Source organism: Lygodium microphyllum, chromosome 27, assembly GCF_053477565.2.
Source record: "Lygodium microphyllum isolate KBCC chromosome 27, Lygodium_microphyllum_v1.1.10, whole genome shotgun sequence".
In the NCBI taxonomy this organism is placed as follows: domain Eukaryota; kingdom Viridiplantae; phylum Streptophyta; class Polypodiopsida; order Schizaeales; family Lygodiaceae; genus Lygodium; species Lygodium microphyllum.
This window is the reverse complement of record NC_141161.1, coordinates 51,713,171-51,785,259: the sequence shown is the minus strand read 5'-3', so window position 1 is coordinate 51,785,259 and position 72,089 is coordinate 51,713,171. Positions and strand designations below refer to the sequence as shown.

The following is a 72,089-nucleotide window of genomic DNA, read 5'->3' as shown; positions in this document are numbered from 1 at the left end:
ATGGGTAGCGGGCTTGGCTAGCACTATCAACTAGGCTAGCTAGTATGTACAATGGAGAGTTGGTACAATTCTCTTCTAAATTTATGAAGAAAGGGACTTTCCCCCTCTCTTTTTGTAGAAAGGCATTCTAACACATAGAATTTAAGTCTCAATGCTAGTTTACCATGAGAGATATAGAGTAGATATATGCTTGTAAGAATGCAAGGTAGTTTTGAGCAGATTCCTTTATTCACAATCGATTGCTATAGTACATAGCATAGATTAGAAAAATGAAAAAGTATTGATCCAATAATGACACGACTAATTTTGTATGGCTCTATTATTGATAAAAAAAGATCATGACTCTGGCCTCTCTAGCACCATGGAAAAACAAAAGTGTATCATGGTTGTTTATCTACCTTCTTCATCATCTTCTATTCTATTCACTTCTTCACTAGTGTAGTCATTATTTGGGGCTTGTGCAGTAACTAAGGAAGCTAAAGATGACGAGCAACATTGTTGTCTTGTACATCTTCTTACACCCCATTGTTTCAATCAACCACCTATACTCGCCCACAAATGCCCCAATTAGCTTGATCCCGTTAACAATTACACTTTGTTCAACTTCATCCCCGTTGTGCACTTACTTTAGCTAGCTATTCCCCATGAACACCGATAGGATGAACTACTAGATGGAAAGCATACATGCAATGAGGTCAATGGAAAAAGATGCATGTGCTATAGACAACCATAGTGAGATGCAACATTCCATGCCAAATCTCTATGAAATATAAAAACTCAAAAAAGAAATCATTGATCTACTCCTTGGACAAATAATTCATAGCTCCAAATCCATCAACCACTCATATAATTCCTCCTATGACTTTGGTTCATCAATGGGTGCCTCAAATTGATTTTATATTTCTTTCACTTCCTTATTTATATGCCTAAGAACATCAATGTTACTTTGTCTAGTAATGAGTTTTGTTTGAGGATCCATTGATGATTGTGTATTCATCAAGGGCTCGTTCTAATTCAAATTGATTTTTGATCATCCAAATGTTGCTTAGCTTCCCTAAATCTTTCTTTAAATAAGATTCATGAGCAAGACAAAAGTGTCTATGGTGTCAACATCGCATGCTCTCCCTTTCTACTTGATCAATTGAGATAATACAAGGTCAAAATTAGCTAGCTTAGCTTAGTTGAACAGGACCATCGGATATTGACACTCCCTCTTACAAAATTAGATGAGCCCTTTTTAAATGAAAATGTATTAGAAAGTTGTATGTCATACTTGAGGAGAGTGAAGATGAGGTTTTGTGCATGCAATAAGAAAGAATCCATGGAGGGCATCCATGTCAAACTCTATAGCTTGGTATTCAAATGAAATAAGAAGGAGGCCATGGATGATGGTTGTCATTCCCTCAATTTTCTTTCTAGAGATGATTGCATTATTTGAAAACTCATTCAAGTTAGCCTTTTGATGCATTCTCATGCTTATATATGGGAGGTTCCATTAGCCTCCAACTTGGAACCATAGCTCTACAAGAGTTTTTGCATCCACTTGATATCATTTCCTATAAATCGCTCAATTTCAAACTCCTAATGCAAATCATGACTACCCTTTGTCAAACATTCTACACCAAACACATGTTTGAGGACTAAATGAGATTCTCAATTCTAAAGTGAGCAAATCTTAGATAGTCTACATACATGAGAGAAGGGAAGAAGATGATCCACTTGCTCTTGTCATATGTGTAAGATCTAATAAACCCTATTGAAAGTAGAACTATATATGAAAGTCATTAAGAGCATCACAGTGTTTGTCCACAACTCGTAAATCATCCCAAATCCCCAATCTCATATTTCTTCACTCCATAGCTAGTGAATCCTTTCAAATCCCAAATATCATAAATACTACTTCACTATCCCATAACTCATGCAACATGCAAATGAGCCATGATCATATTGCTTCACTCCATAGCTAGTGAATCCTTTCAAATCCCAAATATCATACATACTACTTCACTATCCCATAACTCCTCCAACATGCAAAGGAGCCATGATTAAGAATCATACAAAAAAGATAATTTTTATTCTAGAAGACTTTTAGCTCATGCAATTATGACCACGTATCCCAAATGCACATTGACAAGGCAGAATCCTACACAAAGACAAACATTTGAGCACAACAAAAGGTAATTGTAAAATCCAATCTAACCAATATCCCAAGATAACTAATAGATGTAGACTAATACATAAACCATATCATAGTGGGTTATTGATTGGCTAGCTTGTTAACAACAATAGCACATATACAAGAAATGTTGTTAAATGTATGGTGCTAGAGGCACATATAATGAATCCCACAAGCACAGAGGAAGATCTATATCCAAACTAGAAAACTATAAAAAGATGTACTTGCCCAACCATCAATCAATCGAGTTTTTTTCCATGACATTATGGTCTCATTCTTGTTGACCTTCTTTCCTCCTTAATTCCCTATTCTCTTTGTATTCTACCATATCTCATAGCATCGTATTAGAGCCTCCTTCCTAGAGGTTGTGTGGTTGTGGGAGTTTCCATTAGCTATTTGTTAACTATAAGAAATACATAACATGCAAGGTGCAAGCAAGCATGAGAAGGAGCCTAAATTTTTGGAAATTGTCTTTGGATTATTAACCATAATATAATGTGCATAAAGCACATGCACATTCAAATTATCAAATAGTTGCAACACTTGTAATGATTTATCATGTAAATCCGCAAGCCAAGCATGATCTTGTGTGAGTTGTAACAATAGCATAAGCTCCCATGGAGAAACTACAAAGGTTCTAATTCATTTTTACCATAGGAAAGGCATGCAATAAGAGATGACCAATCTTGAGGTCCTAAAGTGGGTTGGATGCCCAAGAGGGATGGGGAAACCCTAACCCTAGAAATCATATATAAAAAGAATGAGAATGAATAGAACAAGCTATTCATGTGTGTGCAAATTTGTGCACTTGCCTTCCTACTTTCATTGTGAGAGAGAGAGTGAGGGTGAGAGTGAGAGATTGAGAGTAAGAGGGGAAGAGAGTGAGTGTGAGGACCAAGAAGGTGAATATCTACTCATCTTCTCTCCAAGCACTCTCTCTTGCCATGCCCATGCTTCTCTTTTACATGTGAAGGTCATAGAGGATTGAGATTTGAAGGAGCACTCACTTGGATTGTGGAGTGTGCAAAGCACATCCTTCATGGGATTGAAGGCCATGCCACTCACTACAAATGAATGCTTGCATTCATGTGTGAGAGACTATGTGAGAGGTAGTCATTCAATTCTCATTTGTCGAAGCTCTTGAAGTATTAAAAGTGTGTCCAAAGTACCATTATGTTGAGCTCTTATAGCACAACATTGTTCAAGGTTTGGGAATCCAAGTATTGGTGGTGCTATTGTCCAAGAAGCTCTTGGAGTGGAGATTGAAGGTTGGGAGCTACAAATCCCATTAAGAAAGGTCATCATCATCAAGGTATAACTTCTTCTTATGCTAATTTGGTTCACTTTGAGGGCAAGGATGTGTAAGGTCTACTTGCTGGCCCTTTTCCATTGTCAATTAACTCAAAGGGTACTATTTAAGCTTTGTGCTTAGGGGGGAAACTTGCTAAGGGTCTACTTCTTCCAAAAGGTCATCATCATCAAGGTATAACTTCTTCTTATGCTTATTTGGTTCACTTTGAGGGCCTTCATTACCAAGAAGAAGAGGAGTGATAGCCATTACAAAGGATGTGTATGATCTACTTGCTGGCCCTTTTCCATTGTCAATTAACTCAAAGGGTACTACTTAAGCTTTGTGCTTAGGGGGGAAACTTGCTAAGGGTCTACTTCTTCCAAAAGCTCAAAGGTAGCTTGTTTAGTTAAGAAAGCATCCTATTTTCTTTGTATTAGAGATAAAGAGAAAAAAAGAGAGCTTCCTTGGGGACCTTAGTGCCTCAAATCTAGCCACTTGCTACTACAAGAGAAGGTCTTCAAGCTGTTGAACACCATTGTTTGAGACATGTTGAAGGCCTACATCAATTCAAGACGTGAAAATGCATTCAGATTAGAGGCTACCTCCATAAACTAGTTTAGCCATATTTTTCCTGTTAAATGACCAAAGATTGATATTGTAAAAGAATATAAGGGTGTTATTGTATGCAGGTTCTTTGGATCATTTTGTAAGTCCCAAAAGAATATCACCATTAAAAAAACTCTATCAAAAGTTCCTATAATTTTTGCAAAATGTTTTCTAAAAATGAGTTAGACATTGCCGTATGACTTATCAGTAAGACCTCTCCAATGTCAAAAATTGAAACAGTCGAAAAATTTAATGGTAGTGGTTTTCATAGTTGGAAAATGAAAACCATGTATCATCAAATGATGAAAGTTATTTGGGAAAATTTTTAGGAACCTTAGGCACCTGATGATCCGACATGGAAAATAAAAAAATAGTAAACCATGTGAGATAATAGCATGGGGCTTGTTAGATGATGTTCTTCCTCACACATCAAGGATTACAAAAGCAAAAGAAAGCCTGGATGAATTGGATAAAACCTTCAACTCCCAAGCAAAGAACTCAAAGATAAATCTTCACTAATAAATAAATTTAAAATCTTGAAGGTGCAACTAGCCTCTATTGATAAAACCATCAAAGAAGATGAAGCAATTGCAGTGCTACTCAATAGTGTGGATAAATCTAATAAAGGGCACGAATAATTGGTAGCAATATTAAGAAATGTGCCTAATAGAAAGTTCAAATCAGTGGAAGATTCTTTGTACAAGAGAGAAATTAAAATTAAAGAAAATATCCAAGAGTCTACATTGAGTCCCATAGCAATCACACTTATAGAGAAAAGATATTAGATATGCTCAATGCCACACCCTCATAAGGTGCGAGCAATGATCCTGTGAAAATGTTGGATCTAAAGCAAAGCAGGAGCTATGGAGGTTGGAAGGTGAAGACTAAATTCATGTTGACATGGACAATGAGTAGACAAATGTTACACAAGTGAATTAGATTCCAAGATGGAAGCTTGGACTCATAAAGGCAATATTGTGTATTAGACTGACAATGACAATGACACTAACTGAAAGAGGAAAGCATCATGATATATTGCATTCATCATTGTGAAAGTACAACGCTTTATAGTAGTTGGGTTGTCCCATTCTCCTCATTGTACATATGGGATTTAGGACATCTCTTCATGGAGCATACATCATTTGTCTATTTCTCAACACCCCCCTCAAATGATGAGTGCCTACACTTGCTGACTTCCCCCCCCCCCCCCCCTACATGATGACATGGCCCGGGAGACTAACTCATAGGCAGTCTCGCATATGAAAGATACAATGAAAATTCTTTAGAACAATCTGTCAAAGTTGTTGATGTTAGCAGAAGCATCTTCTTCTTCTTCATCATCCATGAACTGGTTATGGTGGTGATCATTCTGCATCTATTGTGCTCTTTTCTTATGGAAGCATTCACTGGTTGTATGGCGAGTGTTGCCACAATAATGACATATAATCCGATCCTTGTTGTTGTTGGTGCTGAGTCCTCAACAACGGCCTTTTCCTCCATAAGTGCCCTTTGTGTACATGAGACTTTATTTGGTAGTGTGTTCCTTTGCATCCATGATTTTAACTTTTCTTTCTCCATTAAGTAGTGAGTGCTCAATATCTTTAAGTGAGAGACTTGGAACATTACTTGGGGTGGACACAATATTCTCATATGGATCCTTATTTACACTTGCAAGCAATATGGCCATTGCTTCATCTTCATCAATATTCTTCTTAAGAGTTGCAAGCTAGGTTTTAAGGCTCTTGTACTTGTTAATGTGTATGGTCATGGAAGCACTATCTTTTATATCCAATTTATAAAACTACATGAGTAATTACCTTTTAATTCTTTGCTTGGGTACCAAAGATTATGTCAAGTTCCTCCCAAGAAATTCTAGCATCTCTGATGCCAGAGATATGATGTAGCACATCATCACTTAGTCCCTAAACAATGATGCCTAGTGCCTTGTTATTCATTAATTGATCCATCAAGTGAAATTGTACTTGTTCCATGTTTTGCTTCTCTTGTAACACCTACTTGCCAAAATTCTCAATTTGAATCACAATATCTTCTAAATGATTCATCTAATATAACTGTAAGGATTGATCCAACTTCTTATTCTTTAATGCTTCATGCTCTATAGCAGCTTTATTTGTTTGTAATTGAGTGATTTTATTCAAGAGTGGTTGAATGAGATCATATCCTCTACAACCTCGTCTTTATTACATAAAATTTCATCCTCCAGCACATCGACTGAATAAGATGCAAGTTCTTGAGGCATCTCCACTATTTTATGGTGAGAACTAAAATCATCCCCCCATTTCTCTCCCCAATCTATCATTGTAACATTTTTAGTTTTTGCCTTGGTGAGTATTTGTTCATCACCATAGAGATGGGGATAGTATCTTCTCTCTTAAGCTTTGACCAAGGAAAGTTAGTCAACTATCAAAAGATGTGCTCGGTGAACTCTTTGTCAACGGCTTGGAAATAAATACACAGTTCCAAGTTAGGATTAGAAACCATAAGTCACTAAAGGAGGCAAAGGTTCAAGAAAATGATTATGAAAGGTATGTTCAGAGGTGTTGGGAGAGCTATTGGATTTTTCCCTGCACCCTTGAATTTCATAAAAATTGGCAACATTTACTAATTGTTAGTCATATTGAAGGTGCAAATGACAAGTACACTCGGGAACTTGGCATTAACTATAAATATCTTAGGGCCCAAGAACCCTGGCCTCCTAGTGTAGTCAATCCCATGTTCCAAAGCCATGAGCTAGATGGAAATTGGTGTAGACCTAATGGGGAAAGCATAGATGATGTATGCTATTATGTGGATGCTATCTCAACTATTGAGAGCCAAGGTGATAAAAAATCTAGGGTTTACAATGGTAAAGATCCACCTAGAGTTGAATCTAGTAAAAGGATTTGATTTAGAGAACATGATAGACAACAAGTGAGCCGAGATAGATTAGTCATCATGAAAGAACATAAAAATAGGAGTCATGAAAATATTAAAAGGAGATGGGTTTGGAGGCCCAAAATATCTAAAAGTGTGGTTGATGTACTAGATGAGAGGTCAAGAATTCCAAGTGGATATACTATGGTCAATTTCCAAGTGGATGAGAACAAAGGCCATAATGATACATCTAAGAATATGCACCACTCTGGGATGTATCAAAGTGATGAGCCTAGGATTAAAACCCTACATGAGGTTTAACTTGCTGGAAACTTCATATCTCAATGGTAGGAACTTGGTTCAAGTAGCAGGAGTGAGAAAATGTAGGAAAGATGAGCTTGAAGCTTGAGTGGCTATGGAGTCCACAGTTAGGATTTCTGTACTCAACTAGTTTTTCTCAGATTCTAGCTCATATAGGAGATTATTTAGGGAACCCTCTGAGCTGGAGAAAGCTTAGAGGTAGAGCTTCAGTTTCCCTATGGTGACAGTGAGTATCGCACTACGTGTGGGAGGAGCAAGCCCTACGAACGTCAATAGGCACAGTTTCAGCAAGCGAACTCAAATTTCATCAATGCTCAGGGCAATGCAAGTGTTTGAAGTGATAGGAATTTACCTAGGGAGTCAAGGAAGAGATCTCCAAAAGAGAGCTTGAAGAGGTATGCTCTGGTTTGAGAGATGATCCAGAAGCTCAAAGTTAGGTAGGTGCTATTTTGGCTATGGCTACCACAAGGTCAAGTGGAGATGGAAGTGAGAAATGGAACCACGAGCTAGATTTGAGCTGACCTGAGGTTAATAGGGATTGAGAGAGTAGAGAGGAGAGTTATGCCATGCTCAACTGAGCTCTAATACCATGTGAAAATATTGGATCTAGAGCATGGTAGGAGCTATGGAGGTTGGAAGGTGAAGACTAAAATCATGTTGACATGGACAATGGGTAGACAACTGTTACACAAGTGAATTACGTTCCAAGATGGAAGCTTGGACTCGTAAAGACAATATTATGTATTAGACTGACAATGACAATGACACTAACTGAAAGAGGAAAGCATCATGATATATTGCACTCATCATTTTGAAAGTACAATGCTTTATAGTAGTTGGGTTGTTCCATTCTCCTCATTGAGCATATGGGATTCATGACATCTCTTCCTGCATCATTTGTCTATTTCTAAATAGATCCATGGTGCTCTAAGTTCTAAGGCCCCTATTATGAGGAGAAGCACGAACATTGGTTGGGTCATGACTTGTATGTTAGTTGCTATGTGATTGAATGGCAAAGAAGGTGACCTTTGTGGATCTAGCATTTGGGTTAGATAGAGTACTTATGATGGTAGCAACTTGAGGCACAATGCATCGAGTTGTCGGGTGTGGGACTTATTAGGAATCCCTATTTTGAGATCCGAGGGCTGTGGAAGCAACCCTCGAGGGGGATCTGACGAGGATCCACGGGCAGCATCCCTAGCCCAACAATAGGGGTGTTGCCCTTGGATCCCATAAGCACAGAAGAAGGTGTGTATCCAAGCTAAAAAGCTAAAAAGATGTGCTTGATTAACCATAGATCAATCAAGTTTTCTTCCATGATATTATGGCCTCATTCCTGTTTTCCTTCTTTCCTCCTTAATTCCCTATTCTCTTTGTGCTCTACCATGTCTTATAACAAGTGTGAATATCAACCTAAACCAAATAAATTAAACCAAACAATTGGAAGTTAATGTGCAATAATATGTAAAGCTCATCTTCTGTCCATTGAAGCCCACTTGCTTATATACCATGCAAAGGGATGGGGATGCACAAATTACCTAAGGAAGGAAATTACAATGCATTGGTTTCCAAAAATGAAATTAAATTGAAGAAGTAGTCTACACAAAGCATCCTTTGTCCATTTAAACCTTATTGCTTTAAAGCCATACCAAAGACCTAAGCTGCTTGATCAATCTTAAGAAAAGCATTAAGGAAATCATAATGTGAATAGAGTTTGAGAAAATAGCATAATATATACTACTTTAATATAAGAGATAAGTAACCTAGAAAAGGGGGTGTATTGCATCAAAAGCAAACAAAATCATTAAGATGATGCAATGCTACTGTTCTGAAGAGATCAAGCTCCCAGTCTTAAAAGGCCATTATGAGATTGAGAGGCACAATAACGTCTGCATTTTTAAAGTTACAAAATAGTGATGGCCAATAGTATTTATGTTAGCCATGATGTATTATGCGCTACTACTTTTGTGTAGCCATATCACATAAGGTTGAGAAGAAAAAGTACTGTCCACACAAGAATGGTGACCTATGAAAAACCTGCTCTAACTCAATTGGTCTTGGTTTTTTGGTTTGGTCTCCTCCCCATCAAACCTATCATTGTTGATCTCCAATCAATCTTTATTTGCTTTTGTGAAAGGGCAGTATTTCCAAAAATGAGGGTTTAATCCACTTTGATTGTGCTACATAGAAAACAAAAATACTATCTCATCAAATTGCATGTGCTTATGTGTTGGCTCAACCACTTCCATAAGTAAGCCCACAAGCAATACTACTTAGCCACCCCTAGGATCACTGATGAAATGATGATCAATTGCCACTCTTGTATGTTTGCTGCAGAGGCATCCCCTACATATTATGGCCACCCTTCATTGGTGAAAATAGGATGATGCGGCCATCAACCATGCTTGTGCAAGGGCATTGAAATCTAAGCTCTGTTGCCTTAGGAACTCCTAGATAGTTTAGGGTAAGGGAGCCACTAAAGAGACACCCACCCTACTAAACTATATCGGACTTCCTCCATACCCAAAGGGTTTTGTCTCCTCTCCATCAAGCCTACCATGATTGATTTGCAATTAGTATTTTTCCTCTTTGTATAGTTTGTGAAAGACAATGTAATCTTTCCTACAAAAATGAGCAAATATACATGAATTAGTTTGTCCAAGCATAAATATTAGTGCAAGGAGATTGCACAAGCAAAGCACTTGAAGCATGCCATAGAGAGAGAGAGAGAGAGAGAGAGAGAGAGAGGGAGGGAGGGAGAGGGAGAGAGAGGGGGAGAGAGAGAGAGAGAGAGAGAGAGAGAGAGAGAGAGAGAGAGAGAGAGAGAGAGAGAGAGAGAGAGAGAGAGAGAGAGAATCAATGTCTTTCATAGCTCTCACTCTTTATATACCATCAAATTGTGACAATGACAACATCATATATGATGCCAGGAGCCGTGATCAAGCATGAGATGGAGTTTGCCAATTAAAGGGGTATCTCCACTATGTACAAATAAGAAATATCAAAGAGACTCTAATATTTTAAAAAACAAGGGTTTAAGCCACTTCAATTGTGCTACATAGAAAAAAAAATACTCTCTCATCAAATTGCATGTGCTGACAATAAATACTACTTAGCCACTCCTATGATCAATCATGAATTGATGATATCTAAGATCTCTTGCCTTAGGAAATCATGGATAGCTTACTGTAAGGGGCCACAAAAGAGATCCCCCCCCTAAAACTATTCCTACCTTCACCACACCCAAACCATTTGGTCTCCTCTCCATCAAACCTACTGTGGTTGATCTGCAATCAAGATCTGCGATCGGTCTTTTTCCACTTTGTATAGTTTGTTGAAGACAATGTAATATTTCTTGCAAAAATGAGAAAAGATACATGAGTTAGTTTATCCTAGCATAGATAGTAGTGCAAGGAGATTGGACAAGCAAAGCACGTGAAGCATGCAAAGAAACTTGAGAAAGTGAGTTGTTAAAGACAATGTAACATGTCTTGCAAAAATGAGCCAAGTTACATGAATTAGTTTATCCAAGCATACAAAGTAGTGCAAGGAGATTGCATAAGCAAAGCACATGAAGCATGCAAAGAAACCACAAAGAGAGAGAGAGAGAGAGAGAGAGAGAGAGAGAGAGAGAGAGAGAGAATCAATGTCTTGCATAGCTCTCACTCTTTATACAACATCAAATTGCGACAATGACAACATCACATAGGATGCCAGGAGCCATGATCAAGCCTGAGATGGAGTTTGCTAATTAAAGGGGCATCTCCATTATGTACCTACAAGAAATATCACAAAGACTCCAATATTCCAAAAAACAAGTGTTTAAGCCACTTCCATCATGCTACATAGAAAACAAAACTACTCTCTCATCAAATTGTATGTGCCTATGTATTGGTTCAACTAGTCCCACAAGTGAGCCCATAAGCAATAATACTTAGCCACTCCCAAGATCATTAGTGAAATGGTGATTGATTGTTACTCATATAGTTACTGTAGTGGCATCCCCTACAAATTATGGCCACCCTTCATTGGTGAAATGGGACAATGTGACCATCACCCATCCTTGTGCAAGGGCATTGAAATCTAAGCTCTCTTACCTTAGGAGATATCACAAGGTAAGGAGGCCACTAAAGGACTTCTCCACATCCAAATGGTTTGGTCTCCTCTCCATTGAAACCTATTGTGGTTGATCTGCAATCAATCTTTTTCCTCTTTGTATAGTTTGTGAAAGATAATGTAAGCTGCCCTACAAAAGTGAGAAAAGCTACATGAATTAGTTAAGCACTGAGAGAGAGAGAGAGAGAGAGAGAGAAAGAAAAGAAAGAAAGTTATATTAACGTCTTCTAAAGACCAAAACTGGCCTATGAGACAAACTGTGATACAACTGATGAGGTCCAGCTATCCAAAATAAAAGTGCTGAATGAAAAGCTAAAAACTGGAAACTGAAAATACGGTGCTGTGAGTGTGATAAGTGTCGTGTATGTGTATGTGCGTATGTAGCTCTGGTACTCCAAATAATGGCTACAAAAGGGGAACAAATGTCGGCTGTGATAGGGGAACAACTGTCGGCTGTGATAAAGTGGTGCGATGTGTATATGTAATAGATGCAGGGAGATATACTATCCTGGGATGTAGTAGAAATCGTCGAAGTCGCTAATAGCAGGTGATCCCTCCTGGATGCAGGATGTGGTACATCGACGGTGGAGAAAGAGCAAACTGGAGGTCTGAGATCCAGTGTGTCGAGTGTCGTCGGATCTCAGTCTGCTGTCGATGTAGATCAAGAATCCTCCGGATCTCCTGTGTTTGGTGTGGCTGTGGGGTCCGAAACCCACGGATCCTCGTGCGGCGTCGGGTACGCTGGTCCTCAGCCTGCTGTAGTGTGAGCCCGGAGGTCTGGCTGGAGGCTGGTACAGTAGCTCTCACTCTGTCTGTCTGAAAGAACTGTGTAATAGTCGTCTGGGTGGGCCCCTCTCTGACTGGGACCCGCTGTGTGCTCTGCTCTCTGATGTGCCATGCCTCTCCCAGAAAATGGCCAAATGATCTCTGATCCATATCAGTCATACATCCCTGAAGTGAGCTGCTCAATGTGTATCTAGATCTCAACTCTGAGTATGTCGGGCATCTGAGAACAAAATGCTCCTCACTCTCCACCTCTGATCTGCAAAGGGGGCATATCCTCTCCTCCCGTGGGATGCCACTGGCTCTGCCACTCTCAATCATAAGCTGATGTGATGATACCCTGAGCTATCCAATAAGAACTCTCAATCGATGTGGCATATAGATCTGCATATATCTCGGAATCTCTATGAATCCCTGCTCTGATATGCTCAAGAACTGTGTATAATAATGTGCCATCTTCGATGGCAGTGGCTGTGCAGGGCTGACCCATGTCCTCTGTATATAAATATGCCATATCTCCTGTCTGATGACTCTGTTCCTCTCAGAGAGAGAGAGGGTGTAAGTGGGAGCCTGAGTATCATATAGAAGAGGTGGGAGTCTATCAATGTCCAACCCATGTCTGTCAAACCAAGGTCTAGTATGTGCATACCATGATGTGGTATCCCCCGCTCGAGCCATCTCCTGAGATGCCATATATGCTCTGTATGCAATGCGATCTCTGTCCATATCCTGAAATCTGTGTAGGAAGCAGATTGTCTGAAATAGTGCCTCTACTAGCATGGGCGGTGTGGCAAGCTCTGCTCGCACAATGTCATGTGGGACTGAGGCCTTGCTGCGAATCAATCTAGATATCATGATCACCTGAGGTCTCTCCATCAATGTCCATACATAATCGGCAAGGCCTGGCCCCCATATAGCTGCTCCATACATCAGTGCTGGAGTGACTAGAGTATCAAAGAGCCACCCCTTGGTGCGGGGCTCCTGGAAATGTGCCTGATGACACTGTCGTTCCATAAGAGCCAATGCTGAGTATCCTCTAGTGAGGCGGTCACGAGCTGCCTGTGTCATCGAGAAAATCCCTGAAGCTGCTGTAAAGGTGACTCCCAAATATACATATGATCCAGTGACCTCAATACTCCCTCCTGCTGCCATGAAAATACTCTGTCTGCGTATCTGAGCTGATGTATGGAATATAAGAACCTTGGTTTTACCAAGGTTCACTGTCATGCCTCTCTGTATGCAAAAATCATCCAATGCTAATAAATGCTGCTGTAATCCCTGAGCTGAATCTGAGACCAACACAATGTCATCTGCATATAGTAAGATATGAACAGTGGCTCCACTGAGATCTATACCTCCACCGACTCGTTGTTGAATAAACTCTGCTATCTCATCAATGTATAGCCCAAATAGAGTCGGTGAGAGTGGGCATCCTTGTTTCACACCAATGGTGCTCACAAGGGGATCTGATATACCTCCCGGACATCTGACTCTGCCAGTGACCCGCTCATATAGTGCATAAATACCCCACATCATGTCATCATCCACCCCCAGATCAAGTAGGCGTCTGAAAAGCCTCTCTCTCGGAACCGTGTCAAAGGCTTTGCGGAAATCCACAAAGCAACAATACAATCTCTGTTTCTTCAATCGTGTCTAGTCAATCAGACAACGGAGAGTGAAGATGTGGTCTATGGTAGAAAATGCCCATCTGAACCCTGCCTGTCCGGGTGCGCACATGCACTCTCTCTCTGCCAGCGTGCTGAGCTCCTCCTCCATCACCATGCCATAAAGTTTGGCCAAAACTGGCCCAATCATGATGGTCCTATACGTCTTAGGATCCATAGGATCCCCTGACTTGTGGATACGTACAATGGTATGCTCTGTCCACGAGTCAGGGAACCCCTCAGATAATGCACGGTTGAAGAGGTGAGCAATGAGTGGAGCCAATGTGTCTCTACCATATATAATATGCTCTGCCTGAAGATCAAACTGGTCTTGAGCGCGGCCATGCTGTAACCGTGAGATAGCATGTTTCACCATATTAGTGGTGAAAAAGGATGAAATACCCGGTCTTGGTGTACATGGTGTGGGTATCAGCGGCTGTGCGGGTACATGATATAAACTCTATGCATATCCATGCCATACTGCAGGGTCATGTATCGGTGTGGGTGAGCGTGGTTCTCTGATCTGCCTCCATGCCTCTGCACAATCTCTGCTCATAAGAAGGTGGTATATATCCCAATATCTCTCCTCCTCCCATTCCCGCTTTTTACGGCGGGTCAAGCGGTGCATGCGTCTCTGCGCCTGTCTGTGTGTGATCTCTTCTCTGGCCTCCAAATCGCGTAGTTGTCGACGTAGATCTCTGCACTCATCATCATACCACCTGTTCTGTGGCATGGTACCGGTCCGAGGGGGTGCGTGTATGTGTGATGTGGAAAACTGAGTGTAGCAGAATCATGCAGAATGCGTGTGACATCAGTGGTCAGTGTATCAAGGGGTGCGTATGGATCAAGTGACGTGATGTGCTCCTCCAGATGCTGTGAGTAAACATGTGAGAGCTCATGAGTGAAGTGTGTGGTAGTATGCATGTGGGGTATGATATCTGCAGGTGGTGATGGTAATGAGGTGAGGAGTGAGAAACTGAGAAAGGTGTGATCGGCACCGAGTGGAAGTCTCCCAAGGCCGAAGGACTCGATAGTATGCATCCCATCGATCGATCCGAGTAGATAATCTACAGTACTCTCGCCCCCCCCATGTGGGAAGCATGTAAGACCTCCTGAATATGGCCATCGTGCCATCCCGTTATAAATAACGAGATGATGTCTACTACCAAGCTCAAGTAAATACCCTCCATACCCTGTGGCGTCTGGCCCAGTATTTGCTGACTCCGACTGATCCCCAACTCCTCAGGGTCTAATGCTCTCATGATCTTTGGCTACTCCATATCAAAATTCTCACACTGTCGGCTCTGTGTGCGCCCGTTGAAGTCCCCCATAAGGAAGACCTCACCCAAACTAGAATACAGAATAATGTCCTCTGAGAGCTGTGAATAAGGGGAGGGGGAATCTCTGGCCTGAATATCACCCTGCATAGTAGCATATCTGGACCCTTGTGGTGAAAAGTAGCATACTGCCATATAGATCCATCTCTCATCTGATATCTGCACTCTGATCCATATGTAACTGGCCTCCTCATCTCGTCTCACTAATTGGATATGTCTCTGTATCCCCTGACGGAATAGAACTGCCACCCCTCCTGAGCCCCTAGATGTACTCTGCCTAGTAGTAGCCCGGTATGCAGATACCCACTCAAATCCTGTAATGCGTGGAAGCCCTCTCTCTGGGCTCTCATGTGTCTCTGTGAGGCATATAACATCATGGTCGGGTAAAATCTCCTCAAGTCTGTCCGGTCGTGACCATAGGGAGCCGTTGCAGTTCCAAACTGCCACACGTATCGGGATCTCCTGTACAGTCCTCTGCCCCGTCTCATAGGCCACGCCCCCCTATTTGGTGGGGCGTCCATCTATAAAAATCCGACCATCTCGATAGAAGGCCTTACGGCCTTCTCTACGTGCTTGGAGTATCTGTGGCATGCATGCTCGTCTGTGTGCAATCTGCATCTGAGTCAGGTCCTCATCCATGAAGATGGGAGCCCCAGTCATCCCTCGGAGCGAAATTCGCTTCCGAAAGAAAGCGGCTCTGTCCTCCGGTGTGCTCATATGTAATATCAGAGCTCTGACCTTGGTAGTATCTCGTCCTGCACGCCATGCCTGAGTAAAGGGCATCCTCGTGTACCCTAGTCGGGTGCATAGCCCGTGTGCGTCCTCCTCCGGAGAGGCCCCTTTGGGGAGCCCGGTAATACGCACGTTCAATCTATGTGCGTTCCTGAGCCTCTCCTCCTCTAAGGTCTCCTGAACCCGGACTACCTCCTCCTTTTTATTTTCTTCCTGGACCTCCTTCTTAATGTTCTTCTTCACTACCTCAATCCACCCCTCCTTATTCCCTTCTAATTCTTCCTTCATGTTTGCTTTGATTTTTTCCTCCCATCCCTCTCTCGAAGCCTCAACTTCGGTTTTAATGCATACCTGGAGGTCCTCTCGGCATTCCTTCGTGATAGCCTCTCGGAGGTTCGCTTTGAAATCCGCGTCCTCTCTTGCCTCCCGTAGGTGTGACACTTCCGTTTGTAGCTTGTCCAGGTCGGTTTTGAGATCCTTCTTCTCTTCCGTGAGTGTCTTTACTATCTCCTCCAGTCGCCGGATCCTCTCATGGAGCCGGTGGGTTTCTTGGTTCAAGGCATTATCCGCATCCTTCTTGAAATCTTTCTTCACCTCCTTGATAGCCTGGCTGATTGGAAGCTCCACGTTATGGAGCTCGAGCGGCATGTCACCTGCCTCCTGCGCTGCCTGACACCTTCGTCAGACCAGTGCAGGGTCTCTTCTGCCCTGTTTGAGCCCTGCTCTTGTCTATTTGTGAACAGCCGAGAGAGAGAGAGACCTTGTACACAGGACCAAATCCTCCCTCTCCTAGCTTGTACCTCGGATCGAAGTTGCTGGTTGCATGTTGTAGCTCGCGAATAGTGAACTTCCTTGCATTCCGTCGGAAATGGTTGGATAGACTCAGCTGTAGGCTCTCGTCTCGAGTATTGAACCTGTCAGTTTGGTTTCCTCTTCGACGCTTTTGTTTTCGGGTTCCGATTCTCCAAAGCAGAAGGGCCACCACAGCTGCAGCGAGGACCAGTATCACACCCGCCACCACTGCTGCAACGGGAATTAAGGGCGATGTTCTCTTCTTCCCTGACGTGGCACCGGAGTGCTGATGAGCGGCAGAGGCCCAAGAAGGGAGAGGCGCGGGTGCCCTGATCGCAGTAGAGAGAGAGAGAGAGAGAGAGAGAGAGAGAGAGAGAGAGAGAGAGAGAGAGAGAGAGAGAGAGAATCAATGTCTTGCATATATCTCACTCTTTATATCTTGATACAACATAAAATTGTGACAATGACAACATTACATAGGATGCTAGGAGCCATGATCAAGCCTGTGATGGAGTTTGCCAATTAAAGAGGAATCTCTACTAGGTACCCACAAGAAATGTCGTAGAGACTCCAGTGTTCCAAAAAATAAGGATTTAAGCCACTTCCATTGTGCTACATAGAAAACAAAAATACTCTCTCATCAAATTGCATATGACCCCCACGAGTGAACCCACAAGTAATACTACTTAGCCACTCCCATGACCAATGATGAATTGATGATCAATTGCCACTCTTTTATGTCTAGTGGTGGTATCCCCTACAAATTATGGACACCCTTCATTGGTGAAACTAGGATGATGTGGCCATTGGCCATGCTTTGTGCAAGGGCATTGAAATAGAGCTCTCTTGCCTTAGGAACTCCTAGATACCTTAGGGTAAGGGGGGCACTGAAGAGATCCCCCCCCCAACTGTGTACAACTTGCCCATACCCAAACAATTTGGTCTCCTCTCCATCAAACCTATTGTGGTTCAATCCTTTTCCTCTTTGTATAGTTTGTGAAAGACAATGCAATCTTTCCTACAAAAATGAGCAAAGATTCATGCATTAGTTTATCTAAGCATAAATAGTAGTGCGAGGATATTGCACAAGCAAAGCACTTGTAGCGCGCGCGCGCACACACACACACACACACACACACACACACACACACACATTTTTTTGGGTAATATCCAGTGTAGTATATTTATGTGCTCACAAATTTACAGGCTGGGGACCCCCAAAAAAGGGGGGCTATCCCAAACTATCAGAAACATAAAAAGAAAAGCTCTATGCAGGAAGCGTCCATGTCACCCTCATAGTTGGCATCATATAGAGATTGCTGCAGTGAGGTTCGGAAGGATTCATATTGCTGGTGATTTTGGCGACCCAAGTATGCCAAATTATGATCACTCCAGATTGTCCAAAGAGCCCAATATCTCACCCAAAAAAGAAAGAGTGAGTATTGAGACAAAGGACACATAAATCTGCCAAAGAGCCAGAAATGTTTCCCAAAGCTATGACTCGAGAAACGAAGCCGAAGCGAATCTGAAATTCTCCTGAGGAGGATCCTGGAACAAGGACAATGCCAAAATAAATGAGGGGCAGTCTCTGAGGGGGAGCCAAACATCTCAGACATGTGGATGATGCAATGTGACGTTTAGCAAGTGTGACCCCCACTGACAAAGTGCCTGTCAAACATCTCCAAAGAAAAAGCCTTTGTTTCAGTGGCATTTTACACTTCCAAAGCATCCTAAGATTCTTCCGCCACCATGCAAGAGACTTCGTTAAGTGCCATAGAGAATTAGCATGCTGCTGAATCCATGGGGCAAGCTAAAGAAGCTTGTATACTTTGATGGAAGTTAAGGCAGAAAGAGAGATAGGACGAATGCATGTAGTAGATGGGTGTAATTGCCAATCCATAAGCCTGTCTGTATCAAGCATAGGTGGAATTGGGAGAAAGGGATGCAGTAAATCAGCAATTTTCTTCCATATAAACCTATGATGCATTCCCAATGCATAAGAGGTCATGGCTCGAGGAAAGGATAAAGTATATCCCCGATCATCCACCACATCCTGTATGTACCTAATTCCCAGTTTCATAAGATTGTATGCTCGAACAGGTTCCTGTAAAGCAAGAGGAATGTCAAAAATGGGACTCCAATGAATGCTTTCTTTTAGCAAGAGGAATGTCAAAAATGGCACTCCAATGAATGCTTTCTTTTCGCATGGAGTTTGTCCCCAAACAACTATCAGAAGCCCATTTGACCTTAGAGAGAACTTGTTTCCAATCAAGTATCAAAGCAGTAGAGAAATGACAGCCATGTATTCTGCCCACAAATCTGCCAATGACAACCTTCCAAAAATCCGTAATCCAATGACCATATGCAGAAGTGCTCATGCTGGCACACATGGATGCTAGCATACAAGTCCATGGCTGTTGCTGACGGAAGAAAGTATGCAACATGGTAGCCTTCCTTGCAAGGACATGATATCTTATATTGAGGATATTTAGTCCACCATGCATCCTTAGAGAGCACACCATTTCCATCCTCATGAGTCTCAATGCTTTCACAACAGCTTTTGTCTTCCATAGCTTGAGACATAAAGGCAGAGATATCCCTAGATGACCAATGCAGCAAAGGCAAATAGAACTGGACATAAGACATCACAATGGATTGTATTATTCTGAGCATGACATGAAGGGGCCAAGTAGAAATCTTCTAGTAATCCAGTTTATGTTGCAGTCTTTGGAAAATCCATTTCAGTTACATTTTCCTACTGATATGCCATCCGATGGGGTATCTCAGATGCCTGACAATATCTGTGGAAAGCACCACCTGACCAGGCCATAGAATAGAGTGCCAGTCACATTGTTTGAGGGGAAGCAATTTAGATTTGTCAAAATTAACATGTAATCCCGCTGCCATACCATATAGTGAAAGAGTGGCCATAAGCATGCGAAGGTCCCTTGGAGAATTCTATGGCATGAAAAAAGAATCATCAGCATATGCTTGTGCCAAAAAATGATGTAGCCCCTGGGATTTGAAGACCAGTCATCTGCCCTGTGTTTGTTAAGTGATCAAGATATATAAGAAGAGGATGGGTCACAATTGCATAGAAAAGAGCACTAAGAGGACAGCCATGCCTGACTGATCGACCCAATATCCATGAGCGAGACAAATGCCCCCCCCAAAATGCACTGAGCAGTAGAGTCAGAGTAAAGCCAGTAAACAGCATTTGCCATCTTGGGACCAAAGCCCAACTTAGTCATGATCTGAAAAATAAAATCCCATTGGACATTATCAAAGGCCTTAGCAATATCCACCCGCAATATAAGTACGTCTTGATGCGAGTATTTAGCATATTCAATTGCAGTCAAGGCATTGGATATATTGTCATGGATTTGTCTTCTTGGCACAAACCCATACTGATGAGGATGAAGTCCTGCATGCAGTATCCCCTGTAGCCTATGCACAATCATTTTGGCAATAAGTTTGTAAAGCACATGCATCAAGGTAATGGGCCTCCAATCTGATATATGATCACTGAGATGTTTTTTGGGCACAAGCTTGACTAAGCCATGCTTCCAAGAGTGCAGCACCTGATTTTCTTGCTAGGCAACATTAATCATCTACAAGAGGACCTCTTTTAAGTCGTCCCAAAAGGAAATATAAAATTCCACCGTTAGGCCATCCCATCCAGGAGACTTATGTTTAGTGAGGTGTAATAATGCATCATCCAGTTCTGTATCAGTAAAAGGTCTCTCTAAGGTAAAAGCATCATCCTGCTGAACTATTCCAGAGACATATTGGAGAAATTCATTCCTGGCATCAATCACTTGATTTGACGGGAAACCAGGTGTAGAAAACAATTTTTGGAAATAATTGTGGCATTCATCTTAGAGATCAGAGAAAGTGTGAGTCCAAGTGCCATCCAGCTTCCTAAGCCTCAGACATGAGTTTTTCTTTCGAGTAGCATGCAAACTCTGGAAAAAGGCTTTTGATGAGTAGCCCTTGTCCATGAGGGGCTTCATTCTTTCCCTTATCTGCCATTTATGCAATTTCCTCTGATCATTGACAGCAAGCTTAGATTGGGCATGTGAGAGGGAATCTTTTTCCAAATCAGAAAGTGACCTTGACTGAGAGATTTCAGTCAATAGTTGTGCTGTCCTTTTTGCATTTTTAACCTCATTCCTGCATTCTACCATATGCCATTTCCCGTATTGTGTAATGACATTCTGCACACGGGAGACGAAACTATCCCAAGCATAATTCATATCCTCCTGTGCATGTAATGACAAGGGATGAATGGCCAATCTGATCATTTGCTGAAAATGATGATGCTGAAAAAACGCCCGATTAACATGCAATAATCTTCTTGAGAAGAGTGGTAGATCATCCAAAGGCATGCCAAGTTGCAAATTCATCCACAATGGAGCATGATCTGAAAAACCCAATGAAAAATCTATAAGGAGATGGGGGCTGAAATCTGCAAATTGTTGTGGATGAAAGAGATACCATCTGTCAAGCCTTGCCCAATATGTGGTAAATGCATTATGGTGAAAGGTATATCCAGGGACTAACCCTTGGAGAAGTATCCATAAGTCTTCAGCTTGTACAGAAAGCAGCATATCATTCCATTTCTGCCTTTTCAATGATAACATATGAGATCGGGAAGTAGTATTATCTCTAGGCAGGGGGGAGTTATTAAAATCTCCACAGATAAATGCATTGGATCTCCATGGATATCTGCCTATAGAATCCCACAAAGAAGCCCTCATGGCAGAACTGAGAGGCATATACCGATGCAAACTCAAAATATATCACAATTGACATTGCATTGTATAACTATCAATCTGCCAACTGCTGTCATTAAAGGCCAGATGAGGCTCCAACTCATGTCTTACCAGTATGCATACACCTGAATAAGTAGCAGCATAATATATATACCAGCATAATATATATACCAGTATGCATACACCTGAATAAGTAGCAGCATAATATATATACCACCTGAATAAGTACCAGCATAATATATATCATAGCCGCAGAAAAAAACATGCTGTCCAACCATAGAGTGTTGATTGTGCTCTTGCAAACAAACTATATCAGGCTGCATTTTATGTACATAATTCCATAAAAACCTCCACTTCGGAGCATTGCAGAGGCTCTATACATTGTATGTAAAGCACTTGAGTGTTTGAAACATAAAAGATGTATGTACAATAGAGCATATAAGATGAAAAACAAAACATGAGAGGCTAGGCCTCTGCCTGCATAAGCTGCATGCCTTTAGAGATAGCATTTTCCCCCTCCCTTGAGTCACATATGGGGATGCCCTTGTTCAGAACCCCTACCCAATTTTGAAGAACAGGGGCAGGGGCTGAAGTAGAAGTTTGTCTTGGCGAAGGGGTAGAAGCATCCCAATGACGAGATTGGAGGGGGTGTTGCTTCAGTATAACCACCTTCTTGGGTTGTTGAAAGCCATCTTGATCAATCCCCATTGATTCTTTCATCTTCTCTTTCCCTTTATCTTTCCCTTTTGCCATAAGTGAGTGCACTTGATTGGTTGATTTTTCATTCTTTGCCCCATTTTCATTTGATGTCTTAGCTTGCAAGCTGTCATTCTTTTCCCTTGTCTGGGGTGGCAAAGCATTTGGGGGGGTTGATGCAGAACCACAGGGCATTCAAAGGCCAGATGCCCAAATTTGTGACAAGCGAAACAAGCGCCTGTAAACACACCCCACTTCAAGTCAAAATACTTTTTACCCAATTGTAATCCCTCCACTTCCACTGCAATTGAAGGAGGGGTAGGTATATCAGTGTCCCAAAGAATACAGAACCTGTTACGGTTCCCCATGGGGCGAGGTGGACAAATGACCTATCCCAAAGAAGCAACTAGACCAGGCAACTCCTCGCGCATGTAGTCTGGGAAGTTTGCAACCTCAAACCATACTGGGCAATGATGGCGTATAAGACTTTGATAGTCCTTATTTGGGGACTAGGGCATAGCATGCACCATCTGCCTCCCGTAAAATAGGGGAGAGAACTCAAGAGGCCTCTGCTTGCATGTGGCATATGTCAAATGCACTTCATAAAAGCCTCTGGAAGCAAAGTACACTCCCTCCACAAAACATCCTCCAAGAATAGACTTAATCCACTGCACAACATCGCTGGCCACAGGGATTCTGCCCGAAAAAAAGATTATTACCGCAGTTTGAGAGAGCTTCTTGAGGGGATTCACAAGGGACGGCAACTTCAATTTATAGATAACCTCTGGAATTGGTTTGCCCCATTCCTGTCGTGATTGCTGAAAGTCATCCCTGAGGGTATCAAAGACATACTGAGCATCCATTGAGGATTCATCATCTTGTGTAGCAGGCTCTGATTGACGATGCTTAGTTGCCATAGGCCTTTCTTTGCGGGCATATGTACAGAAATCTGAAATGGATGAAAGTGGAAAAAGAGGTGACAGTTTTCTGGAGCAAGGGGGAATTGAACAGGGCGGAGAAAATAGGATCACACGCAGCGGTAATTAGGTGCTCCTATGATGGAGATGGAGATGCAGTTCGCAGGCCTCATGCTCCTTGCTACGGTTGCAATGTCGCTTCTTCAAGAAGAGCAGCAGTAGGAGGCCCTACAGAAGAGCATCCCCTCTGTTCTTTCTCTACCTTTGTACTCTGACAGAAAGCGGAGCAATAGCCTCATACGTGACAGTTCTGTCATCCACAGCAGCGAATCGAGCGAGTCGGCCAAGCGCGCGCGCACACACACACACACACACACACACACAGAGAGAGAGAGAGAGAGAGAGAGAGAGAGAGAGAATGCCTTGCATAGCTCTCACTCTTTATACAACATCAAAATTTGACAATGACAATATCATATAGGATGCCATGCGCCGTGATCAAGATTAAGATGGAGTTTGCCAATTAAAGAGGCATCTCCACTATATTCCTACAAGAAATACTAGAGAGACTCTAGTATTCCAAAAAATAAGGGTTTAAGCCACTTTCATTGTGCTACATAGAAAACAAAAATACACTCTCATCAAATTGCATGTGCCTATGTGTTGGCTCAGCCAGTCCCACAAGTGAGCCACATGCAACACTAGTTAGCCACTCCTAGGATCAATGATGAACTAATGAACAAGTGCCACTGTTGTGTGTTTAATGTAATGGCATCCCCTACAATTCATGGCCACTCTTCATTGGTGAAAATAGGATGATGCTACTTGTGCAAGCGCATTGAAATCTAAGCTATCTTGCCTTTGGAACTTCTGGATAGCTTAGAGTAAGGGGGGCCATTAAAGAGACACCCCCCAAACTATCCTCGACTTTCCCATCCCCAAACTCACCCAGCACACCCCTTCCCAATGTGCTAACCTTGTGGTAGCAAGGACCTACTTTTCTAATGAAAATCAGATGTTTTGATTGGTTGTGAAGTGAATGAGAGACTAGTTAGGGGGAATGCCCTCTCATTGACTCTCATCCGCTCCTTCACTATGGGGTGATTTTTCCTAACCAAAAATCCTTGTGATCTCTAGATTTAGGTGTGCAATTGATCCCAAAAAAAAAATACCCCTTTGCACAAAGTGGCTAAAGCCATATATAGCATAAATTGAACATGCACCTTTGTATATGGTGAAATCGAAGGGGGCAATGTTTGCTACCACAATATTGGCTTCCTTATGCTATATTTCTACATTGTGCAATTTGTTATCGACATCGTGAGAGAACCCATCCTAGCTTGGGATCAATCTTAGCCTCACAAACATCATCATGATGGTAATGCTTGTCACCCATATCCACCTCCCAATCATACAAATTCCTCTCTCTCTCCCTCTCTCTCTCTCTCTCTCTCTCTCTCTCTCTCGGGGGGGGGGGGGGGGGGGGGGGTTGTAGTAGAGACAATCTTAGTGGCCTCCTCCAACATCACACATACATTTGTAGAGTGGCATGATAGAAGAAACTAGAGACATGTATACTATCTTGTTTTTTCAAAATTTGAGGAGAACTTCAATAATAACATAGTATAGATTGATTGATATTGTGTAGTCCAATGCACCATGGTATACACTTTTTGAAAATGTTGACCCTTTCTCCTTTCTCTTTATAGGGATGCTATTCATAGTGACATTGAATAAGAAAGGTTGCCTTCGGTGCTTCCATGGTCTCATGTGTGTACAATGTCTTTTATCAATATTTCTTTTTGAATTTTCTGACCATTTTTTTCTTCCTCATCATTGGGATACTATTCTTTGTAACATTGAATAAGGAAGGTTACCATTAGGTTCTTATGTGATTTCATGTATATATGATGCTCTTTGTTTTGGCACATGTTGTTCTTGTAGTTTGAGCTTTGGAGAATCTAGGCTAAGGGGATCTTGTTGCTTGTTTATATTCATGCTTAACTTTAAGGAGTCAGATTCCACTATGGGGTATTGAGCTTCTGGGTTGCTTGACCTAATACAATATACGTTGGGGATGAAGGGTGTTGTTGACTTATTGGGAGATGTGTGGATAGCAACCTTCCACATCACCTCCTTGAGATGGGTCGTTGGGTGTGGGATGTTAGCTAGGAGGGTGAAATCTACCTAATGATAGGTCAATCTCCTGATCTAAGAATATATGTCCTTTGTAGAGGAAGACTAGTGACTTTTAAAAAAAAGTGACCATTTTGAATGATTTGTGATTAGGATTCATCCCAATTTTTGCATCCCTAAGGGTAAGGTATTGTGTAGAGCCGCTCAATCGTAGATTTTGAATTCTTGACCTCCCATTAATCACATACCTTTTGAGGGCATGCTCAAGTTAATTGTTTAGAGGAGCTTCACATAGACCTTTTTTCATAGGCATAATGTACAAAACGATTCAAGCCATGGCTTTTCCATGCTAGTAATAGAAGGGATGTTAAAGGTTAGATCTACTTTAATGCATCCTATTAATGTCCATATTTATATGTTTACTTTTATAGGTGGTGAGAGTCCAAAATGATCAGGAAAAGTTTTGTAACTTTCAAAAATTCACAAAACAAGCACGAATGTTTTGGATATTCATTAGTTTTGGAGTCAGATGATTTCGAAAAGGCTCTAGGGTAAAGGGGCCGATAGGTTGTTGTTAAAAAATGATTGCCTAGATCTTGTTGGAGCTAGAATCGATTGAGGTTCTAATGATTTGCACAGACGCACCTATGAAGCGGCATCTCGAAAAAAAATATTTGCGCAACACGATTGTAGTTTCAATGCGGAAGAAGTGAAGGGCCACATAGCATATAGGAAGTGCACTGGTAGATCCAAAAGTTTTAAATGGAGGACCATAAGTGTAGCATGAATTGAGCCCATGCCATAGTGCGAAGCGCTTCATATGTCGTGAAAACCATGTCATAACTCTCAAGGATGTGTGCCGATGTTTTGGCCCTTTAGAGTTATATTTTTGGGGGCTGTCAACTTATTGGCCCCCATACCCGAGAGTCCCCTTAGCTTATAGCAAGGCTAGTTTACTCCACAAGGAAGCCCCATAGTCTCTAAGAGTCCCCTTAGCTAGTAGTTACCAAGACTACTTTCCTCTAGAAGCCCCATGGTCTCATATAGTGTCACAAAAAAATGAAGATCCGACATATACAGAGAGCAAGGTGGCGATGGCGGGTTCGACCTCCTACAAGAAGAACGAAGATGCCCTCAGAAGCGCTAGATCTCTCCTCGCAACCTTTCACAAGCAGGGGCAGGAAGAAATCTTCCAGGACGCGGCGCAGACTGCAGAGGCACTGGCTTGCACGGTGTCCCTGATTCGGAGCTTTAAGAAGGCCTCCATGGGAGTTGCAGAGCAGGGGCCGCTTTCCCCAGACTGGAAGGCCATAAGGGCTGTCCTTGAGCTTCTTGTGAGATTGGGCATCTCCCCTAACCTTGGCCCCGGTGTCGGCATCGCCCGAGCCAAGCGACCCTCATCGGCAGGCTTCCTTGCGGCTGCCTCCGCCGTAGCCAATCACTTGTCTGAGTTAGGGATTTCCAGTCTTTCATCGGTCGGCTCATTACAGAACGCCCCTCCACCCCACGATGCCATCCTTTTCACCTGTGCTGAGGTTCTTTCATCATTAATATGTGATGAAAATGAGGATGGGGATACTGCCATCTGCGACTCAGCCCACAACACCCTTGCCATGCCTCCAATGGGACAGCTTGTTGTGAGTTCCTTCCTTTGGGATGTGATGGCAGCTTACATGCAGTTAGGTTTTGGTTCCTGCGGCGACGATCATCTCTACAAGCAAATTTCTATTGAACGGATTGAGAAGATGGAGGCGGAGCTTCCTGTTCGGGACATGGTTGAAGCTTCATTCATGCTTTTGAACCGTACTTCTCCAGTGCCACCGGCATGGCTGAAGACAGAGCTGGGGAAGCAGCTCTCGAAGCTTCTCATGAGACAGGGGGGAGTGGCAGCTGTGATGGAGGAGTTAGTGGGCCATGCCTCAAAGGTATGTGGTGTCTCTAAACCGGATTTGCATCTGGTTATGTTTATTACGCCTGAAATGAGAAACAACATGCTTACTGATCTGTGATTTTTTTCTGTAACAAATTTGCTGGTGGAAAGGCAGAGCAGGGAATGTTCTCTGCTTGCTTCCTCCTTTTCTCTCAATATGAGTGTTGCACAGTATGACAACTTAGCAACTGAGTAGCAGAATTTAAATAAGTAATAGGGGGCACTTCTACTTTATGCAGTATAAATTTGCTGAGATTATGACATGCTTGGGAGGGGCATTTTACAGGGCAATGTGGAATTATATGATAAGATTGCCTCACACTTGGCTAAGGTTCCTAGATCAGTTGCTACCACTGAAGAGTATTTTAGAGCTGTGTGCCCACAACTTCTGCCCCTACTCCTCTTGTATTCGCAATCCACATCCCTGCAACTGGGTGAAACTGCACGGACAACTATGCGAAATATCCATTTCACTGCCGTATCTGTAGCTTGCAAGTTCAGCTTCATGGAGGCAAGGCTTGTAGAGGAGTACTTGCTTCGACCTTTATTATGGCCTTTGATGACTTGGATCAATAGTCAGAGGTTGGAACATGCCAGTCATAACAAGGACACAGTGGATAGTTGGGAAGTTACAGAAAAGGAGGTAGTAGATAGTGTGGTACAGGTAAGCACCCTGTTGACGTCTGGTCACCAGGGTGGTTCTTCACTGCGGGACTTCATCCTCAAGGAAACCAAAAGTATGATGCCATTGTTGATGAAGCTTCACTATCAACTGGAGGCTGCTGTCGACTTTAAGTCCTTGATGATTGGAAATCATTTATCGAAAGTAAAAACTGAATCGGAAGCCTCAATAGCAAATAACTATATTGGGACAGTGGCATCAATCAAAACTGTCAGGACTAAAGGGATTGCAAAAGGATTTTTAAACAAAGGCTTGGGGGTTGAAGATGCCCCCCAAGAAGACCATGAGTCTACTGTCTCAAGGTTGAAAATTGCTCTTTGTGACTTAGTAATGGCCCAGGTTACTTTACCTGTTGACATAGCTCTACCATTTACGGCTTCTTTATTTTTTGAATATCACCAGTCTGACTTGAGATGGCCAGAGAAACAGAGTGAAGTATGGGATATACTTAATAATCCAGGAAGCACACAACTCAACAGTGTTGCAATGTATGCTCTTAGTGTGCAATTTAAGATTTTTGAGCCTGTTTGGGTTTTGCATTATTCCTACTATATTTCTGAAAGTTGTCCTGGAACAGATATCTTTCAAGGGTTCTACGTCTGGTTGAGAACTGGCCACTCTTGGTAGCACTTATGAACAAGCTTTTGCAGAAGATTTTGGAACTCAGACAGAGTATTGCTACAGGAGGGCTTGTTGGTGCAGAACTTCTGAGATACATGGAAGATTTTGAAGTGCTGAATAATGAAGTTGGTATAGCAGCTTTGGAGGGTGATATTGCTGGAGCAGCATGGTTGGTAATGGTAGTGGATGGCTCACCTTTATCTTTTGTGTTATGGTGTAGTTTTATTTAGTCTTATGGTGTCTAGGGGTTACCTGTATTTTTCTGTAGGATAGGGTCTAGCTGATCAATCTTGCTTCTTGATGAATTTGCAGGCATTATTGGCAGACCAAACTATTGTTAATGATGAGGACATCTTGGAGCTTGTCCTGAATATGATTCACCGTGTCCTTATGGGCGTTCGATCATCTAAGGAAAGTGACAGAAATGAGAAGATTGTATTGCCACTTACTGACATGACATTGTTGCTTGAAAGGTTATACAGCAATGCTTCGTTAGGTGAAAAATTGAGACAAATGTCGTTCGCTCTTGCCCAGGAATGCTCTTTCTTGAACAAGCCTTAATTCAGAGCAGTTTAAGCTGTGCATAGGAACCCCCTTGAACAGTGTCTTTTGACAGTGAATGTCTTGGCAACAACTACAAGATGATTTGGGATTATGGAGCTTGAGACCCAAGGAACTGCTCCTTGTTGTGGATATGCCTGTTGGATTCTGGGAGAATTCTCTTACAAGCAAAGTTACATGGAGCTCCTGAGATTTGTTGTGCACATGTTGAGAGTTGGTTATTTGAGATGCTGGTGCGTAAGCCAGCTTTGGTTGTGTGATAGTGCAAAAGGGGAACCTCCTGGTGTTTTTGGGAGTTACTAGTGAGCTGTTCAAAGAAGTGGGTGGGTAGTGACGATCACTCTATCATACCTGATGTTTTGATGAGATGTCTTAAGGTAGTGTTTTCTTGGCCACCAACCTAGGCTCAGCGAATGACATACCAAATTGAGAGATTCAGTTCCCTTGCCTTGGAGGACACAGTGACAATGAGTAGCACTCGCAAATTGCATAATGTAGAAAGAATCCTGCATTAAGATTAGTATGACAATGTATCATATTGTAGTAAGCTTTTGACCAATCGAGTCTCGTAAACCAATTGAGTGTTATTTTCTTTCTTAAGTTGTTATGTTGAATGAAAGTTCAGAAGGTTAGTAGGCATGTTAGTTTTAATGATCCACATTTGGTTGAGGATTACTAGGGAAGGCTTTATCTCAGTTCACTCAATAGAACTTAAAATGGAACTCAACATTTGGTACATTGGCGTGATGGAAATGGTGTTCCCAAGACAGGGAGAACATACAAATGAGTTTAAAATCATATAGATGTCATTGGCAAGGCAATGCCCTATAGTGCACATTGGTCTTAATAGTGTGAGTATCATTTGTTTACATGTAAGCATACCAAAATAGGTATGTGAGAGCTATACTTAATTGTCCAACCCTTACTACATAAGGATAATCCATTACCAAGGAGAATTTATGTAAATTACCAGCACATTGCACTTTGGGTAGCTATTTCTACTATTGTCGAATTAAAATTCACAATTTATGTGTTTCCTTTGTAAGACAATCAGGTGTTCTGCACCTAGATCATCTAAGTGCTTTGCATTTGTGTTCTCTTGGTGTTTTGCATTGGGGTTTGAAAGCATGTTTCATGTGGTTGTATAGTTCATAGAAGGTTAATACAAGGAACATAATTCAAACTTCGAAAGCTTTGGCAACTTGGACTAATACAAGGTTGAATGTAAGAGAATGTAATATAAGGGATTGTGATCATTGATACAGTGGGAGGGGAAGGCTAACATTAATAAGACTAAGCTTAAATTATATTTCTAAAAAGTATTTTTCAAAGTTTCTTAAATATAAATACGTTCATGGTGATTTTTATTCATATTGAGTCTGTCATGGCATGCATATTATTTTCACATGCAATGTTTATAATATTATAAAAATTTAACAATTCATGATTATATTGAGATGTTTTAATTTAATCTAATTTAATTTTATTTTTCACATAATTAATAGTTAGTGACATATATGTATATTATTTATAATATATTTGTATAATTTTTATCAATAATTAAATGGTATATTAGTAAATAATAAATAATAATAATTAATTATGTTATTGTATTGTATCATTAATTAATACTAATGATTATATGTATAATTATATATATATATATATATATATAATTATTTATTTATATATATTATTAATTATAAGTAATATTTATATGATTAAATTAACCTATAAGCTTCGAAAGCCTTGGCAACTTAGACTAGTACAAGGTCGAATGTAAGAGAATGTAATATATGGGAATGTGATCATTGATTTATAGGGAGGGGAAGGCTAACATTAATAAGATTAAGCTTAAAAGTTTCTTAAAGATAAATTCGTTCATGGTGATTTTTATTCACATTGAGACTATCATGAAATGCATATTATTTTCACATGCAAAACTTATAACATTTTAAAAATTTAACAATTCATGAATTATATTGAGATGTTTTGATTTAATCTAATTTAATTTTAGTTTTTCATAATTAATAGTAACATATATGTATGTTATTTGAAATATATTTGTATATTTTTTTAATCAATAATTAAATGGTATACAAGTAAATAATAACTAATAACTAATTAATTTTGTTATTGTATCAATGATTAATATTAATGATTATATGCATAATTATATATATTAAAGTATTTATTTTTATATATTACTAATTATAAGTAATATTTATATTATTAAATTAACCTATAATTAGATAATATGTATGTATGCATGTATAATATATATGCATTGATATTCGTATATAAATGATGTATATTTTATTTTTCTTTGTTTTTAATATGCTCGGTGTATGTATGTGTATGCATTTGTGTATATACGTATGTGTGTTTAATACATATGCATCTGTGTGTGGTTTCATAAATGTGATTTTTCTCTTGTTTTGATAATTTTTTTTCTCCTTTTTGTGTTTAATATGAATGTGTTTATCTAATATTTTTTCATATCGTGTGTACAGGTTGTGTAGGTATGTGTGTGTACACGTGTATGCATTGCACATATATGTACATGTATATATTTGTGTGGATGTGTGTTTATATATGGGCATGTGCATGTTTGTGTGTTTTATAAGTGTGTGTTCACTTTTTTTTGCTCTTTTTTCTCATATACATGTTTAGATGTGTATGTGTTATATATATGTATGTTTATTTGTGTGGTCTCATAAGTATGCATACTCTTCTCATTATTTTTGCTCATCTATTTTTTTTTCTTTTCTCCTTGCTTTTCTGCTCCTCTCTCTCTCTCTCTCTCTCTCTCTCTCTCTTCTTCTTCTTCTTCTTTTCTATCTCTCTCTCATGTATGTATGTATGAATGAACACACACACACACACATACACACACACACACATCCTCTTAGTTTTCTCATGCTCCATGTGTATGTGTATTTGCAGTTATATATATTAGTATGTGTATGTATACATATTTCTATTTAATTCATGTGTGTCTATTTGTATGGTCTCGTAAAGGTTTGTTATCTCTTTCTCTTATCTTTTTTATTTTTCAAAATTTTTCATCTCTCATTTTTTCATCTCATGTGTGTGTGCGCATAAATTACATGTACATGAACACGTATATATTTGTATATATATGCATGTGTTTGTATATGTGTGTACATTTGTAAGTGCGTATTTATAAGTGTATCCAATCTCCTCTCTCAAATTTCTCATATATATTTATGCGTGTGTGAGCATGTATGCATATATTTATACATGCACATATATATACATATATGTACATAGAAAATTGCACATATAATTGAATGCATACATGGATATGTATGCATGTATTGTTTATGTATTTTTATAGTCTGTGCATATGTATAGTTTTAGAATATGTATAGATTGCATGAACATGTGTAACAATTAAAATGATCTCATTTCATCTATTAAAAAATGAATTTAAAATTTTAAAAATAGTATATGTGCATTTCTGGATATTTTTAGAGTATGTACACATTACATGCACATATTCAACTACTAAAATATAATATAATATCATATGTTTAACTTTAAAAAAATTCATCTTCCTCTCTAGGAAAAGGGGAGAGAGAGAGAGAGAGAGAGAGAGAGAGAGAGAGAGAGATTATAACCCCTACTCACCCTTTAAGAAAAAGCCCTCTTTACTTCTTGAATACCAAACTTCTTCTTCTTGTGTCACGTGGGCTTGGGAGCCTTCTGGTTGGTTCACGATCTCAAAGGAAAATCTCTAAATAATATATAGAGTAGATATAAATTAGGCTTAGGAAGAAGGTATATGGTAGTGTCTTGTAAACCCCATGTGGAAGGTGGTGTTAGTTACACGATATCCATGATCATGTGCAAGAAGAATGGATTTCAAGTAGTTTGATCTTATCAGTTTGCAATGGTTTTGATAGTTCATAATGTTTTTTGTCGATTATGTTTTCTAATAACATTTTGAACCTTGAGAAAACATTAAGATTAGAGGTTCAAATTAATTGTTAAGCAATAGTGGTGTACATGCCATGAACTTACTACATAGATTAAAAGATGGTCTATTTTACACTTGCTTGTTTAGCACCCATGAACGAGTTAGGGCCACTAGTTTGTAGTCATCAATCACATTGTTTAATAAGTGCCTTGCTTGGACCCTAGCTAGGATTACATAGTTGAATAGTTCCCTCTTTGTTAATCCAATATAATAATTTGTTAAAATCACATGCCTTTTTTTCATACTGTTAATGGCACTTTTTTATGTTGCTTTTGATCCTAAAAGTCTATCAATAAATGATAGTCGAAAATGTTCCCTCTCAATAATCTAGTAGAATGATTTTCTCAAATTCACATATTTACCTTGAAGCAATCGTACTCCCTTATGTTGCTTTTGATCCACCAAAAGGTTATTAATACATAATACATTTTCAATAATAATCTATCATGCCAAATAAGTTGGTAGAAAATAGAAAAAGGATAACACTCTTTACTTGGAAGCTCTTCTAACTCAAATACAATAGTGTTTAATATTTTTTCAAAAGTTGAGATGGACTTTCTACAAAGCAAGGAACAACTTTTCCAATTCTAACTAGTTGTTCTCTAAAACACAATTGATTAAACGATGGGAGTGTTTTGTTTGTGGGTTGTATTGGATCTTTTTATACTAGTCATGATACATGCTATGCTTAGATCAGACAAGACTTGCTACCAATCAATGACTTGCATGTACACATTTATAAAAAAAAGAATGTGGTCTATTTAATGAAGTAACAAAGAGATTATTTGTTACTGTTGCGCCACTTTTATGCTTTGTTCATGTTTAAATACATCATAATCTTGTTCTATTTAGACTAATGTCAACATGTCTTCTAAGGTTGATATAGCCATTCCCTTCAAATCAAATAAAGACTTTATACACTTCAATAATAGAATTAGTCATGTGATTATAAGGATTAGGAGTGTCTCACTAAGCTGATGAGGGCCATGGACCATGGGTTGTTCATAGACCCAACATGGAACTAGCTAGTTGGATGTTTCATCAATCAAGCCCTTGGTATTGCCAAAAAATACTCAACTTAGCACCAAGGTCATTGAGGCAATGACCTTCATGTTGTATCTTCTTTTTCATCCAAAGTTTTATGGTGTTTCAAGTCTTAAATCTAGTTTTTGGATTCAACTTACCTCCTCTAGCTATTTCTCACAAGGCTCATTAGTTACATGGGACTTTAATCCTAGTATGAAAACCATATAAATTCCTATTGCCAAATAGGGTATGCTTTAGGAACAAATTTAATTGCTAATATCCACCAATTGATTCTATTAAACAAAAGGCACAAAGTAGTTAAGTGTCAAGGGGAGAAAAAAAGTGTAGGAGAGGGTAGACAAGCTGTCAAGAAATACAACAAAGAGGTTAATATGCTATATTGTAGAAGTCTGTGATGAGACATATACAAATATGCTAGATACATACATTTCCTGTAAGGAATTCTTAGGGAAGAAATGGATTTAATTAGGAGTGGGAGTGTGGTACATATAGGCATTAGTGATGTGTACACATGCACACTTGATCCTTCACTTTCTCATGTTAATAGGAGGTTTATTTAGCTCGTGGAAATCCCATGATAGAGCATTCAAAACATGATATTGATGCTGATGCCATGAGATTGTGGGAGATGTAATTGTGAACTCAATCTCTTTGGGAAAATGTGCTAATCCAAGAAGGACCTAATTGAAGTATCAATTCAACTTTACTAATGAGAGTAAGGACATGAAGTCAATTGTTGTGGAGAGTAATGAGCTCATATTCAATGAACATGTTTGATTGATTTTGGAGTAGCATGCTAAGTTTTTGTTAAATGAAAAGGCCAAATTTGACAAGGTAGTACGTATTGGCAAGATGTTGGTAAGGTATTTAGTATAGTTTCATGTAATAGTGTGAGGAGGTTGAAGTTGTGGAGGAGGTTCTCTTTGTGTAGGAGGGAGAGGAACCAATGGCACTAGATGTTATGGATTTAATGTAAGGTGCCCAATCTTAGGATTGATGGGTAATCTTTTAGTAATCGAATGGATCTATGAAGGCTAACCAATCATCTTAATCCATCTTGAATTATTGTGACAATCGAAAATCAAAGGATCTAGCTCTACCTCCCAAGGGAGATACGATCATAACTCAAAGTAATATAGTTACGCTTGTGTTGTACCCTTGGGGCCGATTGGCAGTTCTTCTTAAAAAACTAATCTCACACTTAGTTTCTAGAGAGTGTGAAGTGAGGGGAGTAAGCATCTAGAGAGTGTGAAATGAGGGGAGTAAGCATTGTCCCCTTTTCCAGAGCATAGTCACATACCTTTGCCCTAGAATGGGATTAGCTAGGGTTCTAAACCCTATCAAACACTTTATGAGTTTTTAAGTGGAATAACAACTTTTTTGATGGGGTCTACACATCCATAGGATGGGGTTATTAGTACCTCCAACCTCCTACTTTCCACCCCTTCATACAACATATTTTTAGTTATTTATTACTACATTGTGTTTAACATACATGTTTCTTCATTGCATCCTTAATACATGTCGTTCAAAATGAATTTCCCTTATCAATGAGTAATGCACAAATAATATTTCTAGACATTTCTACAAAATCCCAATTCCATAGGCAAAAAGGACATCCATCGATAACCTAGGATTCGGCCTTCTAATCCTTGTCTAGGTCCTGCCCTAAGGACCCCCACACCTCGTCCTAGGCAGTTTGCAAGGTGTTGAGCTATTTGATTAATCTCCTTGGATACAACACTCAACCCTTCCACTCCTTTGAGGGAACTTCGCAAACTAGGGTTGTGTTATAATCACAACTTATCTCATGCCCTTGATGCTAGGAATCTTTATCATAAAAATGCTATACACTCAAAGCTTGATTCATTCCCAATGGGCCGCAAGGTTCACCTTGGTAGCCTTTCGACTCAAAGGCTAAAGGGATGCTTTGAGCACCTTATAACCTATTCTAAATAATATCCCTCCTTCGTTGTACAAGCACTATGAGGAGGCATTAGGCGTTGGGGGTTAAAGGTTGCTTGTGCCTAGCCTCCTACATTTACTTGTATATAGGTCCACACACCTATACCCTGTAGGTGATGGGTACCATCATTGTCACTTTATTCTTTATTCTTTTAGTGAAAAATAGAATAAGGGAAGGGAGGTCACACATGCTGACTGTTAGAGTTCCCATGCACCGGTCTCTCTCTTCTTGCTTGAACCTCCATAGCTCTTACCTTCTTTTGCTAATTCTTCCACCTTCTACTTACTTTTCAATTCGTATTAGAGCCTACTATTAGAGGATTATATTCTTTAGTGAATTCATCCCATGACATACGTAAGCTCAAGCTTGCATGGTTGTCATTGCCTCTTATTCCTAGGGTAACTACTACTGATGCACCCAACTTATTCCATACTTGTCAAGGATTATTCCAAGGATCATAGAGGCTTCATTGAGCCTTGCTTGAGGTCTATAGTGACCATCATTGCCCCACAGCCAATCCATAGTACAAAAATTATTCCATACTTGTCAAGGCTTATTCCAAGGATCACAAAGGCTTCATTGAGCCTTTCTTGAGGCTTTGTAGTAACTAGCCTACCCATAGTACAACAACGTGAAATGCTATTGGTTGCACTTGATTTTCAATAGTTCCTCCCAATCCTCCCACAAATTATCTACCGCCCATGGTACTCTTGGATGCTTACACAAGCACCTAGAAACTTCCCCAGCATTCAAATCTTGTGATTGGGCACTCCCTTCATGTATAAGCTCTTAGTTATTACTTGTAATATACAATAGACCTATTGTTATAGGTGTGAGACAATGTTTTCTTAGTGATTGGAGCTCACTATTGCCTCTCTTGATGCCTATATGCTTATGTATTTGATGCTAGATCACTTGTGGATGTATTAAGGTGCTTTGGGAACACATTTGAGCTCACATTATCTCAAATTTGATATGCTTTTCAATGTTGTAATAGTATAACCATCAAGCTATTTCACAACGAAAGGTTATGCCTATTATGTCTACATGGTATTTTGAGTATGCTACATATTTATAATGCTGTCTAGTATTGATGTATACACTTAGCTATGATTATGGCATGCCTTGGAACTTTCATTTGAGCTACATCTGATATACTTGGGCTTTGGTTCACTTTTCGTATTACCCACATCACCATTGGTTTTACAGCTACTATATTGTTATGGGTTTTGTTAGATTAGGAGATGACACTATATTGGATATCATTGGCGTAGGTGATATTAGAGTGCAGTCTGATATTGGTGCTCTGTTTATGCTATCTTTTGGTGATTCTTCATGGAAGATCACTCATGGCAGTGTTGTTTTTGCTAGAGGTGCCAAGGTTGGTACACTCTACCCTTTGCTTATTTTTGAGTATGTGGACCATGTATTGGTTGTGACCAATCTTCCACATGTATCTTTATGGCATCCATACTCATAATTTGCATAAGAAGTCTAGTATACATGTGTGGGTAAGCCTTTGGCTCTTGTGCATTTAGGTGTTTGTGGCTCCATATCCTATCAGTCCTTGGGTGTGGCGTGAAGTATTTTGTTACATTCACAGATGATTTTTTGCATAAGGTTTGGGTCTATCCCATAGTAGGTAGAAGTCATATATTTTACCTCCCTTTAATTGCTTTCTTGCCATGGTTGAGAACCATTCTAGGTATAGGTTGAAATGCTATAGTTTGACAATGGGGGTGAATATGTATCTAAGGCTTTTGAGTAATTATGTAGTAATGAGAGGGGTATTAAGTGTCAATTGATTGCTCCATACACCCCATTCTGTTAACCCTCAAACGAACGAAGTTGAAAAATCCAGAAAAGCTAAAGCAGAAGACAAAGACAAAGGCCAAGGCAAAGAGAAACGGAAGACAAAGACGCACAAGGAGAAGAGTCCTAAATGAGGGAGAAAGGTGCACAAGGAAAAGCGCAAGTCAAAACTTTTGTAAAAGAGCGCAAGTGCATCATGGTTTAATTCAAGGAGTGCCGGGCTCTCACCCGTGCAATTTGTAAATGTAGATGGGCGGTGGAAAGGAAGCTAGGAAGATAGAAGGACAATGAGAAAAAGGGCCTAGGCTATGGCCGGCCATGTAAAAAAGGGGATGACCGCCCAAAAGGGATTTAGGGTTTTGTATATAAAGTTGAAAAGTGAATGAGAAGCTCATTCTTGTGTGTGGTCAAAAGTAGCTCTCCTCTTCTTCTTCTTCTTCTTCTTCTTCTTCTTGCTTGCTTGCTTGAGCTTGTGCTTGAGAGAGGGAGTGTGAGAGTGTGAGGGAGTGAGTGTGTGAGGGTGAAGGACCGAGGAGGAGAAGCTCTCCATCTTCTCCCCTCTTCTTCTCTTATCTTCTCTTCTCTTGTCTTGCTCGCGGCAATGGAGCTTGGAGCGTGGAGCTTGAGGATGGAGCTTGCTTGAAGCTTGCACTTGGATCATGGAGCTACCGGAGTGCGCGGAAGAGGAGGTAACTTGAACGGCACGGAGGTAAGGTCACTACACCCGTAGATATGGATGGCGCGTCGGCTATGTGAGAGGTAGCCATTAGTGCTCGGCTTGGAATGCTTGAATAATAAGCGGTCCGTGGGTCTTGGCGGTTGAGTGAAATCTTCCACATTTTGGTTCTGTTGCCGGGACCAACGGATTCAAGCCTTGAGCGCTTGCGCGCTTCGAATCGAGCATTGGAGTAGGGTTTTCCTCGAACTGGTGCTTGAGGTAGATAGGTAGGAAGTGAGGGGGTTGAAGAGGGTATTCGATCTCCTTGGCAATTTGGTTTTTGGTTTTCTTGAGATTTATGTTGTGGAATGAAGTAGTATAGGTATTTACTTTGTGATTTGTATGCATTTAAGGTAGGAAAAAAACAAAGAAAAAGAAGCAAACAGTAGGGTTTTCTGTTGCTGTATAACAGGTTGAACAGGAAAATAGGGGCACAGATCCTTGGAGTGCCGCTCGATTCGAGCACCATAGTGATTTCAGGCATGTCTGGCACTTCCTGGTAGTGTTTTGTACCTATCTGGAAGGCGCTGGCCGATTCGGTGTAGTAGACGTTAGTCTAGAGGCATCGCGTGCAACTCGCGGGCCGTCGGCGGGGCCGCGTCGTCAGTCTTGGCCGTTCGAGCCCCGGAATTGGACTAGTAGTCCCAGAATCGGACAGTCGGATTGGACGTGCCACGTGGCACTCGGACCAACCAGAATCGGACCACCCAGAATCGGACCAGGCCGTTCGAACCTCAAAATTGGACCAGGCCATCCGAACCTCAGAATTGGACCAGGCCGTCCGAGTCCTAGAATCGGACCACTCAGAATCGGACCCGGCCGTTCGATTCCCAGAAAATCAGACTCCTGAAAATCGGACATCTGAGAATCGGACAGAAAACTGTCAAAATCGGACAAGTATCTAGAACATAAATTTTGACACATCTAAACCCCGAAATTGACCCCAAGGACCGCATAGAGCTAAAGGCACATCACAGATCCTCACTGGGATAAAATTTAGAGCACGTAGTTCAAAATTTGGCTATAAAAAATCCTCCAAATTGCATATGGCGTCTACCGTGACAGCCCTGTGGGCCGGGGGGGACTGCCCCCCTCGGACCGCAGCAGAGGAGGCTCTGTCCCCTCCGCACCTCCCCCAAGTAGGTTTGAGAGAAAACGCACGCTGTGATAGGTCCTCTGAAGTGGACCCTAGTGTAGTAATGGCTCTGTACGAGCATGGATTCTCACTTGCAAAAGAGCAACCAAAAGTCCATACCCAAACAGAGAGAAATAGAGACCCTAGAACATCAATGGGCAAATCTAGCCATCAAGGGCAAAAAGGCCACGCCACGAGAACACAAAGACATTGTGTTCAGACCACGTCTAGTCAGAGCGAAATGCAACATCAGCAAGCTACAGATGCCAAGATGACTAGACATGACACTCTTGACGAGAGATGTACCTCGAGCAACATTGCACAGAAAACCCAAGACATTGGTGGAGAATCCACGTCTGGTCATGCAAGTGGGGACTCAAGGGCATTTGTCAGAAGGCTTAAATTTACAAGCCAAGACCTGGAAGATGAAGACATAGTACCACATGCTTATCTTAGGGCCAAACTCACCACGAAAAGAGAGCATACTATTGATGCTCTAATTGATGGGGGAGCAGATTTTAATATCTTGACCTATGAATCATGGACCCTACTAGGCCAACCAGAGCTCACACCGACTAGTGCAACTCTTAGCCCTTATGGGGGACACCCACAAGCACTCATAGGGAAGTGCAAAATCCTTGCGACAATTGAAACGGAAAGCTTGCCTATCCTATTTCATGTTCCTCCAAATAGTGCTAGCTGCGGGAAAGCAACCCTCCTAGGAAGGCCCTTCAAAAAGGCGAGCAAGTGTGAGGCCGACTATGTAGCACAGAGGATACACCTGACACTACCGGGTGTGAGGATAGTCACGACCTTTAGCAAGGGTGACCTCAGCAAACCTCGAGGGAAAGGCAAGGAAAGTGCTGACGTAACAGTCAAGCCCATTAACGAGAGCAAGGACTTGTTGGAAGAGTTAATACAAGCACAGGTCGAACAACGAGAGCCAGTGAGTGAGGCCATGCTTGAACCAAGAAGGTCAAGAGACAATGCCAAGGGCGGGCTTTGGACTTACAAATATCGTAGAAGACCCCAAAAGAAGCCCAAGCCTTATAGACGTAGGCATCGATGGAGGGTCAGCACAACGCTGCGATGGATATCCAAAGCGTTGCTACATGCTCAAGGGTATTATGCAGGTAATCGATGGATCTGGGTACCAAAACCCCCTGATAAACCGCCTCTATCAGCTGAAGGCTAGAGTGCATCAAAATCAAAGAAGCGTAGGAGGACATCTAAACGAAAAACCAAGGCTCAAGTCAAAAACAGTGGAGTGACCAAGCCCCTCATGGTCGAAATCAAGAAACCCAATGGGACCAATTGGAGGGTAGATCCTCAGCCTAGCTTGCTTGACAAGCAAACATCAAGTCTAATCGTTGAGGATATGCAAAAGCCGCTAGTGCCCAAGGAGCTTTTGATTCCCCAAGAGGACAGCAAGCATCATAGGCACAACATTGCTTAGGGCAAGGTTAAATGCTCAACAAAGCAAATACCACAACCATCTAACAGCCACGAGCAAATCTCCCAGCCAGTGTCAAAGCCACTTAGGAGTTTCAAGCCTCCTACACCCTCTCCCCCTAAATGGACAAAGGAAGCACAACACTCGTCAAGTGCGACTACTCAATCCCAATCTCGACCTACATCAAAGCTTCCAAATGTCCAAGAGGCAGGATACAAAACCACCCTTAGCTCTCAACCTAAAGATGTACCTGTGCAATCCGCTGTGGCTAGATCAACGGATACTCGATCTACGCAAGTGAATGATCTAAGGGAAACAAAAGACACGACCACTTCCAATGGCTCTAAGGACTTGACACCGCAATCCACCAATAGTAGCAAGTCCATTGAACTAGCTGCTACTACTTCAAATCAGGAATCACAGTAGTCATAACCCTTGGCTGTGACAAGACCCTGTGCGGAACGTGTCCTTAGTAGTTTACCTGTGGAGGAGGTGTTGCAACCAACTTTCTCGACAACTCCAGCACTTTCAAAGTGCCTAAAGCCTAAGCTGGTGGAGTTAAACTCAAGGGAGTTGGCTGAAGAGCTAGACTCTCCGAAAAGGGAGGTAGTTGTGCTCTCACAACCTAGCGAGGCTATTCAGCAGGCCACAGCCATGTCCCGTAAGGATACTCTAGAGAAGGAGAATACTGAGGCCCAACCAAGCACCTCAGCGGTCGACCTAGCCCAGGGTCCTGAGCCGTTAGATGCACCTGCGCTAACCAAGAAAAAGAGGAGAAAACAACGAAAACAACAACTATTGCAGGTAGTTGCGGACCCCAAGAACATTGGGACGAAGAGTGCTGGAGAGTTGATGATTAAAGCATCGAGTCCATCCACCAATGAACCCATAGATGTCTCCCCTAATAGCGGTGAAACCTCAGATGCATCCGTGTGCTCTGAAAAATCAAAGCAGTTGTTGCCATCAACAATTGCTTCCAACGCTCAATCCACTGACAATAGAACCCACATCGACCAATCAAAAGTGGATACAACACAATCACAACAAGGTGACAAACTCACACTAGTCACATCCAAGAAGAACCATAACGCAACAACGAAGCCTCTAGAGAAACATGGAAACCCCAAGGGCAAGAGCAATCCCAATGTTGATCAATCTTGCTCATCTAAGCCTGAGCCCCCCGCTATGCTAAAGCCCAGGAAAACTCCTAGAACCTTGCATGAGATGGCAACCGAGCAAGCCCTCGCTGAACATAGAAGTGTCGCAGAATGTTTAACTGAGTTGGATGCTAAGCTCAAAGTGTTCGCACGTATCTACGTCCTTGCGGACATGGGCGCATGCCCTAAGGAGCAGCTTGAAGAATACTTGCCATTCCCTTTATCTTGGGAAGAGCGAGAACATCTTGACAAGCACTATAACAAGCTCTTACATGAACGCATGCAACTCATCTCTGACGAGGAGGCTAACAAACTGCGCTTAACCGTCATGTTCAATGAAGTGCTCTGCCGACCGAATCTCATAGACATAGAGCAACTAAAGCGAATAACAGAGGGCCGAAGTCAATTTGAACAGCGTTGGTGTGAACGCCGCGTTGCAATGGCCAAACTAGGGGCTCAGATCATGACAAGTCTATGAGGAGCGATTAGCCAAATGGCGGTCTCAAAGAGACCCAACCTATGTGGCACCAACTTCCCTACGAGTGCTGACTGCCATTCGGGGTAGGGACTTGGCTGAACCACCTAGCCAAGAAAACCCTCTGTTTGATAAGGTTCTCACAGAGGAGGAGTTACATGTTGCCAGTAGACTCGGACAAGGGTCCATGCTGCTCGATGTGGCAAAATATCTATTGGTACTAAGTAAGCTGCCACGAGTGCTGGATGCGTGTGCCACGCTCCGGTACAACCCCAAGTTCTACACTTGGTTCTTATCCTCGTGAAGTGACATTATGTATATAAATAAACATTGATTCTTGTGTCACCCTGTATAAACAATATCAACACACACAAGCAATGATAGTCAAGCGCAGGGACAAGAATTGGGTCTAATAGGCTAAGCTCCTCAAGTCCTCCTCTCATCACGCATTTAAAAGCCGTGTGACCATCCCCACCTCCAAGTGAAGGGGCATGCAACCCACATTACCGCCATAGGAAGCCTTGACCAACAACACTGATGGTGTAGATAGGGTGCAGTCCCTTTCTATACACCTTCTTCCCTTTTTGGTCTATCCTTCCAAGGATGTGCCCTGTCCCACTCCATGACAACCAGTCCACACAACTTAGCATAAGCCAATATCGGCTAATGGCTGGAGGCAAAACAAACATCATCATGGGGGCCATCCCTCTACGACAAACACTGCATGCCTCAACCCTTCCCTTCTTGTCATATGCCCTTGATAAACCACACTAAAATCCCTTCCATACGAACAGTTGTATCCTATATCAAGGTCTAACCCTTGGTTCGCACCTTGCAGGTCCCCCCACGAGGAAAACATGGAGAACCATGGACATCTGGCATGCAAATATGCTCTTCACATACGACGGGAGCACGTGGCATGTACCTCTCCACCGGAGCGCTATGTGCCCACCCTCAAGATGTATGCCAAGAAGCGAGGCCCTAAGCGACACCGTCCCAAATGAAGGCCAAAGAATCCTCGAGCCAAGAAAGTCGAGACTCAAAGAAATGCGCAGCATGTGGCAACACCAGTGGCACAAACCCCAACATATGCTTGGGCACCAGATGCTCAAGGGCAGAAAAGGCGGCCCGGGATAGGGAAGAATTTAATGAGCTGTTTAAGGACATTTTGGAAACGGTCGCGGCCCGGGACTACACCATTCATGTCTCGGCCGACATGTTCCCTGCCCAGCCTCACGGGAGCCCCGCACTAACACCGCCCCAGTCGCCTAGCCAACCGGACTCACCTCGCCTCGTACCTATCGACTAAATCCCTATGATGTACAAGTAGCTCGATAAGTCAACATGCTAGAACATTTTGTTTTTTGATGAGTAAAGGGGCAAGATCCCCACTTGTACACATTCCCGTTACCTCTCGTTAATGTATGTGACCTTAACAAGCAATGAAATAGACATCCCAATATACATCATAGCATTCTGAAAAATTATGTCTTGACATGATTGCATTGGTCCGATGTACTTAACGCAAGTGAGCATGTACTCTCACGAAGTGACAAGTTGGTGCAGAATAACACGTCAACGTCTAGAAGCGTTTAATATCCAAGTCACTGCAAGACCACCAACCCCACAAAGAACAATTATGGAGGAAGTGACAAAAATACCAAGAAAGAAAAGCCATGACGGAAACGCCACTGGATGAGAACCCAAAGACACCTCTGCAAAAAAGCACATATTGCAACTGAGCATGGCCAAAGCATAATCATCGATTCCCTCCTCCTTCTTGGCCAAACTCTATGTTCGGGCAGGAGCCACGCTCTCAACAAGGGCAAATGTCTCTTCATCATCCATGATTCAATTCGCAAGATGCTCTATCCTTGTCCATGCACAGCTCACTCCAAGTGCTACCTCAATTTTTCGATGTCTCACATGTTACAAAGAGGTTTGCAAATCTCCTGTGTATCTCTTCATCTCAACAACAGTTCCTCTAGCATCAAGGCTGGTGACACAATCATCTTTGTAATATCCATTTCTCATAGCCTTTGGATCCCAACATTTCTCAAATCCAAATGAAAGGCCAACAGCCTCAAAGTATGGCATTGATTGTATTCATTTTTCCACCACAAAAAAAAAAAGAGAAAAGAAAGAAAAAGAAAAAGAAAAACACACACACAATCACAGCACCGCACCTAGGGGTCCTCAAATTAGGTACGTTCAGTGACCTTGGTCGGCTGGCTCCGTCCCTAATCCCCTAGTCCTTTGTACATCCCCCACAATTGTTCAGGGCACATCAAGGGCAGGACATACCTCGGGAGCTCACCTCGCCTAGGGTTAGACCCGTCACCCTGAACCACTTGCACAATTCTTTTGCACTCATCTCAATGCCGTTACAATCAACAGTGGTAAGCAAGGCATGAAAGACACTGGAAAAGTACACCATACTTTTCAAGCACTAGGAGTAGTCACTAGCTACCAAAAGCTAAGACATCACATAGCTTAATTGTGCTACGTTACCTTGACAAGACCATAATGATGTCTCAAGCAATCTTCAAGTATACTCCCCATCTTCATTGACAAATTTTTCCATCAACTTAGCCCCTTACTACACTAACCCATTGCTATACAAGGAACCAGGTCGACCGTCTTCTAACTAAGTAATACCTAAATATTCACGACCACTCACATACTATTTGCACCAAAGTATATACACGGTTTGGGTCCTCAAGTGTAGGATAATACTCCATGATTACTTAGAGTTTGACCTGTCTCCCAAACTAATCAAAATATGTCTTGTGCACGGTAAGAAGACTAGCACTACCCCTTAGGGAGAGACCACACGAGAGGTTTTCAAATTGCAGGTGTTGAAGACTCCAACGAAAGTGTCGTTCGATCTTCATCAACACCCGACTCCCTTACCATCCAACAAGCCCGCAAAGGATCATCATGTGCAGAATCCCCAACAAACCAACACTTGTGCTGGCCAGCAAGGCAATCCCCAACACAAAATAGCCCTACCGCCAACTCCAACAACCTTCCACCAACCACCTTGGCCACCAACAGGCCCCCAGGACCTTCTACCACACCACCACCAACACTCCTCCACGGAAACCACAGGCGTCCTTGTCACCCATGTCTTCGGTGCATGCTACAACTTGCTACCTACGACGGTGAGTGCCATGGGACTGGCACTCGTCTAGGAGGGGGGTAATGTTAACCCTCAAACGAACGAAGGTGAAAAATCCAGAAAAGCTAAAGCAGAAGACAAAGACAAAGGCCAAGTCAAAGAGAAATGGAAGACAAAGACGCATAAGGAGAAGAGTCCTAAATGAGGGAGAAAGGCGCACAAGGAAAAGCGCAAGTCAAAACTTTTGTAAAAGAGCGCAAGCGCATCATGGTTTAATTCAAGGAGCATCGGGCAATTTGTAAATGTAGATGGGCGGTGGAAAGGAAGCTAGGAAGATAGAAGGACAATGGGAAAAAGGGCCTCCGACCATGTAAAAAAGGGGAAAAGGGGATGACCGCCCAAAAGGGATTTAGGGTTTTGTATATAAAGTTAAAAAGTGAATGAGAAGCTCATTCTTGTGTGTGGCCAAAAGTAGCTCTCCTCTTCTTCTTCTTCTTCTTCTTCTTCTTCTTCTTGCTTGTTTGAGCTTGTGCTTGAGAGAGGGAGTGTGAGAGTGTGAGGGAGTGAGTGTGTGAGGGTGAAGGACCGAGGAGGAGAAGCTCTCCATCTTCTCCTCTCTTCTTCTCTTCTCTTCTCTTCTCTTGTCTTGCTCGCGGCAATGGAGCTTGGAGCGTGGAGCTTGAGGATGGAGCTTGCTTGAAGCTTGCACTTGGATCGTGGAGCTACCGGAGTGCGCGGAAGAGGAGGTAACTCGAACGGCACGGAGGTAAGGTCACTACACCCGTAGATATGGATGGCGCGTCGGCTATGTGAGAGGTAGCCATTAGTGCTCGGCTTGGAATGCTTGAACAATAAGCGGTTCATGGGTCTTGGCGGTTGAGTGAAAGCTCCCACACATTCCCAGAGTGATATTGCAAAGCACATGAATAGGACTATTAAGGAAAGAGTCCATAGTAGTCAAACAAACTTACTGCAACACTTTTGGGCTAAGTCAGTTACTATTGTTGTGCATCTTATTAATAGATTTCCATGCACTACTCATGGTGGTAGAGTTGTATAAGAGGTATGGTCTGGGAAACCTCCTTACATGCACACTTTCCAGTCTTTGGATGTGGGGATTTTTGCTAATATTCCCAAAGACAAGTGCAATAAGCTGGATTCAAAGTTTGTCGAATGCATCTTTCTTGGATATGGGGATATACATGAGATGGGCTATCTCCTTTGGGATCCATAGGCTTCTCGAAAGATTATCTGCAACCATGGTATCATTTTCTATGAGGATAATATGGAGATGAGACCAAAGTAGGTGATTGAGGTACATAAAGTGATCTTTTAGGAGGAGCCTCTTGTTGCCATACATTGAATCCCATAGTGAGACAACCTACTATAGTTGTTGATAATGTAGTGGCCTAGGATTTGCTTGTTGTGCAAGATCATGATGTTTGATATAGCAAGGACATGCCATATAGGTCCCACAACAAAATTTGAGACTCTCTACTAGAGTTTCACGTTCTCTTGATGGCAATTCTCATCCTTGGGAGAGAGATATTCACTTTGAGTTTGATTCATTGTAGCAAAAAAACCATACATGGGACTTAGTTATCTTGCTTGATGGAAAGTGTGCATTCCCAAGCAAGTGGGTGTACAAGTTGAAGAGTACCCTTGGTCACCCTAAGCGAACATATAAGACTAGTTGATTGCTAAGGGCATTAAGCAAGAAAAGGGAATTGATTTTGATGAGATATTCTCTCCTATGGTTAAGATGACTATCCTATGCTTGATGTTGGTGTTGATTACTCAATTGGATTTGGATCTTTATTAGATGGATGCCACGATGACTTTTTTACATGGGGACCTGTATGATTTGTGGAAAAAGGCAGGGGACATCTAGTGTGCAAATTGAAGAAGAGAAAGTGCCCTGTACAACGGCCATTCACAACTTCCTACCACGATTTGGCAGTATACCCACCAAGACTGGTTCCCTAGAGATTCTGCAAACATAGAAAACCCTAGAAGGGACTTGAAATAGTATTTATGGGCTTAAGTAGGCACCTAGGGAGTGGTACTGTAAGTTTGGCACTTTCATGCATTCATAGGGGTATTCCTATAGTGAATGAATCTATGTTTATACACAAAGAAGGCATGTGATGGTAGCCTTATTATCTTATGCTTTATGTTGATGATATGCTTATGACTGGGAGTGCGCATGTTGAGCTCAATGCTTTAAAGAATGAACTCAATAAGAGGTTTGATATGAAGGACATGTGATAAGACTTACACATGCTTGCCATGCACATTGTACTTGAGCGATTCCATATGCAGGATGGTAAGGCTATTGTTTGTCCTCCTTGTCATGTGAAGGTTAGTTAGGCCAATTATCTGTAGTCAAATAATGAGAGAGCTCAGATGGCTAAGATTCCCTATGCATCTACAGTGGGCATTTTGATATATGCCATGATATCCACTCATATTGACATAGCATTTGTAGTGGGATTTGTAGCATATTATACAGCTAAACTTGGTAGTTGACATTGAGATGCTGTGAAGGGTATCATGAGATACGTTAAAGAAACATTAGACTTATGCATTTGCTATGGTAGCCAAGATACAAGAGTTGTGGGTTACACTGGCTCCGATTATGCAAGACATGCAAACAACAGAAAGTCTACCTTTGTGTATGTTTTTACCTATACTGGAGGTGTTATCTCTTGGATGTCTAAGGTGCAAAAATGCATGGACTCATCTATTACTGAGGCTAAGTACATTGTAACCATTGAGGCTTACAAGGAGACCCTATGGTTAGGCCATTTGGTTGTAGATCTTAGCATGGCTATGACTCCTACACTACTTTCAGATTTAATTCCATTCAATTGGCTCGTAATCTAGTATTTCATGAGAAGACAAAGCACATTGTGGTGCACTATCACTTCATGGTGCAAGTTGTAGAGGACAAGTCTACTGAGCTTGTCAAAATCCTTGTAGATGAAAATCCTATAGATCTACACACTAAAAGTCTCCCAATGGAATGATATGCCTTCCTTAGAAGGTTGATGGGTGTAGGATGAGATGATGCCTGTCCTCATCCTATTGTACTCTATGTACATGTTATACTTTTCTCTTTTTTCTTTTAATCCTCACAAAGGCATATTCACCTTTAAGTGGGAGCTTGTAAGGTGTCAAAGGTCACCAATGCCTAGTTGCCTACATTTACTTTTATACAAATTAATTACCCATCATTGTCACTTTATTCTTTATTCTCTTAGTGACAAATAGAATAAGGGAAGCTAGGTCACACATGGTGGTTGTTGGAGTGTAAAAATGTGAGATCTAGAGCATGGCTATGGAGGTTGAAAGAGGAAGAGTGAGCTTATGAGGTAACAAATATCACGACCAAATGTCACACAAGTGAATTAGGTTCCAAGATGGAAGCTTGGACACATAAACACAATCTTGTGTTGACAATGACACAGGCACTTTGCTGGAAGTACAAAAGTACTATGACATTGTTGTTAGAAGGCAAGCATAGGAACCCACTATAAGCAAGGGAGTATAAGGGCATGTGAGTGTGAATAGCCCTAGGGGCAGGGGAAACCCTAACCCTAGCTTGGCAAAGGCTATATACACAGCCTATGGGTCACTATCATGTGTGGGAGAGTGTACCCAAGTTGTACTCTAAGCAACTTAGTAAGCAAGATTTCATTCCTGTACTTTGAGCTCTCTTCTCCCTCTTGTGCACGCATTCCAATGCTGCAACTCTGGTTTTCAACATGGTATCAGAGCCATCTCTGATCTCCTCAACTTCCCTCAGCCTCAGCTATCACTAAGTGCACATGAGCCTCTACCTCCTACATCTTATCCTTCTTTCCTCCATAGCTGCTTGCAACCTACCTCCATTGGAGGACTTGGGGAGGAATAAGGAGGCCATATCATCATGTGGTTTCTTCTGGAGTTCTCTTCCCCACATCAAGGCACATCTCCTCGTCAGGTCTACCCCCGACATTGTCCACGTGTGAGGCCGGCATTGCGTGATTCCCAGAAACAAGTGCAGTTTCTGACAGCGCAAAATTCGTGCTGCTGTACACGCAGTAGCCGACGCAATCCCAGCAGCTATCTTGGGGCTTTGATAGCCCCCCTAGTGGGCTATCCTCATCTAAAAGGGTTCTTGGAAATTCCTCCCACAGAGAGAGATCTCTGCCAAACCCTAACTATGTATTTTGAGGCAGCCATAGCCAACAAGCTCCAAGCTTGACATTTTGTCATTTTTTCACTTTGAGCTCCATTAACAGTGATTCTAATCATTGAAGCAAAGTCTCTAAAACCTATTCCAGATTCTAAAGCTCTTGGGCATGCTCAATGGACATCACTAAGCATTGGGAAACCGACTTCCAACCGGGTTCCATTCAAGCACTTCACTAAGCTTGACAATAGTGTTTCTAAACACTAATCATGGATCATCTAATCATTTTCTTGCTGGGCATTCACCAAAATCTAGTGAGTTTTTTATTCCTCTTCGTATATTGTTGTAAGGTTATGTGTACAATTAACACATAGACCATCATACACTAGAAGTGTATTGCATACCGTGAGTGACTTTGTTTCAAGTACACTGGTCAATGAAATCAAAAGCATGAGTGTCATTGTACTCTCCTCAGAATCATCAGCAACAAGCATTGAGATCATAGACCAACCTTGTCCAACACAAGCTTCATCCACTAAGCCATACCACAAGGAGGAGCCTGAAGTCCAGTCTAGGTTTACTTCATTAAAACCTAAAAAGACTATTAAACCTCGGAAGAAGTTTGCACATAAGAAAGGACCACCACAGTCATACTTTGAGATATTACATTTATATGATTTTCAGCCTTTCTCTTCATTGCAACTTTGATTTCAAATTGTATGATTTGCTTCCGCATTCAGTGGAAAGTTTGTAAGGGACTAGACGCTGCCCTTGTCCTAACAAGTGGTAAGACCTTCCCAATGACCACAACATATGCTGATGTCCGTCCTCAAATTCGAAAGTTTGATGGTAAAGATTTCCACCCATGGCAGGTACTTATAAAATACAAAATGATGGAGAGAGGGTATTGGTCTCTCATTCAAGGCAGTAGAGCTGTAAACTCTGCAAATCTGGTTGATATAGAGGATGACCAACGTGCTCAAGCAATCATAATGTTACACTTAGATGAATCCCTGATTCATCTTGTTGATCAACTAAACACTGCTAAAGAAAAATGGGATGAGCTTGAAAAGCTCTATGGAGCCACTGGCAAAAATACTAAAATCTTCCTTAAAATTGAATTCTTTAGCTTGGAATATCGTTCAGGAGAAGATTTGGGAAAATTTATCTCTCATATGAAGGGACTTATGGCACAACTTGCCTCTGTACAAGCTCCAATACATGAAGAAGATGTTATTGCTATTCTCCTAAAAGTTGTAAAACAGGTGTTTCCTACTCTTGTAACCACTCTCACCAACATTCCATATCCTACATTGGCAAGTACCATTCAATCCTGTTTGGATGAAGAAAAGAGGAACCACAAAGAAAGTAGCAACAGTCAGGCAACTTCAAATTCCCGTGATCAAGTATTGGTTCATACAGCTCTCACTAGATGTTCTTTTTGTAAGAAAAAAGGACATCTTGTAAACAACTACTGGAAGAAGTATCCTGAGAAGATGAAATGTAACAAGTGCAAGAAGATAGGGCATACCACTAGTAAAAGCCCCAACACTCCTGATATACCCAAAGAATTGGTGGCCAACTATGCCTCCAATCCATTTGAAGATCGAATTTTTTGACTATTTAAATCATCTACCTAAAACAACCTTGTAAGCCTGATTTATAAAGGCATCCCAAGAAGGGGGGGAACCTCTTCCATGCTTTGTAATCCAATGCCACCCTGGCATTTGGGGGGGGGGGGTGTTAGAAGGCAGGCATAGAAACCCACTATAAGCAAGGGAGTATAAGGGTAGACGAGTGTGAATAGCCCTAGGGGCAGGGGAAACCCTGGCAAAGGCTATATTAACAGCCTATGGGTCACTATCATGTGTGGAAGAGTGTACCCAAGTTGTACTCTAAGCAACTTAGTAAGCAAGATTTCATTCTTGTACTTTGAGCTCTCTTCTCCCTCTTGTGCACACATTCCAATGCTGCAACTCTAGTTTTCAACAATTGTATTAAAAAAGAAAGCAAGTACTATGCTTTATAGGAATAGACTAGGCTACACTTTCCACCACTGTGCATATGGGATTCTGCATCTTGAGCCCACACTGCTCCATACAAAGAGGCTTAGCTGGGTGTGATAGCCAATATCTCAACACCCCTCCTTAATCACAACCAGAGAAGTACAAAGTGTGTAGAGGATTTAGTGAGCGACCACCTGCAAAGTGTGGGAACACTACAAACATGGTAAACACCAGAGGGAGTCTGTCATAGAAAATGCTTAGTGTGGGTAACAAAGACATGGTGGATATCCAGAGGCTGTAACATGGGCCTCACAAAGTGTATAGAGGCTATAGTACAAGGTAGGAGTTTACAAGCTTATGTCAAAAGCATTAGGGCTAGGCAATACAAGGCTAAAAAAGTCTAGTAAAAATTTGGATCAAGGACTAACAGGTCCTTGTGGTTTTTAGCATTTTTATATATGTCATTATGAATCTTCTTGTCCTTCTACATGTAGTCCACTTTGCTCTTTTTGATCTTGTACCTTGTCCTTCACTTTGCTTGCATCTCTAGGGTCCTCATGGTTGATCTTGTTCTTCTTCTTCTCCGCTTTGCTTGCAGCTTTCATCTTTTGGTCCTCTTCTTCATGGTCTTCTCCTTTATTGAATTTGCTTGCATTAGTCTTCATATCATCATCTTTGAGGCAACACGAATGTGTTCATAGTCTTTAAATAAGGTAATTGATTGTTCTTTGATGTAGGCATTTCCATGTCTTCCTACAAGTGGGTCAAACAAGTCTTCCATGTAGTGCAAATGGGAAACAAGAATAATGTTTCTTTTCATGAACAGTAACCACTCAAGATACTTCATACTTGGCATAGAATTTGTGTCAAAAAACACAAGTGAAAGTAGTGTGAAAAAATACACTATGTAGTATCAAGAGATACTAGTTAAACTTAATGTTGTTTTCTTGAGCTTTGAGTTCTCAAGATCTTCAAATTTTCATCAATCTTCTCAGCTTTAAAAATGGCTTCACTTGTTTGAGGTTGATCAGTACCAAGTTGACTTGCAGTGTGTTGAAAAACACAAGCAATGGTAGCATAAAGTTTCACTATGCTTAATGCTTGTACTTCAGTGAAAGGTTCAAATCTTCAAAAGCTTTCCAAGGCTTGCTTGTTGGATACTAAAATCTTGTTGGAAACTTCAATTCTCAGTGGATCAAAGTGGCAGAGGTTTGGTTTAAGTGGCAAGAGAGAGAAAATGAATGAAAAAATGAGCTTGAAGGTAAGTGGCTATGGCTGCCAGTTACTGTTTCAGGATAACAGCATGATATTTTGGCTATAGCAGTTCATAGAATGGACCATTTGAGTTAAAATTTTGTCAAGAGGTACCCCGTATGATAAAATTCAAAAGCCTTATGGTAGCCCTTGACATTGTGAGGCGTGATGATGGTGCCATCAGTTGAACAACAGCAGGCTAGCTATGGCTTCCTGAAGTACCATCTCTGAGTAATCTTCTAATATCTCTCTGTTGGAGTGGAAATTTCTCAAGCCCTCCTAGTTGAAGTAAGTCACCTATATGACAAAAAATTACCTTTGATAACTTGTGGATAATGCTCAGAGTAGGGAGAGAGAACAGATCCATTTTACCACAGTGAAATTTGCGCCATATCTATGTTTTTCAACAATGCTAGGTTGTATGTTGCACAATGTCAGGAAATTTTGGGCTATAAAGATGCATATTGACCTAAGGAACAAAATTGAGAAGAAAAATTGAAGAGATATGGCCTAGTTGAAGAGATATGACTGCTCCAATAGAGGTAGGTAGGTGATGTCTATGATAGAGTGAAGATGGAGGTGGAAGATGAAGGGTTTATGTCAATATGAGCTAGCCAAAGGGTGAGAGGAGCTGAAGGAGTGATTTGTAGAGTTGAGCCATGCACGACTAGTTGGGCTTTGATACCATGTAAAAATGTCAGAGCTAGAGCATGACTATGGAGGTTGAAAGAGGAAGAGTGGGCTCATGAGGCAACAGACATCAAGACCAAATGTCACACAAGTGAATTAGGTTCCAAGATGGAAGCTTGGACTCATAAACACAATCTTGTGTGTTGAAAATGACATAGAAACTTTGATGGAAGTACAAAAGTACTATGACATTGTATTCGAAAAGAGAGCAAGTACAATGATTTATAGGAATAGACTAGGCTGCACTTTCCACCACTATGTATATGGGATTCTGCATCCTGTGCCCACACTGCTCCATATAAAGAGGCTAAGCTCGGTGTGATAGCCAATATCTCAACATGGAGTTCCCACACACTGGTCTCTCTCTTTTTGCTTGAATCTCCATACCTCTTTTTCTCTTCTTGCTTCTCTTTAGCTCGTGAAACAATCTTTACAAAATAATATTTGATTTTTTAAATTAATAAATATGACAAAATAGTCAACTTGACCATGGGCTATGACAATTTAGTTTTGCAGCGGGGGCACTCTATTGTCCAAAGGAGTAGTATTGGTAGCCTCCATATTTGGATTTAACTCAATCTCATTGCTTGTAACTCTAGTAGCTATGGCATGTGTAGTAGCGACACTCAGAGGTGTAGGGAGATGAGATCTCCTTAGTTGATGATGCAATTTTCTTTGATGGAATGACAAGAGGGTAGACTTGTTGGGGTATATTTTTAGTTAGGAAATAGAATGAGAAGAGTTTAGGCTAAAAAAAAGTGACAATGTAATAGTGTGTCCTCATCTCCTTGGTGGGAAAGGGGACTAGGAAGACTTTATTTTCTCACTCACTCTCTCCCACTCTTGCACGAAGGACTTCTTGTATGGTAAGGGGGAGGGGGTGTCCTTTTATAGTTGTGGAGGGTTTTGGGGGAGGGGGTGCTAAAAGTAGAGACCTTCATCACCCTTGCTTTCTTATGGCTTTTATTTCCTCTAAATTGATTGAAAGCAGATACCTTCACCACACTTGCTTTCTTATGGATTTCCTTTCCTCCTCTAAATTGATTGATAACCCTTGAGTTGCATTTTGAAAGCATGGCATATCCTCTAAATTTATAGATATCTAAATTGCGGCTTTTGTAGAAACTTGGAAGGAATATCACAAGGTTCAACAAAAAAAGTTGTTTTACATGTAGATAAATTTTGCAACAACCTCATCCATTTCCTTGAAAAGCAAACTTGGCCTTCTTCATGGGGAAACACTCCAAGGACATGGATGTGGCCACATCATTTAATGCTATATTCACTAGACAAAGGAATAGTGGATCATATCTACTATTGTAGAAATGGCTTCTTGGAGGTGGTCTTTAACAATAGAGAAGTTGTCAAGAAGATCCTAGATTAGGATATTATTTGTAGCTTTGATCTTGTGTATATTTGTCCTAGCAACACGTTGAATTTGTAGGGATAATATTAAGTAGGAATGTTTGGTGTGGGTGGAAATACCTAACTTACTTGCATATCTTGGAGCTTATCTCCTTATATTGCAAGGGGATTGGGAAAGCCTCTCTATTCCCCCCTTGCTATCCCATTTTGAAATAATATATGTCTTCTCTAGGATAAAAATGATCCCAAGCTTGAAAATTTGGATGATATTCCTTATGTGAGGGAACTTGCCAAATTAAAAACGTTCTTTTCCTACAATGCAACAAAGCTATATGGGACAAATCAAAGCACATGGTTTCATCGCCTAGATTCATGCAAATAAATATAGCATGCAAGATAGTGTAATATTTCTTTCTTGGTTCAAATCACATGGAAACATAGAGCGAGGAGATAAAGGATTTGAGAAGCTGGATAACAATCTTGCCCCCAATCATGGGGATGTTGGAGTGCATTGAGTTGGTCACTTTAAATGAGCTTGAATGGGAAAGTTAAAATCTAGAAATGGATTTGTCTTTATTAGCTTGATGCAATGTTAATGGAAGGAGCACAAACTACATGATAGAAGTGGCTCTATATTTACCTATAGGTACACTTATTTTGTGGGTGAAGTCCAAGGCTCTAATTTTGGCCGCATAATTATTATTAAAAGTAAAACAAATCTTTTCTTAAAATTCAATGCTTTAGATAGAAGAATTCTATAGGTTGCACTAGATTGGGAATGTTCTATTTTAGACATAACCAATGTTATGGTCACAATGATGCCCAATAAAGGTTGTACTAGAGTAGGAAGGTTCTACTTTAGGCATAACCAATGTTTATGGTTACAATGATGCCTAATTGAGGTAGGATCAATGGGCCTTACTTGCTCCTCTTGCTGTTGGCAACTACCTCTTAGGGGGAGCAATTTCAATATGGTCTTAATAAGTGAGTCTAATGCCTTTACAATATCTTCTTTATCTTAGGGGGAAGAACTCTTATCTTGGGAATGGGCTTTGTGCTAGTTGGTGTTAGTGGACATTAGTGGCAATCTCCAAGATCAATATCCTACCTTGAATTTTAACTTAGTCATGTGGGTTATTGGGCAAGACTTGATAAATGGTATTGCTCTTGGGATGGTTGATGGTCAACTCAAGAGTGGACTTTGATTGTCTCCTATTGGATTATATTCCTATCATAGCCACCCTCTACCCTTATGAATTGTGCAAGATTGAAAATTTTCATAAATTTCTTGTTCCAAATCATAGACGTCTTAAGAAAATTGAATTTAACTATATAATTGAAGGTTCAATAGAGGCTTTGAAGGAGGAAATAAGGAATGGATTTGATGATCCATGAGAAAATTCCTTGAAGATAGTCTTGTAGAGTATCAAGATTCAAGGCATTTGGTGGGAGGGGGCAATCTAAGCTTAATTGGGTTGAGACGATTTTTAATGCCTCAACTGAAGTGGCTAGAGGAAGAAGGCCAAGTGACAAGTTTAATTTCCCTATACTGCAATGGGATGTGGAGATTAGACAAGTTACTTACCTTGACATGGATTATATCTTGTGAGGATTCATAATAACTAGGCTCGAAAGGAGAAGGTTGAAGGAACGCATTGTAATTCCTAAAAATCAAGAGAAAAAATAGACCATTAAACAAAGCGAGGTTTTTGGCATGTGCAAGAACTATTGTATGGAAGTTAATGGACAAGAAGGGGCTAGTGAGTACCAAGCAATGGAGAGTTTCCTTAAGTGCATGTAAAGAGGGTAGTTGCCACAAAAGATAATGATTACTATTGCAAAAATTCATAGAAAAAGAGCTATTGAGGGAAGTTAAAGGACTAGGTGTCAAAAAGGCCCTTGGATTCGATGGCATGAACCTCTTTAAGCATTTCTAGCTAACAATGAAGGATCACATAATTAGCCTAGTAAATCATTAGTAGACAATGAATCTTTGCCATCGTCATGGAAAAATGATGTGATCGAATTGCTTCCCAATCAAAATTAATGCTTCAAATTGGGGCACTACATGCCTATATCTCTCATGGGCACCATTTAAAAAATATTAAAGAAGGTTTTGGCAACAAGACTCTTTTCCATTTTATAAAAGTGCATCAATAAGAACTAGTATGGTTTTATTAAACGTTGATAATTAATGGATAATGTTTCAAACATTTTCATGGCTATAGAATGGGCCAATATCTGTTGAGAGAGGAAAAAGGCTGAATTTTTGATTGATTTTTGTTGTTTTTGAGGTTCGAATGGTTGATTTTTGATGGATTTTGAGTGATGTTTGTGGTTGTTAATGGAAGCGTTTGAGAGTGTTTTGGATGATGTTGATTATGTTTTGGAAGCTCATGATGATTCTTAGTGGAAATATGAGGCTCTGTGATGTTTTAATAGGTTATGTTGTTGAGGTCCTGATTGCTTCTGATACCTTCTGTTTAGCTTCTATTTTGTTTTGATTTTCTTCTATATATGAAGCATGGATTGATGATTGATGAAGGTTGAGGTCTTTTGAAATCTTATTGAATAGTTTTTGATAGTTTGGAATGGTTTTAGTATGAATTATGAGGATATGTTGTTCTCTGATGACCTTCTGTAGACCTTCTGTAGAGCCTTCGTCTCTGTCTCTACTCTGCAGTCTCTGTTTTGATATGTTCTGTTCTGTTCTATTCTATTTTGAAGATCTTCTGTAAGTGTTTTGTAGAATGTATGTGTGAATTTGGGAAATTTTTCTAACTTTTGGAAAGGATGAATCTAAGTTCAAAAGAGCTAAAACAAATGGAAGAAGTAGCTACTGAAGACTGAAGAGAAGATTAGAGTGACAATGACAGCAGTGAGCTATGAAAAGACACTGTAGTGGCTCTGGTGCCCTTTCATACCTCCCATACCTCTTGGGAGGTGCATCCACGATCTAAGAAGGATTATTAAGTGCCATTATTGAGTATTGTAGTGAGGCTATGATGTATTATTGAGAGAGCAAGAGTATGTGAGAGAGAGAAGTGAGAAAAACTCAGTTCTATACCTAAAAAACAATGTATCTACTATGAGAGATTGAGAGAGAAAACTATGAAGACATTGAAGATGAATACTATGTGATTGATTTCCATTAAAAAATGGTGTATTCTTTTGTGTTCTTGTTTGTTATGATGGATTTTGTGAAGAAATTGAAGATTATGGTTGATTCTATCAAATCCATGGAGATATATACTATGATGCTGCGTGAAGATTTGCTATTTTCCTTGTTTTGGTCATCTAAAGAATGAAACAAAAGCTTGTTGATGTTACAAGATAGATTTTCTTGCAGTAGAAACCCTTTTTCCTTGGTGTCTCTCTCGGGGCTCCAATATCTCAGGGAAGAAGATCTCCTTCTCGCAATTGAAAATTGAGAAGGCTTTCAACAAAGTAAATTGGAGCTATCTTAGTAAGGTCATGGTCAAAATGTTATTTAGTAGGAAGATTATAGACCCTACAATATCGCTTGGCACCAAAGTGGAGGCACACACATTTGTGAATCACCTATTGCATGATAGTTATAATTGATACATACCTCTACAAGGTTATGAACTCAGAGTAGTATTGCTCCATTGTCATCTTGTTTGATCTTGGGTTAAGGAATCCATTCATCTTTATAGATTGGTGAGAAGGTGGAAAATAACATTAATTTCTTATCCCCTTGATATCTTCCTAAGTTTCAAAATCTTTTGATACTCCATTTTCATTGTAGTATTGTTCTTAGGATGGAAACTTTAAAGTCTAAAGAGCTCCAAATTTAAAGTCAAGAGAATATATTCATTTGAGTCAATCTATGTTGGATTTTTTTGATATTGAAATTATTGGATTGCGAGCTTGAAAGACAAACATATAATATCAAATAAGATAAACCAAAAAATTATATGAAGAACATGTAAAGAATTAACATTTAGCATTGAGAGGTCTCTCTAGGATTTTCAAAGTGACACATAAGGCTCATGAGAAAACAAAATCTTGGAATTAGATCAACAAGGTATATAATTAAAATAAATATGGATAAAAATAAAACTCCTTGTTTTTAGGACATTTATGTTAAGTAGCAAAGAGCAAGGCTTTAGAGATAAGAACATGATAATAATAGGCACCCTAATTTTAGGGTAAGGCTACTTGCTTTATGAAATTTAAAAAGGAGATAAAAACACATTCTATGTGAGGGCAAAGCATCCTCTCTTCTCACAATTGTGAGATTGCTAGCCCCATAGTTGGAGGAATGAACCGAGAGGGGGAGAGATTAAATCATCTTTATCATGATCTCGATATTCCTTTTCTTCATCTAAATCATCATCTCCTCCTCTCATGTCCACTCTAAATTTTACATGTGATAATAGATAGGTATATAAATGCTCATACAAATGCAACACATGCTAGCAAAAGAAAACTAGGGAGTTGTCGGTTGTAGAATTGTATCTAGGAGTGAAGCAACAATATTGAAACTAGCAGCTTTGTGGTTTCTTTTTGCCCTTGCCTATGTGCATGCAAAGTATTATTTATTACATTAAGACTATCACAAATCAAATCAGCATACATGAAATTACAAGCATTATACAAGTTGATATAATAAAATATACTATTTGAATGTAAAACAAGAATGAGATTGACCAAATATTAGTCTTGGTTGCATTATAATATACATGGGTATACATAAATATTGGAATGCTAAAATTTGGCTTGCATCACAAGATAAGAGAGATCAAATATGGTAAATAATATCCTTTGTTGCATTACAAATAAATATTGGATCCATAAAGCTTTGAAAGCCAAATTTTAAATTGCATCACAAAATAGAAGGACTATAACATAAGAAAATGTGTCTCATGCACAAATATAACTCTCCTTGGATTCACAATTTTTGGTTCCAGTACCCTCATCAAAACCATTAGCCTCGTTAGACCTTACCTCCTCCTCAACCTCTTGATTGCTTTTGGGCTTATACAAATAAGACATCCTACATATCAACATTTAAAAAAAGATTGCAATGCTTAATATCATAATTAATATAAGAAATTATAATTAGCAAATATGACACCTTACATATAAGCACCAAGTCTCAACATAATAAATGATAGAAAAAGGCACAATTAGCTTCTTTTGTACCTATGTTTCTCTGATGTGATGTGCTCCCATGTATTTTGCCTATTATATCAAGATGAACAAAATTGGTCTTCAATGATGCTACACCTTTTGATTCAAGTGTGATGAGCCATGCTGTTCCATTTGGATTCAAGGTGACTCTTTGTGTTTTTGATTAGAGGTCCCCTCTATTAACCACAAAATGGAAAATTTGGTAGAATAATAAAAAATGGGTATTGGAAAGAGGAAAAAATTAAACAAGAGTGCAAATTTGACAATGGTGTAAGGCACCAAAAATATTTTAGAAACTAATCCTTTGAGACCATCTAGAGGGTGCATACAATAAATTATAGTTAATTTCCATGGTCATATAATATTTTGTAACAATATTTTGAGAGCTAGGCTCAACACCCATGTAAGTTGTAATCTTTTGTATTGGAAACGAAGACCTTTAGCTTGGAAAGGGCACATGCACTGGCTTCCATTCACTTTTGAAGTAGCTGGTGTAATCTAAATATGCATCATGAACCAGAAAAGACCATTTGATACCTATAAAGAAGGGATTGATGCCCAACTTGAGTGGAAGCATAAACTCAAAGCCCTATGTATAAAACCCAAAAAGTGAATGGATAAGCTCATTCTTGTAGTGTGCAAACTTGAGAGTATTCTTCTCCTTCTTGTTAGATATGCTCAATGGCCCACCCTCATAAGTGTGAAGAATCAAGCTCATATGTCTGATCCAACAATAGGTTAACTGGATGTCAGGTGTGCCTCAATAAATGAGTTGAGATCTAACTCTAGTTAGGAGTATGGCTAGGTTAGCATTAAGGTTTTTATTCTATTGTAGTTATGTGTGTTACTCAATGAATAATGAATGAGACTACTGAGAGCACTCTATTATCTGATATTTCCTCACTATATATATATATATATATATATATATCCCTTTTCATCTTGAACATCGTATCATAGCCCAGCCTTGAAGGAGCTGGAAGCTGAAGAGTGACCTTGACTTGTAGCTTGAAGAAGGAACCATGTAGAGGTTCATCGATAGCCATAGTCTACACTTGATTTGGAATGTATCAGTAATTTTTTATTCCTACTCCTAACAGAGCCTATTGAGGCTTGTAAAGTGATTCCATTAGCAACTACTGGATCCTTGAGAAATGATCAGAGTGACCAACATTATCAACAACAGATCAACGTGATCTATTCAAGACTGCACCTATTTTCTTGGGTATTAAATGGGCAATATCTACAAGTGGTTGTCGTGACCAATGTGGCTGACATATTTGGCATCATTTAGGGCCACTTTAAGCTCATCAATAACAATATATATAGTACTTGTGAGTGCTCATTAAAGGGTCATTAGCAGCAGCCACACGGTCTCCAAAAATCATAATGGAGGTCGAAATTTGCACATGTTTTATGCCTATAATGATCAAATAATTTTAGCCCAATCAATGCTTGACCTTGGCATGTCCAACATTAGTAGGATAGTTGGCAACAAATGTGGCATCATTCATGTATACTTGGAGCATTTTTATGAGGACGTGAAGCTCAGTTTTGAAGTACATTCACATGCTAAAATTTGTCCTAGAAGTTTGACAAATTGCACTTGAAATCTTAGAGTATATTGAAGCTTGGTTGGTACTTGAAAATGCTTCAACCTTATCACATGAGTTGTGGGATGTAGTGAGCATTGAATGCTCAAACTTGGATCATCTTAGTGGTAGTTATAGTAGAGTGGTGGCTATTTACAACTTGTGAGAAGCATATCTGACATTGTTACTTGAAGACTAGCCAAGCATTAGATACTTCTTTGGCTATGTATTGACTCATTGGAACAAGTCTATTATGATTTGAAGGTGTTTTGAGCTAATAATAATTTGACTTGTGCAGAGTTTATGCTACTAGATATTACAGACTGTTGTTTGTCACTAGATGTTGAGACATACCTACATGTCCACTGGGCAATCAATGCTATCTACATGCAATGTTACTACCCCCAGATGTTATGACACATGTTTGGAGATGTTTGACATGTTTGTGAGCTGAAATACCCTAGTTAATGAAGTGATTTTACTCCTATAAATTCATGGACTAAAACTATCTTGTTTGAGTAGTGGCATACTTATACTATTTGATTGAAAGCGTTTGGGATTCTCTTTTGTAAAATGATGTTTGCAACATGTTTAGATGAGATGGATGGAATTGGTTGCAGGGTACCAATAGATGTACATGTGTTACTTGGATGTTATACAAGCATCTTGATTAGTGAAAGATTAACTTGGGTAGCCCATGTATACATTTGAAAGATGACAAAATTAATGACTAGATGAGGGAGTTGGAAAATGATGATACTACTAAGGCCAAAGGAAAAGGTTAATAAGGTATATATTATGCTATTATTGATAAGTTTAATAATTGGATAAGTGGGGTTATATGGACACTATATTGGATGATAGATTTCCATTTGAGTGCTTTATATCTTTTAAGTTATTTTTGTGCAATTTTAGTGTAGTTTCATGTATTGATGACCTTTAAGTATGGGTTGGATATAAATTCAAGGTGCAAGAAGTAAATGGAAAAAGCCATTGGAGATGAATGGCGATTTGAAATCAAGGTGTGGATGAAGACATTGTGAGTGTGAGGGGGGGGGGGAGATAAACAATAACATATGTGTTACTACTCAGATCTATAGCTAGTGGAAAATATTGGCCTACAACACTGCTAGCCATAGCTTGACATGAATTGTATGCATCTATGTGTTTTGAAGCCTACATGTGTTTGAGATGATTAAGGATTGTAAAGAGGGTTTATTGGTTGGAATTGGAGCTTGTGGTTGAGCTCATTTGGACCAATATTCATGTTAGTAAGATAGCGTGACCACTAAATATTTGCACCTGGTCTTTGAATGCCAAAGGGGGCAGCAGCAAGTTGAAAAGGGCAAGTATATTTAGCCCTTTTGGTTGATAATTACATTGCTCATATTATGGAGGTACTCGACACTTTTAAGTGCTCATTGAAGAGCCATATGAAGCAACCACATAGCCTCCATGAATCAACATGGAGCTAGAAATTTGTGCTTGTTTTATGCCTACAATGATCAAAGGATTCAGGACAAATCAATGCTTGACATTGGCATATCCAACATCAATGGGATAGTTAGAAACTAACACATCATTAGTCTCACACATTTGGAAAATGGTTATGAGGAGCTAAAGCTCAAAACTGAAGGTATTTGAGGGGCAAGGTGCTGTCCTAAATCTGTGACAGATGTGTGTGGTGTCTAGAACCTACTGAAGCATGTACATAAGCTCATTAATGCTTGGATCTTACAACATGGTTATGGGATGTTATGTGGAATGCTACGAGCATTCAATGCTTGAATTTGGATTGATTTACAGGTTGATCAACAAGTCATTAGCTAGTTACTATTCGTGCAAGGAATTTTCTTCATGCTTATATCGTGTATATGCAATTGATGCTTGCTTAAGCATGTATCAACTCTTCAATGTCGTGGCAAGTATTTAGGATGTATTGAGGGGTTGTAGGGATTAAAATACCCCCATTTTTATAGATTTTTTTTCTACCTGTCAAAATAGGTTGCTTGCATGTCATAAATGATGGAAGAGATGGAATTGATGCACCCACTGATGCCTACATGTACATAGTTGATGCTAGAATGGTGTGGTAATGTTATTTGACATTTATGAGTAGATTTGAGCCTTGTTTATAAATAGTTTGATTGTGTTTTTAGTGCTATAATACAATTTATAGCATACAGACATTTGGATAGGGGTCCTATAAAGCGGGTTGCTACCAACAACTTAGTACTTTAATTGAATGTATTGACACTATAGAGGTCATACACTTGCATGAGGATATTTGTGGGATGTTTTGAATTGCAGATCTAAACTCCAATTGCTATTTGAGTAGTTGATGAAATTTGTAGTTGCAACCTGCAAACTGTGACAAGTTCTTGAAGATTGTCTAACGGCATTGTGGTTGCCTAATTGAAAAGCTACTACATTGCCTTAAACAGTTGAGTATTACATTATGTTAATGCAACATTAACTAGAAATATTACTCAGATTGTGGGGGAGAAGCTTGACAATAAGAAAATTTACTTTATGGAAATTTAGAATGCAAAACTTCTTGACAGGAAGAGGTTACTAGGATCTTTGCACATGAGATGAAGTTGAATTGAGACTCCTGGAAAGGAATATGACTATAGAGCAAGTGAGAGCTCATAGGTAGTGGTCAGAAAGAGCTAGCAAAGTTTTGCACTAGTTCTCATTATGCATCTCAAATGCAATGGGTATGTATATTACTAGTTGTTAGTCCTCGAAGGATGCTTGGAAAATTCCATGAAGAATTATGGTAATATTACTCATGCATAGAAAATATAGCTGAAGCAGTAGCTGAACAATATGGCCAAAAATGGCATGAGCATTTAGGCTTATATGACGGACATTAAAACCATTGCAAATCAACTTGTTACTATTGGTTCCAAAGTTGATGACAATGACTGATGAGTGAGAAATTCGTGCAAATGGAGGCACCAACATGGAAACGTTTTTTGTAAACTGACTCATTGCAATTGTACCCCTTTGTCAAAAATTAGATACGAAGCAATGTAAAATGTGTAGTCCAAAAGGCTCACATGATAAAATATTGTCCTAGGAAAATGGATGGTCAAACACTTTTGTCTCATGCTAAGATGAAAGGGTCTTTAGACCTTAGCCAAAATGTATGCAACCCTATCTTATAATATCAAGAAAGGAAAAGGAGGAGGCTTGTTGGGCGATTTGGGGAGGTGGGAGGTTGAGGTGGTTATGACCTCTCTTTTACTTTATCTTCTCCCCTCACGCTTCATTTCTCTCTCTCATTTTGGCATAGCATTTGCCTTCTTGTTCTTGTCTCTTTCTCTTGCACTTCATGCCCATTTTCATGGAGAGTGAGGAAGAGGAAGAGGGTAAGCATGGTTTAGATCTCTCAATCTTTTGTGTGCCTCTTTTTTGTGTATTTTGAGGACATGGATTCTTGGTGAAGAAGAGGGTTTTCTTGTAGGTTTTTGTGGCTAGCAAGTTATTTGCAGCCTCTCTTGGCCGGTTCGTGGTTTTCATGGTGCCGTGGTGGCAGGGTGCTCTTCATTTGAAATGATGACACCAAAAGAAGCATAAAAACAAGGCACAAAGATGTCTATACATATATCACATTTCTAGTTTTTGTAAAGTGAATAATATTCACTTTATTTTAAAATCACCAAAAAGAGATCTTACATGAGGGGACCAAATCCACGTCCATCATAAATAAATGTTATACACAAAAGTGTACGTGTATGCATTTGCAAAAAGGTTAGAAAGAATTGAAATGTGAAGGTTAAAGCCTTACGAATACAAATGTATGAAAAAAAATCAAAGAAATAATAAAAATTTGAAGGGTTGTGTGTCTTTTGGAGAAAAGGTGGGGTGGAGTGCACGGTTGTGATTATGTGCCTCTTTCTCTCCTTTCTTCCAAGACTCAAACATTCTCCCTTTATGGTGCCAATGTTTCTCTCTCCTCTCTCCTTTGTCTTTTGTGCAAAAATTCATCTTTTCCCTTTTGCTATTTCATAATGGTTGAAGCTATGGATGAAGATGAAGAATTTTTTCATTATTAAGAGATATTTATGGTTTCTTTTCAAATTTGAGATTAATGGTAGAGCCATACACATAGATTTTGTGTGCTTTGTCCCAGTTTTTTTGTTCAGTTTATGTTGTGGGAGGGCAGCTTTCAATGACATGATTGCAATCACCTTGAATGGTTTGGGAAAGGAATACAAGGATTTTGATACATTGATCTCTGTAATGACAAGCCCCCCTGATTGGGATGAGCTATTTGCTTTGTTGCTGTATGAGGAAGTCAAGCTTGGCTTGAATACAGGTTCTAGTACCTCTTAGAGTAGAGATATTGTATTCTGCTTGAGTCAGTAAGCCAGAGGTGGTAGAGCTTGTGGAGCTTTTGGAGACTGTGGAGACACTTGGAATACCTAAGGACAACAACAACAAAATGCATGGCAGAGTCAAAATGCATAAGGCCAGTGAGGATCTGGATCCTTTAGAGGCAAGGGGAGATCACCTAGAGGCAGAGATGGTTCTTCACAGTCTCATGATCAATCTAACAGAGATAGATTGTCATTATTGTGGGAAGTATAGACACATAGCAAAGGACTCTCATAAAAAGCAAGCTTACATGAAAGAAAAATGCAAACTTCATGACAACTATGCATCTTCCAGTAACACTCATGATGATCAAATAGATAGGTCATTTGCTATGTATCATGTTTCTAAGGATGTGTGTAAGCAATGCAAGGTTGATGAACAATGGTATATAGACTTAGGTGCATCCAATCATATGACTCCACATGGTGAATGGTTTGATGAGATGACTGCAGTCTCTCATGGCTATGTATGCACTGGTGATGATACATAGCATGATATTCATCATATAGATGTGGTACTGTTAGTTATGCATGATGGCAAGAAGAAGATTTTGTATGATGTATTGCACATGCCATCTATAAGTAAGAATCTCCTATTTGTGTTGGACAAATGGTAGAGAGCAAAATCTGTAAGTTAGATTCAATACTGCCCTCTTGCTACACCGCGAAGGGTGTCTTAATCTGAGACAATGCACTCTTGCACTTTTGCTGTGCTACCTGTAGAGACTTGCTCCCAAAACAGAAAAGATGAAAGCAACACTGGTCCTCTTACCAGAACACCGCGAACTTGGTTTGCTTTCTTGAGCTCCTTACCACGAACAAGGCTCTGATACCATGTCAAGATTGTGGGAGAGAAGGAAGGAGTCTCACTTGTAGCTTTCTTGCTTGCACAATGGGGGAATACACACAAAGGTGGAGGCTGAAAACAATTTTCCTCTTCTTAGTTGTGTAAGCCAAAAAGAACTCAAGTACATAGAAATAGAAGAACCCTATATATGGGTCTCAAACCAAACTCAACTAACTAAGGTGGCATACTAACTGAGCCACGAACTAGAGTAGATAAGGATAGCTGTCATCTAGCTATTATTCATGGGCGGTGTACCAACCCCATCTGCAACTGACAAGTCGGTGACATAAATGCACAACGGTCACCCTGGCATATCACGAGTGGAGCTCGATATCTCAACATTGCCAACCCCCTAGAGGTCCTCTACCATCAAGAAGGTTTCATAGTAGTTCTCAACCACCTATTGGAAGAGTACCATCTTATTTTGGAGATTTAATACCTACAAACCATGAGTTGTCTATTTTGGGACAACAACCCTTTCATGGAAGGGAGTTGAAGGATAAAATCATTTTGGCAAAGTACAATGGCAATCATCTTCACCATTTGATCTCGATGAATGGATTTCAAAATTAGAACCCTATTTTGATATGTTCCCTAGAATTGATATATATGAAGAAAGAGAACATACTTGTAGAGAATTGGGATGCATTCAAGACACTTATGGTTAAAGTCTTTGTCTCTCCTCTTGAAAAAGAAAAATCGACATGGAGATGGTATGGATTAGAGAAAAGAGGCCTAAGTGTACTTGATTATACAAATCAATTCCTCAATCTTACTATGTATGTAGAGAGCATTAGTGATAAACCTAAACTCCACAAGTATATGTATGGTTTAGAATATTCTTTATTAGCTGATGTTATGGTGCAAAACCCTACCAATCTTTTCAAAGCTATTGAGCTTGCAGAATGTTATGGAAACAAGTATAGAAGGGAGTCTTCATTTCAACCTAGTTATGGACAACCGAGGACTGTTTTAAAATAAGGACAAGTTAGCAATGTTTATGGTAGCAATCATGTGCCAAGTGGGAGCTTAAGAGTGCCAACTTATCCATCATTCAATGCTTCAATTCCTCGAGACAATTTCAGGACAACAAAAAGTTCAAGAGTGGATCTTAAACAAGGGGACATCAATTTTAGATCTACTTTAGCCCAATGTGAATCCAAAGTCTATTCTTATGGACCTTTATAAAGAAAGAAAAGAAAAAGGCTTATGTTTTAAATGTGGAGAAAAGTGTATAACTGATCATGCAACAAAGTGTGTATACATAAATACAAAAGCCAAGGTCCATAGTATGTTAGTCTTTGAGGATTTAGAGGATGACACTAATGAGGTCAATGCATTTGTAACTACCACTGAAAATGAGGATGTTGAGGAGGAAGTTGGGCAAGAACACCTTTATGGTCCTACTGACACTTTTCCTTTTGATCTCTGTGGTAGTGTTCCTTTTGATCTGGGAGGAACTTATGATGAGACACTTGTTTCCACTAATTGTTCTATTTCCATGGATGCTTGGATAAGTTCTAAGAGCCCTAATACACTTCATACGAAGGGTAATATTCATGGGAAGGATGTGTTTATCCTAATAGAGATAGTGGCAATATACATAGTTTTATGAATAAGTCCATTGTGGATAAATTGAATTGTCTTTCCACTGATTTACAATAGCCCAATAAGATTTCAAATAGCCAATGGTGGAAGAAGAAATCAACACTCAAATATGCCCGCAGGTTTCTTTACAGTTGGTTGAAAATGATGAAGTAAAAGCAAACCTAATTACTTTAGAGCCCATAGATGTTGTACTCAGGTGTGATTGTCTAGTGACATTGGAAAAAATGACTATGGATTTCTCACAGCTATATATGGAGTTTATCTTTGATGGATAGCTTATACATTTATGGGGAATCTATAGTAAATCAAATTTTCAACTTATCACCATTGAACAACTCAACGAGTACAAGAGGCGCTCACATATTTTTGTTTTGCACCTGAATAAAGAGGTTGAAGATCGGTCCAAAAATTTAGCAGATCATTCAGCTTTGAAAGCTGATGGGACCTAAAATGGGGCGGCACTGGCTATGGCACTAGCTGGACCTCATGCTCATGACACACAAACACCCTCATGGCCTCGCAGACCAGGAGTGTCTATCAAATGCTAAAGGACAAACTGCCCTAAAGCTTACTTCATGCGTTTATATTTCATAGTCTAATGTTTTCCTAAAACTCCTCAAAGGGAGAACCCAAAGTACATAGGCATAACGCCTCGCCACACACACATAGGAGGCACTCCATCCATTAATAGTCGGAGCCCCACTGCAGCTCTCCTACATCACAAGGATTGGCCCTTTGATGCGCTGCTAAACATATAACACATACGAACACAAACTCCTCTCAAGGTACCAATATTTTACGTTCCAAGGTGTACTATTCCTCACTACAATTTTCCCTTAGGACCCAACGACTAACCTACAGCTTAGGACATCCTCTCACGCTCATCGTTGGTCACAACTTGAGGAAGACAGGTGCCATGCATCCAGGATGTTTGTTTGATACCTTTTAATTATTATGCTTAATGCAAATCGTGTATGGTTATGTGCTCAGACAAAAGAAGGATCAGCATCATGCATAGTGTATAAAGCATTCTTTCCATGAATTTTACTAACGCGTGCTGTGTTGAAAGGAGGCACTGAGCCATATGCCCATGCTACCATCCTCTTTATTTAAACTGTTTCCTATATGCCAAGTGCAATGCATAAATCAAATCTTTTCTTTATCTTTCAGTGTTTCAGCCCCTTTTCATCCAATTCTTAGCATTTTGCATTGTTAATCGGTTAGATAGGGTTTCTATGCATTTTCTCTTTTAAAAAGAACAATAAATACACACAAAACATGGAAACAGGGACAAACCGAGGCCAACCTCATGCTTTTCCATCGTTATACATTGCACAAACATAGATATAATTTTCCCTAATTTTTTCCAATCCGTTTTCTATTTTTCCCTAATTTTAAACCCATTTTTCCCATTTTAGATATTTTTTCCTATTTTTATTTAATAAGTAATGATTGAAAATGAAAGTTGATTGTGGGATGTGGCCCTTAGGTTCATTGACAGTAAAAACTCAGATTTAGTTGGTGTGACATATCATATTTCTCATTTACATAGCAAAAAACCCAATTTTACCCTTAAAACGCATGTTTTCCATGTATTTTAACACTAATTCCGGCCGTGTAGCCTTATATTTTCTGATTTTCAAGTTGCAAATAGTTGAAACTCATGGCAAACAATGTCATAAAAAGCTTTCATCCCATATGAACAAGGTTTCATAAAGCAAATAGCATAAAAAGATCATTTTTCTTTGTAAAAATAGCATTACCGCTTATTTTCAGGTCTCGGTTTCTTGGTCTTGATTACGGGACTGATTTCCAGCATGCATTTAATGCTTAGCATCTTCAAGAACAGCCCTCTTCATGTCTTCATGCATCGGGAAGCAATCCGGTCTCATCCGGACAAACTTTCCTCCATCATTCTTCATTGTCTTCTTCCACACAAGAACAGCCCCTTAAGGGAGAGATAGGGAGGAGAGAGAAAGACTAAAATCAGAGGTCTTCATCTAGGCCATCATTGCACGAGCGAGAGGCGGCGATATGATCAGCATACAGGAGGGAATCAAGCCCTATGATCACTTGAGGGGGTTGTGTGTAGGCTGCATGATGCATCCTCCAAGATTGGGCGCATTTTTTGGGCGTCAACAGGCGCCGTCTCCCCACATTTTTGTTCATCTCTCTCTCTCCACGAATTGCATGCCACAATTCATGTGGCATAAGTTGTCTTGGGCTCCCAAAGGTAACCATTCATTTGGCCAAAAAGAAGTCCACCCTTTCACATCTTGCCCATTTCCTTGGCCATTTCCCCGTCCGATGTCCAAATTGAGTGCTGTAAATTTCTGCACGTCTGGCTTGGCATCATGCATTGGCCGGCAACTCCTGACAACCCACATGGTAGTATGAAAAATGATCAAAAATCAACAAGTGTCGCTCGAGCGCCTTTTAAGAGTCGTATTTCACTTGGTGCTTAAAATCGGTCCAGCTGGAGCCGCTGCCTTCGACGTTGAATATTTTTCCCTTGATATTCGTAATTTTTGGCTATTTTTAAGCACTTCTCGGCATGAAAAATCCGCTCTCATTAGCGACCACGGGATAGGGTGACTCAGCCAGTCGAATCCCATAGTAGATCTGTACAAAACAACCAAAGGAAGCATCAAGCTGATACAAAGTAGATACATACTAAACACAGCACAACGCTCACCCTACCCCCTGACAAAACCAAGGCATGACATCCACAAGGAGTAGACCTAGCATAATCTGATAGAAGGTCCGAAGCTAGTCACTAACCAACTGTTCCAACATGACCAAACTAAAAAGAACTATCAAAGAGGTTGCCCTAAGTGGTGGTTTGAACTACCTACCTAACTAAGGATAACACAACCAGGAGCTCCTACTAGGCGAGGACTCCTATAGCCTGATCAAGAAGTATTTTCTTTCAGCACATTTCTTCTTTTAGGGTTTTTATGTTCCATACTTGGGTATGTAAAAAGGAGGGAGCTGAGCGTAGTGACCCAAGGAGAACAGGGCATCGGCCTCAGGACCTGTCTCGGTACCCAAGAACCTACCAAGCCCTCGCAAGGTGACACTTAATCCTTTTCTGACACTCACTTTTATTTT

The 72,089-nt window shown here is 40.3% G+C and overlaps 1 protein-coding gene and 2 pseudogenes across 3 annotated transcripts; 1 reads left to right on the top strand and 2 right to left on the bottom strand.

Annotated features, from left to right (window-relative positions):
- Positions 1-17,936: 17,936 nt before the first annotated feature.
- Positions 17,937-19,214, bottom strand: LOC148012320 (uncharacterized; annotated as a pseudogene).
- A 1,811-nt stretch (positions 19,215-21,025) lies between these two features.
- Positions 21,026-23,439, bottom strand: LOC148012319 (uncharacterized; annotated as a pseudogene).
- A 2,758-nt stretch (positions 23,440-26,197) lies between these two features.
- Positions 26,198-29,200, top strand: LOC148012318 (uncharacterized). 3 transcript variants are annotated; one of them, XM_087669398.1, is made up of 4 exons: positions 26,198-27,141; positions 27,433-28,316; positions 28,406-28,618; positions 28,762-28,956. In XM_087669398.1, the coding sequence occupies exons 1-4, from the start codon at positions 26,311-26,313 to the stop codon at positions 28,817-28,819; spliced, it is 1,986 nt and encodes a 661-aa protein (XP_087525524.1). In that variant the 5' UTR covers positions 26,198-26,310; the 3' UTR covers positions 28,820-28,956. The 3 variants fall into 3 exon arrangements, with proteins under 3 accessions (XP_087525524.1, XP_087525523.1, XP_087525521.1); XM_087669397.1 differs by having other exon boundaries at positions 26,199-27,141; positions 28,406-28,622; positions 28,762-29,200; XM_087669395.1 differs by having other exon boundaries at positions 26,201-27,141; positions 28,406-28,628; positions 28,762-29,200.
- The last annotated feature ends 42,889 nt before the right edge of the window (positions 29,201-72,089 follow it).

Coding starts and splice junctions, on each gene's coding strand:
- LOC148012318 (XM_087669395.1), top strand. CDS start 26,311: ATGGCGGGTTCGACCTCCTACAAGAAGAACGAAGATGCCCTCAGAAGC. Junction 27,142..27,432: donor TAGTGGGCCATGCCTCAAAG/GTATGTGGTGTC, acceptor GGCATTTTACAG/GGCAATGTGGAATTATATGA. Junction 28,317..28,405: donor CAACTCAACAGTGTTGCAAT/GTATGCTCTTAG, acceptor GTCCTGGAACAG/ATATCTTTCAAGGGTTCTAC.